General features: G+C 38.6%; 2 protein-coding genes across 2 annotated transcripts; both read left to right on the forward strand.

Annotated features, from left to right (window-relative positions):
* Positions 1 to 14,606: 14,606 nt before the first annotated feature.
* Positions 14,607 to 37,685, forward strand: Smp_152620 (hook homolog, putative; the record flags this gene model as incomplete). Its single annotated transcript, XM_018790449.1, has 11 exons — positions 14,607 to 14,693; positions 16,509 to 16,559; positions 17,764 to 17,815; positions 19,102 to 19,250; positions 21,383 to 21,433; positions 23,870 to 23,953; positions 26,468 to 26,828; positions 30,647 to 30,711; positions 33,898 to 34,278; positions 35,919 to 35,991; positions 37,258 to 37,685. The coding sequence occupies 11 exons, from the start codon at positions 14,607 to 14,609 to the stop codon at positions 37,683 to 37,685; spliced, it is 1,782 nt and encodes a 593-aa protein (XP_018646264.1).
* Positions 37,686 to 38,382: 697 nt separating this feature from the next.
* On the forward strand, positions 38,383 to 40,818 carry Smp_152610 (hypothetical protein; the record flags this gene model as incomplete). Its single annotated transcript, XM_018790450.1, has 2 exons — positions 38,383 to 38,394; positions 40,554 to 40,818. 2 exons carry the CDS (start codon positions 38,383 to 38,385, stop codon positions 40,806 to 40,808), a joined length of 267 nt encoding a protein of 88 aa, XP_018646265.1. The 3' UTR covers positions 40,809 to 40,818.
* Between the last annotated feature and the right edge of the window lie 18,152 nt (positions 40,819 to 58,970).

Below are 58,970 nucleotides of genomic sequence, written 5' to 3' on the forward strand. Positions count from 1 at the left end.
AGGGGAACAGATTCACACCATCATTGACGTATTAGACCGACGTGCTTCAACAAGTTGTAAGGAGCTTGTAGAAACTCAGTGCTGTAAGTGGGACGTTTCGCGAAGCCGAAAGCGACTTTAATCACCATCTTCATGGCGTCATGCGATTGCAACCAATGGTCATCTGTGATTTCCGATGGGTTGATGACTAGCTTTAAGAGTTGCTCGGTGTGATATTTAGTTTCACAGAAACTGAAACCAGTCGGTTGACATCAATCCGTTTAGGATGATGAATTTGTTGGTCACTGAAACTATAAAATTAGCTCGAATAGAGGCGGTATCAGAGTCCAGATAAGTATTCGAATAGGAGCGGCCCTATTATACACAACCACACCAGTGGTAGCTCATCGTAATTTGATCAGGCTGGGACCTGACATGAGATGTAGAAGGAGGACGCCAGTTAGCACATTGGCAATGACTGTACTGGCCAGAAACACGTTGTAGTCTGTGCAAAGTTGTAGTAGACGGTCACCGTTATCGGGCACAGTGATGATAAATGAATTAGTGTCACTATCTCGAAACATCGACTTCGGTGACCTAGAAATCAGCTCGCCTATGGTGATAATGCTGTCCTATCTAAACGATCTCAAGTTACTGACTGGTATAAAACTAAATGCTACCAGTGAGTACGAATCTGAAGCAGTCTTTCTGAAATCGCGTATGTCATTCAAGCTAGCCTTCATCGTTCGCACACTAGTATAGATCGGACAACAGATAGAATTGTTTATGTTCATACCAAGCCTCAACATCAATGTCTGTAGTCTATCTGATACTGTACTCGTTGTTTATTTATTTAAACGCAAGCATTGGTACAAGGAGACTCTAAATATACATGCGCCACGCAAATAATTTGATTTGTGTGAGGGCCGGGTTACTGCTCAAGCACCAAAACCGAAGCAGGTGGTTTCCTTAGGAAGCCACCCCGTGGACTTTTGACCTAGAGGTCTAATCCACATGGCAGTGGAACAACGTTATGAGATGCAGTCCCTCGGTTTTATTTATTTATTTATTTAAACACATAAATATTGGTACAAGGAAGCACCAGATAAATATGCGCCTCACAAATCTCATTTGATTTGTGTGAGGGCTGTGATACTGCCCAGGTGCCCAGACTGAAGCAGGTGGTTTTCTTACGGGGCTACACCCGGAGCCTTTGACCTAAAGGTCTGATCCACAAGGCAGTGGAGCATCGTGAGGAGATGCAGTCCCGTGGTTGCCGGTGACCAACAAGTGGTTTTTACGCCATTTGTTTCCTCAGGATACTGGGGCCAGCCCATGTGCACCATTGGTTTGGAATCAGGGTTTTCCAACTCCCCTAGGTGGATCCTCCACATCCACCAACCCGGTTAAAGCGCCAGACATTCGCTTTTTGTCCTCTCAATTTCGTAAACAACACCCCCGCCACGAGAAGGCAGTGAGTAGGAATTCCCTGAGAGAGGCTATATACGCGTGACAATGTGAGAACATTTGGAGAGGGAGAGTAGACTCTCCCCACTCTCGGCCGTACCAGGTCATTTGGGGGCGTAGGAGTAGGTTGGAAGAAAGCCAGGTGTGGCCAAATCAAAACGTGGTACAAATCCACGAAGTCACTGACAAGTGGACTGATCCATGCTGGTAGGTGTAGATTACCTGGTTGGGATCTGCGAAATGATAGCAATCGATGGTTAGAGACCTTGGATGACATGGCTCAAAATCGTTTGCAATGGCGAAGGTGCATCCACTCTTTGTGTTCTCCCAAATTCTAATATTCTGAATTCTCCATGTCCCTATCTTTTTTTCTCTTTCTAATTTTATTTCACTGAATTATACTCCTTGAATAACATGCTCAAACCCTAATCTTTCCGATTACTGCTTGTACTTTTAAAGCCTATACCACTATGGGATTTGAATCGACAACTGCATCTCTGTGCTAATGTGGTATGGCAACTCGAACTGTTGTGCTTACGTACGAAGTTCTACGTTGTGACGGGTTGAGAGATTTAAACAGCTCCTTCCGAATGATCTTTTCTAAAATTTTAACCACGCTAGTCAGGCTAACGGGTCGGTAATTCTTAGGTTTATGTTTCATACCTGTTTTGAAGACAGGACTTACTATGGCGTTCTTCCGGTCTTTTGGTAAACAACCCTGGGTTATGTATAGATTAAAGCGTGTACTTAAACGGTTCGCAACAAAGTTAGCTAGTTCCTTTAGTAGCCTAGGATGCACTTCATCGGGTCCCGTGGATTTGTCTATATCATGCTTATTTAGCAGACCAAAGACATCTAGTTCTTTATTGGTGACGTCCAGTGTGTGTAGGTGGATTAGTATGGAATGACGGAAAGGGTGTTTTTACGGTATATACATTGCTAAAGTAGTTTGAGAATAATTGAGCTTCACCATAGTCGATCTCTGATAATGATAAAGCATTACTGTCTCCCCGTAGTGCTGGAATATTACCTCTTCTTTTTGTCCTCTGGTTTACATACGAATACAAGCGTTTAGGACATTCTATAGATTCTTTAGCAATTGTTTCTTCGTACAACCTTTTAGACTTATGGAGGGAAAATGTTATCCGTTTTCGGGAAATCTTATTGAAATGGCAAAAAACCCAAAATTCCCCCAGATCTGGCGAAGTTCCCGATAACGTCTGGGTTTTTTCTTACATAGTTTTTCACCATGAAAGTACTGAGGCTACAACAGCTGAGTGAGTATCTCATATCATATACAGGGAACAGAAATTCTTTCAGTATGTAATCTTCATTTTTTAACACTTGGATAAGCGAATTCACATTCTGATTCACCAGGTTCTTCATCTCCGTCCTCACCAGCTATAGACGATAAAAGAACAGTGGACAACAATTTCGTTGTGCTTTACATAAGAAATCGAGGGAAAATTTTTTAATGTTCGCAAAATTTTCTGACTCTTCTTAAGGTCACTGGTGGGGAACAATCTATTGGAATATAGAGTGGCATTCGACGGAATTGTGTAATGAATTCTACTCAGAACAAGCAAGCGGTAATCCGGGTAAAGCCTATGTAAATGATATCCACCTCATCACATAATTTTAGCTCAGGTCTTCAACACCTGTTCCCTAAGTCTCAAGGTGCAAAGCATATGCCGTACCTATGAACACTGACTGCTAACTGATTAAGTGCGGATTGCATGGGTTGATTATCATCGCACAGTAAGACAATATCAATCGCATACTCAAGGTCCAGAAGTCTTTCTCCAGGGAACAGATTCACACCATCATTGACGTATTAGACCGACGTGCTTCAACAAGTTGTAAGGAGCTTGTAGAAACTCAGTGCTGTAAGTGGGACGTTTCGCGAAGCCGAAAGCGACTTTAATCACCATCTTCATGGCGTCATGCGATTGCAACCAATGGTCATCTGTGATTTCCGATGGGTTGATGACTAGCTTTAAGAGTTGCTCGGTGTGATATTTAGTTTCACAGAAACTGAAACCAGTCGGTTGACATCAATCCGTTTAGGATGATGAATTTGTTGGTCACTGAAACTATAAAATTAGCTCGAATAGAGGCGGTATCAGAGTCCAGATAAGTATTCGAATAGGAGCGGCCCTATTATACACAACCACACCAGTGGTAGCTCATCGTAATTTGATCAGGCTGGGACCTGACATGAGATGTAGAAGGAGGACGCCAGTTAGCACATTGGCAATGACTGTACTGGCCAGAAACACGTTGTAGTCTGTGCAAAGTTGTAGTAGACGGTCACCGTTATCGGGCACAGTGATGATAAATGAATTAGTGTCACTATCTCGAAACATCGACTTCGGTGACCTAGAAATCAGCTCGCCTATGGTGATAATGCTGTCCTATCTAAACGATCTCAAGTTACTGACTGGTATAAAACTAAATGCTACCAGTGAGTACGAATCTGAAGCAGTCTTTCTGAAATCGCGTATGTCATTCAAGCTAGCCTTCATCGTTCGCACACTAGTATAGATCGGACAACAGATAGAATTGTTTATGTTCATACCAAGCCTCAACATCAATGTCTGTAGTCTATCTGATACTGTACTCGTTGTTTATTTATTTAAACGCAAGCATTGGTACAAGGAGACTCTAAATATACATGCGCCACGCAAATAATTTGATTTGTGTGAGGGCCGGGTTACTGCTCAAGCACCAAAACCGAAGCAGGTGGTTTCCTTAGGAAGCCACCCCGTGGACTTTTGACCTAGAGGTCTAATCCACATGGCAGTGGAACAACGTTATGAGATGCAGTCCCTCAGTTTTATTTATTTATTTATTTAAACACATAAATATTGGTACAAGGAAGCACCAGATAAATATGCGCCTCACAAATCTCATTTGATTTGTGTGAGGGCTGTGATACTGCCCAGGTGCCCAGACTGAAGCAGGTGGTTTTCTTACGGGGCTACACCCGGAGCCTTTGACCTAAAGGTCTGATCCACAAGGCAGTGGAGCATCGTGAGGAGATGCAGTCCCGTGGTTGCCGGTGACCAACAAGTGGTTTTTACGCCATTTGTTTCCTCAGGATACTGGGGCCAGCCCATGTGCACCATTGGTTTGGAATCAGGGTTTTCCAACTCCCCTAGGTGGATCCTCCACATCCACCAACCCGGTTAAAGCGCCAGACATTCGCTTTTTGTCCTCTCAATTTCGTAAACAACACCCCCGCCACGAGAAGGCAGTGAGTAGGAATTCCCTGAGAGAGGCTATATACGCGTGACAATGTGAGAGCATTTGGAGAGGGAGAGTAGACTCTCCCCACTCTCGGCCGTACCAGGTCATTTGGGGGCGTAGGAGTAGGTTGGAAGAAAGCCAGGTGTGGCCAAATCAAAACGTGGTACAAATCCACGAAGTCACTGACAAGTGGACTGATCCATGCTGGTAGGTGTAGATTACCTGGTTGGGATCTGCGAAATGATAGCAATCGATGGTTAGAGACCTTGGATGACATGGCTCAAAATCGTTTGCAATGGCGAAGGTGCATCCACTCTTTGTGTTCTCCCAAATTCTAATATTCTGAATTCTCCATGTCCCTATCTTTTTTTCTCTTTCTAATTTTATTTCACTGAATTATACTCCTTGAATAACATGCTCAAACCCTAATCTTTCCGATTACTGCTTGTACTTTTAAAGCCTATACCACTATGGGATTTGAATCGACAACTGCATCTCTGTGCTAATGTGGTATGGCAACTCGAACTGTTGTGCTTACGTACGAAGTTCTACGTTGTGACGGGTTGAGAGATTTAAACAGCTCCTTCCGAATGATCTTTTCTAAAATTTTAACCACGCTAGTCAGGCTAACGGGTCGGTAATTCTTAGGTTTATGTTTCATACCTGTTTTGAAGACAGGACTTACTATGGCGTTCTTCCGGTCTTTTGGTAAACAACCCTGGGTTATGTATAGATTAAAGCGTGTACTTAAACGGTTCGCAACAAAGTTAGCTAGTTCCTTTAGTAGCCTAGGATGCACTTCATCGGGTCCCGTGGATTTGTCTATATCATGCTTATTTAGCAGACCAAAGACATCTAGTTCTTTATTGGTGACGTCCAGTGTGTGTAGGTGGATTAGTATGGAATGACGGAAAGGGTGTTTTTACGGTATATACATTGCTAAAGTAGTTTGAGAATAATTGAGCTTCACCATAGTCGATCTCTGATAATGATAAAGCATTACTGTCTCCCCGTAGTGCTGGAATATTACCTCTTCTTTTTGTCCTCTGGTTTACATACGAATACAAGCGTTTAGGACATTCTATAGATTCTTTAGCAATTGTTTCTTCGTACAACCTTTTAGACTTATGGAGGGAAAATGTTATCCGTTTTCGGGAAATCTTATTGAAATGGCAAAAAACCCAAAATTCCCCCAGATCTGGCGAAGTTCCCGATAACGTCTGGGTTTTTTCTTACATAGTTTTTCACCATGAAAGTACTGAGGCTACAACAGCTGAGTGAGTATCTCATATCATATACAGGGAACAGAAATTCTTTCAGTATGTAATCTTCATTTTTTAACACTTGGATAAGCGAATTCACATTCTGATTCACCAGGTTCTTCATCTCCGTCCTCACCAGCTATAGACGATAAAAGAACAGTGGACAACAATTTCGTTGTGCTTTACATAAGAAATCGAGGGAAAATTTTTTAATGTTCGCAAAATTTTCTGACTCTTCTTAAGGTCACTGGTGGGGAACAATCTATTGGAATATAGAGTGGCATTCGACAGAATTGTGTAATGAATTCTACTCAGAACAAGCAAGCGGTAATCCGGGTAAAGCCTATGTAAATGATATCCACCTCATCACATAATTTTAGCTCAGGTCTTCAACACCTGTTCCCTAAGTCTCAAGGTGCAAAGCATATGCCGTACCTATGAACACTGACTGCTAACTGATTAAGTGCGGATTGCATGGGTTGATTATCATCGCACAGTAAGACAATATCAATCGCATACTCAAGGTCCAGAAGTCTTTCTCCAGGGAACAGATTCACACCATCATTGACGTATTAGACCGACGTGCTTCAACAAGTTGTAAGGAGCTTGTAGAAACTCAGTGCTGTAAGTGGGACGTTTCGCGAAGCCGAAAGCGACTTTAATCACCATCTTCATGGCGTCATGCGATTGCAACCAATGGTCATCTGTGATTTCCGATGGGTTGATGACTAGCTTTAAGAGTTGCTCGGTGTGATATTTAGTTTCACAGAAACTGAAACCAGTCGGTTGACATCAATCCGTTTAGGATGATGAATTTGTTGGTCACTGAAACTATAAAATTAGCTCGAATAGAGGCGGTATCAGAGTCCAGATAAGTATTCGAATAGGAGCGGCCCTATTATACACAACCACACCAGTGGTAGCTCATCGTAATTTGATCAGGCTGGGACCTGACATGAGATGTAGAAGGAGGACGCCAGTTAGCACATTGGCAATGACTGTACTGGCCAGAAACACGTTGTAGTCTGTGCAAAGTTGTAGTAGACGGTCACCGTTATCGGGCACAGTGATGATAAATGAATTAGTGTCACTATCTCGAAACATCGACTTCGGTGACCTAGAAATCAGCTCGCCTATGGTGATAATGCTGTCCTATCTAAACGATCTCAAGTTACTGACTGGTATAAAACTAAATGCTACCAGTGAGTACGAATCTGAAGCAGTCTTTCTGAAATCGCGTATGTCATTCAAGCTAGCCTTCATCGTTCGCACACTAGTATAGATCGGACAACAGATAGAATTGTTTATGTTCATACCAAGCCTCAACATCAATGTCTGTAGTCTATCTGATACTGTACTCGTTGTTTATTTATTTAAACGCAAGCATTGGTACAAGGAGACTCTAAATATACATGCGCCACGCAAATAATTTGATTTGTGTGAGGGCCGGGTTACTGCTCAAGCACCAAAACCGAAGCAGGTGGTTTCCTTAGGAAGCCACCCCGTGGACTTTTGACCTAGAGGTCTAATCCACATGGCAGTGGAACAACGTTATGAGATGCAGTCCCTCGGTTTTATTTATTTATTTATTTAAACACATAAATATTGGTACAAGGAAGCACCAGATAAATATGCGCCTCACAAATCTCATTTGATTTGTGTGAGGGCTGTGATACTGCCCAGGTGCCCAGACTGAAGCAGGTGGTTTTCTTACGGGGCTACACCCGGAGCCTTTGACCTAAAGGTCTGATCCACAAGGCAGTGGAGCATCGTGAGGAGATGCAGTCCCGTGGTAGCCGGTGACCAACAATTGGTTCTTACGCCATTTGTTTCCTCAGGATACTGGGGCCAGCCCATGTGCACCATTGGTTTGGAATCAGGGTTTTCCAACTCCCCTAGGTGGATCCTCCACATCCACCAACCCGGTTAAAGCGCCAGACATTCGCTCTTCGTCCTTTCACTTTCGTAAACAACTCTCCCGCCACGAGAAGGCAGTAAGTAGGACTTCCCTGTCAGAGGCTATATATTCACGTGGCCATGTGAGAGCATTTGGAGAGGGAGGGCGGACTCTCTCCACTCTCGGCCGTACCAGGTCATTTGGGGGCGTTATCGATAAAACGCCATTATGTAGGCAAAGTCCTCTTGTGATATAGACTACAAATTCAGTAATTTCCACAAACCATTTTATACTGATTTTTACATTTCTTACTGCATTTTTCTGTATTGTAGGTTATTCGTTTCTTTCAAACAAGTTATTGGATTTCAGTCGCTTGCTAAATATCTATCAATAACATCGACATTCTTGCTTCATATTTACGAATGTCTTTAAATTTCCCAATTGAAAATCTCTTTGAATGGGTATATTCTTTTTGTATTGTATTGTGTAATTTTTTAAAACTTTTTTTTCCTAGTTGAGAACTTTCAGCATAGCAACAAATGTTTATTCTATACATAATGTTACTGATGGGATTGTATTAGGTAAAGTTTTGCATACCATGTAAGTATTATTTTATGTACAACTGATTCGTCACAATAGTGACTGACTTGATGTTTTTCTAGTCCTTCAGTACTGTTTGAATTCCATTTATCAATTCGGAATCTGATTACTCTATTTATGTAACTTGATATTGTGTGCACCATGTTGCGATATCAGGTGATTGAAGATAGACGGCAGGAAACCCTGGACCCAGGTTTTGTGCTAATTAAAACAAATTGATAACGGATACCTAGAACATCTTGAAATTTACGATCCATGATATATACAAATTCACAACACCGAGAATTCTCCAGTGGTAATGCCTCAAGCTATTGGTCTTGGCGATACGAGTTTATGGCGCTCTTGTTCCTTTATGATTGTAAGTATGCCTTGCTTCCAAGAGTCAGCTAACACGAAGTATAGGAAATTGAACTGATGGACGGAATAATTTAGGCGACAGTTCAACTGGTATTCAGTCACACTTCAGTAACCCACTATCTTCATGCAACGTGGATGTGAAATTGATGTAAGTGCTTCAACTGTTAGTGAGATTGAGGCTTTAAGCAACCTAAAGTGAGAGAGAGGGAGCAGCATGGTCTGATGGACTAACCCATGAGATTTAAAAGGATGGTGGTTCAATATTAGCAGTTAGATCAACTGAAATCTTAGCTGGGATATGACTACTAGATGTATTCCCATCTGACTGACCTCGATTCTTGATCTTCGTAGTGTATGTGAAAGAACAATAATCCTCTTATGACAATCAGTATGTGTTCTGATGACCACTCCATTTGTCGATGCCCATGTTTTTTAGCGTTGAAAGTTGAAGACTGGTGGTATCAAGCAAAGGTCAAAGGTATTTACTTAATCTGCCACTTAATTAGTATGTTAATTCTCGATTTCAGCGGCTTATGTCCTGGTTTACTTTCCACGATCAAGACTCCTTCAGTTCGATCTAAATAATACACTTCAGAAAGCGCATTTGTAACTTCGGTTGTTTTGCTACCACTGATACTTAATCTTTCAATAACCCGAGCAATCCCAAGCAGTCTGACTTTACCCATTATTCAAAAGAGCATAGCAGACAATTTCAGCGTCTCCCGATCTTTATCGTACGGGAATCATTCCCAAACACACCTGACTTCTTAGAGACTTGGTAAATCCACAACAATTCTCTGTGCCAAATTTATCATGCGAGCTGTTGACTGGTGAATCACTAATTAAGAGACAATGATTTCTCTTTGAACACCTATCAACGTTACAACGCCTTGTCAGTCTGCATTCACTAGCTCTATATCTTTGCCTGGGACGTATAAAGCAAATACTCTTGACCTTTGCTTGAGACCACCGATCTTCAGTTATCAACGCTAAAAAACGTGGGCATTGATAAATGGCACGGTCATTAGAACACATACTATTATTTTATTTATTTAAACACATAAATATTGGTACAAGGAAGCACCAGATAAATATGCGCCTCACAAATCTCATTTGATTTGTGTGAAGGCTGAGATACTGCCCAGGTGCCCAGACTGAAGCAGGTGGTTTTCTTACGGGGCTACACCCGGAGCCTTTGACCTAAAGGTCTGATCCACAAGGCAGTGGAGCATCGTGAGGAGATGCAGTCCCGTGGTAGCCGGTGACCAACAATTGGTTCTTACGCCATTTGTTTCCTCAGGATACTGGGGCCAGCCCATGTGCACCATTGGTTTGGAATCAGGGTTTTCCAACTCCCCTAGGTGGATCCTCCACATCCACCAACCCGGTTAAAGCGCCAGACATTCGCTCTTCGTCCTTTCACTTTCGTAAACAACTCTCCCGCCACGAGAAGGCAGTAAGTAGGACTTCCCTGTCAGAGGCTATATATTCACGTGGCCATGTGAGAGCATTTGGAGAGGGAGGGCGGACTCTCTCCACTCTCGGCCGTACCAGGGCATTTGGGGGCATACATACACATACTGCATTCAGTCTTTACGGCCGAACTGTTGCGCTGACCAGACTGCAAGTGACAAATCTTCTTCACGTCGTATCTCTTTTTTGGACGGTTCTCCAACTGTCCGAATTCGGTACTAGCGACTTGGGCATGTGATGTGAGCTCGGCGAATGTCGATTCTCTATCGTCTTCTGTCAATTTATCTACCAAACCTATCCACTGTATTTGCATTGGTTGAGGCAAAAGCTCCACTATTCATTCTAAAGTCACTAAAGAGTATGATTCATTTGTCCCATTGTATCTATCAATTTACATGTATGTGCGGAAAAAAACATACATAGGGAGGAGAAGTCGTGATCTTCAATTAAGGGTGGCGGAACACATGTCCAAATGGCCGCAGAGACAAATACGATCACATGATAGACAAACATCTTCCTCCATTGCGAAACATTTAGTTGAGATTGGTCATAAGGTTGACATCAGGTCAACATTTGTAGTGTTGCACAAAAGCCTTCAAGGACGTATACTAAGGTTTATTGAAGACTTGGCTATATGAAAATTGAAACCCCCTGTATGTGTTCTTATTCTTAACCTACTCTGGTAATACTGATTTATTATCCATAGTGATTATCACATTGTTTTTGTGTACTTTAACAAGTATATGTATGGTCAGATTGTTCGAAATGTATTACGCATATAGCATTATCGACATTATAATTAAGTCATTAAAAGTATCAATTTAATATTCAGATCACATTCATTATTTATTACGAATGAACTTGCAGTTAATGCTATCATGTCTTCAAATGATCTAGAATTATCATAGTTACGTACTGAGTGTACATGTGTGTGTGTATGTAACTATATGAATGTAAAACGTTACAATCAAAATTAACATAATTTATACAGCAGTATATCCATGTTATTTGTTCAGGTTTTTATAAAATACGGATTAAATTAAAGAATGACTTGTAAAATGTTGTGTAATTGATAGTTATGCTATATTTAGATTGTGGATAGTGGTAGACCTGCGATATTCATTCATTGGTATGGTCATTGAGGTAGTATCATTAACCCTCACACTTCAGATGTGTCCCCAACCTGATTTTCAAGTATTAGTGTTCCTAGTTAGAGTAAAGTTTAGTGCCTAATACTTTGAAAGCACTAACCTGCTGACTTTAGATAGCCACTAGCTTGTGGAACGAGTGTGAATTTACTCGTAATGGTTTATACTTTCCAGATGTTCGAGACTGGAATTAACATCAGGACAGCTATGCAAGTACGTCTCACTGTAAAACTGGATGACTCGTGTTAAAGTCACACAATTGTCACCAGTTTGTACGAAGTGACAAGTATATTTTGCTGATGAACACTAGCTGGCGCGAAATGTTGACCAAACAGGGCTTTCCGCCAACTATCTTAAATTGTCTAACATAAAAATATAACGCACACGAAGCCGAGTGATTTAGGTTAGTGGCTACATCGCCTCTAAATGCCCTGGTACGGCCGAGAGTGGGGGGAGTCCGCCCTCCCTCTCCAAATCTCTCACATGGCCACGCGTATATAGCCTCTACCAGGGAAGTCCTACTCACTGCCTTCTCGTGATGGGGTTGTTGTTTACGAAAGTGAGAGGACGAAGAGCGAACATCCGGCGCTTTAACCGGGTTGGTGAACTGGAGGGTTCACCTAGGGGAGTTGGAAAACCCTGATTCCAAACCAATGGTGCACATGGACTCCAGGATCCTGATGGAACGAATGGCGTATAAACTTATTGTTGGTCACCGGCTACCATGGGACTGCATCTCCTTACGATGCTCCACTGCCTTGTGGATCAGACCTTTAGGTCAAAGGCTCGGGGTGTGGCCCCGTAAGAAAACCACCTGCTTCGGTCTGAGCACCTGGGCAGTATCACAGCATTCACACAAATCAAATGAGATTTGTGAGACGCATATTTATCTGGTGCTTCCTTGTACCAATATTTATGTGTTTAAATAATAATAATACAACGTCGCATCTTGATTGATAGAGTTTGACCGTCGCTAAGGGTTGGACAAATATGAAACGGCCGTTACTCATTAATCAATTAATTTTAATCGGTTGATCAATGACAGTATTTCTTAATGTTTTTACATATGATGTCTCGTTCTTACGGTTGTAGAAATTTAAAATTGTCCCGCATTTTTGTTACATTTATGTGTTATATCCCCTGGTGAATTATGAATGGTAACTCTAAGGACTATTTATCGACCAATGTATTATGCGTATTTCCTATTGTACAATTATTACGTAACTAAACGATTCATATTTGTGTTTCTCTTATTGTGAGCTTTATTTTGATCTTTGATTTATTATCATACGATTCTTGAGTTATAATCAGTTTATTGATTACTTTGGTTTGTATAAAAACCCATTATGTTTGTAAATAATGATCTATATTGCCGAGGCTGTTATTTGTGTTCTGGACTCAACTGGCTGGGCTAGGCAGATCGCAGGACCGGTTAGCACTCTAGGCTGCTCGTACGACTTCGTGTCGCTGTTCCAATCGACAATTCGCTGATCCCTGTTAGACGGTCTTATCGCGTCACACATTAGCAAGCCATCCACTCGGCCACAAGATATAACAAATTGGCGACGGGGACAAAAAAGGTCAGTTTGTAATTGTTCGAAAATCAGGCAATCATTTGGTGCAATCAGCACCAACATTCTCTTTGGTGTCCGTGAATGCCATTTTGTCATTATTCATACAGTGAAAAATGACGCTTCCTTCCGACCGATTACAGTTGCTATTTGACCGACATTTGGAGTTCATTTTCCAAACTACGCACACAGTTTCTGGATCACCAATTCTTTGCATATGCGTCGGAAGTGGATAGATTAATCACAGAATTTCACGCAAAGCTGGAAAATGATCGCAGCCTCCATGAATCCTCGACCAGCCGCAACTCAAACGAAACAGCAGTCTCGCAAGAGACGCCCAGTTGTCCATTCACGTCTATTTCAGAAACGTGCCCAGTAGTGGATTCAAACCCCACTATCCCTGAATTAGCAGGTCCGAACAGTGACGCTTCCAGCTCTCATCAACATGATGCCATGTCAAATGCCCATGAAATGGTCGTACTAACCGCCCAAAAAGTACCAGATATAATATCGAGCAGTACACGGAGCGAATCGCATTCTGCAATAGAAATGTTTACCGAATCTAATGCTAAAGATTCCCAAGCTTGTCCAGAAAATTTGTTACATGCGTCAAATCTGGAACCTAACGCAGTATTGGTGGACGCTGTTTATCATAGTGATCCACAACCTGCCAGTGATGTTTGCAATAAGTCGAGTGACTACATTTCTGACGCTTCCAGCTCTCATCAACATGATGCCATGTCAAATGCCCATGAAATAATCGTACTAACCGCCCAAAAAGTACCAGATATAATATCGAGCAGTACACGGAGCGAATCGCATTCTGCAATAGAAATGTTTACCGAATCTAATGCTAAAGATTCCCAAGCTTGTCCAGAAAATTTGTTACATGCGTCAAATCTGGAACCTAACGCAGTATTGGTGGACGCTGTTTATCATAGTGATCCACAACCTGCCAGTGATGTTTGCAATAAGTCGAATGACTGCATTTCTGCAGAATCAAATTCTGACCTCACATCAAATGTCGATCCTCACCATCCAGTCAATCTTAGCAGGTTCGCTATTGAATGCCAGAAACATGTTATAAATAGAATCGCATTAATAGTATATGAGGATCCAACACTATTTCGTGGAGGAGGAGGAGCTCGGATTTCTCAAAAAGGGGAGGTGTTATATCCCATGGTGAATTATGAATGGTAACTCTAAGGACTATTTATCGACCAATGTATTATGCGTATTTCCTATTGTACAATTATTACGTAACTAAACGATTCATATTTGTGTTTCTCTTATTGTGAGCTTTATTTTGATCTTTGATTTATTATCATACGATTCTTGAGTTATAATCAGTTTATTGATTACTTTGGTTTGTATAAAAACCCATTATGTTTGTAAATAATGATCTATATTGCCGAGGCTGTTATTTGTGTTCTGGACTCAACTGGCTGGGCTAGGCAGATCGCAGGACCGGTTAGCACTTTAGGCTGCTCGTACGGGTTTCGTGTCACTGTTCTAATCGAGAATTCGCTCTCCCTAATTGGCGGTCTCATCAAGTCACACATTAGCAAGCCATCCACTCGACCACAAGATATAACAATTTTCAATGTTTCATTTCAGTGCTCCAAATCATTTCACCGATGAATGGTTGCAAACACTAAATTATGATGCTGAGATCAACTGGAGACTGAAGGTAATTCATGTATTTCTTGTGAATGTGTGTATATACTTTCATATATTTATTATCATAAGTTTGACTCGGTTGTAGTCGATGCTACCTTGCCAAGTGGTGGTTAAACTTGAGTATTGTGATGACCTGGCAAAGCTGTAACTGGATTGAATACTTGTTCCTGTATATCCTACAGTGCTACTCAGAGGTCGGTTGAAAAACGTTAAGACTGAAAGCAACAACTTTATGTGTGAGTTCAACGTCGTACTGCTGATTGTACTGGGATGTAACGGTAGTAAGGTGTTTCCCTCAGACAATCATAATCTGCAATGATAGTGCCTTCTCATAGCGAAAAGATCAGGTTGGAGAAGGTCTCCTCTAACAAAAATATACCTTGCAAGTGTTAAGATCTACTCACAACAAGTATGTATATAATCAGCCTTAAGCTGTTATCCCTTGAGTTCTGAGGTCACCCTTCGAGTTCTGTAAGACCACTCCTAATCCAATTTTCTTTTCATGTACTTGAAGGATTCTTTCACGATGTGGGGATCGCTCACACATTTTTAACAACCATTATGAACACCTAATTTAAGATAATTTTATCTCAGTGCACTAATTTGGCCTGAAAACCTGAATTGTTTTAATGGTTATCTTGATAAGGTCTGTCCATGATATAGACCTATAAAACTCAACGATCTCCACGAATCTTTATGCCAAATTGTCATCATTTGCTTATTGATGGCTAACTTTGAGAGATAGTTCTCGTAATTCTAATGACAAGTATAGACCAGCGAAGTTCAATCACGTCAGGTGTTAGGTTGTTGCACACCAATGTCGAAACATGATAGCTACGCAACATCACAAATTGGTTGAAGTCAGTAATATAAAGCACCAAATGATAACTCAGTAATCTGACAGCTGAGAGCTCGCCTTGAGTACTGAAGGTCCTGTACTTGATGCCTGGTTGGCTCGTGGATGTTCATTGCTCTGACGTCTTATATTAGAATGTAGCAGCTATCTTGTGCTTCTTGATTCTCGATGGTTATCTAGCTAAGATCGGTCTATAGTATAAATTCAAAAATATTTCCTTGTTGAAAATGTCGATTATCCTTTGCAACAAATTGGAAATATTTCGAGATGTGTTCTCTGGACTTAATGGTTCAGTTGTGTAAGCCAAGATACGAACACAACCCATTACAACGTCTCAAGCCATTTATTTAGACCGGATTGGCCTGTGACTGGACTATTGGAATGGAGCCTTTGACGAGCAACTACAGTTGATATGCGGCTGTATAGGCCAACAGACACTTGACTGATGCACAACTTGACATGCTTTATGACAGATAAAGAATTAACTCTCGGCCATGTGCTGCCGCAGTATATTGCGTAGTCGGAGTGTGCACTCCAGATCCCAATGTTCAAGCAGCATGCAGTTCACAATAATTCACTCAGTTGGCTTAACTCTTTATCAATTTACAAGGCCGGCGATCCACCACGTAAAGTTATACACCAATAATCCCACACATTGGTTTTTCGAGTGCATAAAATTGATAGTGAACCTTGAAGTATAGGATATATACCATTAAGTCAGTGTACATGCAGTCCAGCATAAAGTCAAATGCATGTGGGTTAATCAAACACGAATCTATTCAACCCTTTGTACTCTTGAAGAAACTGGTGAGTTTGTCATTAGTTCTATGCACTCGAGAAACCAACATGTGGGATTAGTGGTGTACAACGTTGGGTGGCGAATCATACAACATCTCCAATATCCTTATCCTTATCTACAAATATTCCCTATTTTACTTTTTTCCCTCCTTTCTCTCTCTGTCTCAAAAGGTCAGTAATCTTAAGAAGATATTGAAAGCTGTTATTGAATTTTTAAATGAGGTTAGTTCGTTAAATTTGGTTAATTTCTTTTGATTTTATCACATTTAAAACAAACAGTTATTGTTGATAATGTCTGTGAATAAAGTGTATCTCATTTTAGTAATACTCTGGCATTAAACAGAAATTTTGTAAATCAATTGTTCGCTACCAGACAACTGTTTCGGTATGGTTTTCACACTCTTAAAATTGTGAAGCTAAGTGATTCAAGTAGTCGTCAACCAATTTATCATATTTACGTAGTAACTTAAGTCTAACTTCAATCTATTCGACAACACACGAGCAATGCTTTGAGCATATCTGTGATTACATACTTTCAACCTAAGTCAGTCTTCTACTTTCGTATGCCACGATTCACAAATATCGAGTAATGCACATTGGACTATTGTGCAAGCTGCTCTTCATTCGGTAGATGAACATTTCGCTTATACCAGAGGTAACAAACGATGATCAAAGACAATCTAGTCAAATTTTGATGTGATATGCAATCCTGATATGTTGTCCCATATTCATAGGAAATAGGTGTCCGGTATTCCGCTTGATCTTTAATGATATGACAATTGAGGTCGACCTGTGATACGGATAAATGAGTACTAGGTCACTACAATAGGAACTTTGCAATTAAATCAATCTAGCTCAAAATATTCTACACTTTCTATGATATAATAGCATATATAGTTTAACTAGCCAATAGTTCTGTCTTACCACTGATTATTCAGCTAGAGTTAACGTATCTATTCCTCAAATAAATTATCCATGTGTGATGTAAGACATTTCACACGCCGATCACTTTTGGAAGTTAGTCGGTCAACATCATCAAATGATTGAAGTTAGAAATGTAAATTATGAAATACTAACCAAGTGATCGGTTTAACGTTCGGTGCGAGATATAAATTTCATATGTTCGGTTCTTGGTGTGGTTGTGGATGTACACTAAAAGTTAACAGCTCTCCGGTATTTCTATATACAATTGTTCACTGGTTAAATAACATAACTCCACTTTGTGCAATAATATTCATGTGTAGTGGCTATTAGTGAGTGACACGATCTTGATCGTGATCCAACTAGAAGAGATTTAGAGTGAGAGTTCGTACAGGATACTAGTTAATAATGAAGTTATTGATCATTCATCGTCTTATCTATTTATATAATTCAACATTGTACATCTTTCGTATATATGCCTTTTTTTTAAAACATATCAATTCAGGGAATTGAAGATAGGATATCTATTCAATTCTTACCAAATCTACAAGAAATTGGTAAGTCAAATGTTCTGCTGTTTATGTGTATAAGATCATATGATCTTCGGTAAACTGTTTTTTTCTCAAACAATAGTTTTCAACAATATATGTAGAAAATAATCTTTGTGGAGTTTTGTTATCTGATCGGGATCTTTTAATCATGAACCTCTCATTGTCTTTCCAAACGAAATCATCATCAGCACAAACTTCAGACAGAAGTGAGCTATAGTCTCGTTAGTTCTACATTTTCGAGTAAGATGAATGGCATAAAGTATTCTGCTATGGTTTTCACTTGCTAACAAATCATCAGATCCTCAGTCAGTGATGTGGTAGTTGTTTTGTCGCTTCTCTCAATGCCTATGATTCACAAGTCGAACATACGCGATGTAGTCTCCAACATACAAAGTTATGTAGTACATTAAGTCGTTAACTAGTTCGAGACAACTTCACTTTCTGCATATCCAAGTAGAAACTAGTAGAAAGATAGGATAACAGTGTCATAACGTTCGAGCTGTCCATGACGTTATTCAGAAGGATAATGAAATTTTCACGATTACATTCACACTGTTCAGAGAACGAAACTGCACCAAGATAGTTCACATGAACTACAAATTTCGATTCAACATTGGGATGGTGTGTGATGCATTGATAATCAATGTACCCCTATATTGTAAAGATATGTATCTGTGGAGTATGTTCACATATACTTACATGGAATGAAAACATTTACATTCCGTTGACTGTAATATAATATTGCGTAGTACATTTTCAATTTCACTGTTTTGTTACATCATTGATCTTTAACTCGTTACCATTTTGGTTGACTCCACACGGAACAACGGAACACTCGGATAACAATCGTACAACTAGATCCCTTGATCAATTTAGATAGAACGACAAGGTTTGCAGAAATAGATGAATTCATTTTATTTTGCAAACCGCATTGTTCCTACTTGGAAAATGATTCAATGTCTTGAGAAGTATTAGACTTGGAAAAAACATACGTTGAAGACCGATGGGTTCAATCTCACCTGTGAGGCTGAGGAACTCTCATATCTGTTTATGTGGTCATATTTTATTGTGTTGTATCTTGACCATGTTACTCATAAGTAGTTAAGAGTTTGCTGCAAGGTTTTTAGGTCGTGTGGTCACGATGACATTGAAGTCAAGTTGAATATTAATATTGGAGAACCATTATACTACTGATTCATGTAGTTAGTAGTGTGATTGAAGTAAGTCAATTTTTTCGTAGTTGTTCCAGCAATCTTGTTGGTAATGACATAATTTTGTGTGGTTTTTTCAAGCCGAACATGAAAATGAAGAGTCAACGTTTCGTTTATTACAATTAATACTTGCGTGCGCTGTAAATTGTGATAATAAACAAACTTATATTCAAACAATTATGGGGATGGAAGAAACCGTGCAACAAGCAATAATGGAAGCGATTCAACAAGTATGTGTGTTAGTTGTTTTTATTATTTTAAAAGAATATCCTCATTGCAATTTATTATAACGTCTCATCAATTGATAAAATGTAAATTTGTTCATTTACTCAATGTAAGACTTTGGTCTTTGTCACACACACATACGTTGAAGTTTCCAATGTGTAGTTTGGATCTTGGTTTCAGTAGACCGGAGACAGTGTTTCGTGTACTAGAATTGTTGGTTGTAGTGACACTTGAGGAGGAAGTTTAGTGTTGAAAGTCGATGGAGGAATAATAGGAATCGAAGTGGTAGATTGATTATAAATACAGTGATCTTAGAATGCTGTTAGAGGTATGAGGGCAGTTATCACTTCCCGGTTGCTCATACCGTGAAAGGGTTTTCCTGGAGGTACCTGAAAAGGAAACTGAATTAGAAGTTGTCTTAGTGACCTGGGAGCGTGACTACAGTGCTTGAGGTCGGTCACACAAGATCTTTTTGTGGGTAATTTTCGTGTTAGCTCGCTATTTGTTGAGACCTTACTGCTGGAGACGGATATCCGTATGTTAAGGCAAGGTGTGCATTTCTAGGGTCGACCTTTTCCAACCCCACACCTTGTGGGAAAGCAGCATCGCTGTAACGCTTGTTATCTGAAGGAAACACCTTACTGCTGTCACACCTCTGTACAGTCAACAGTCCGACTTCGCCTTCCTTTGGGTTTGCTACTTTTAGTCTTATCGCTTTCAATTGATCTGCCTGGCATGGTAGGACCTTGGAGGAATGATTATTCCAACCAGTATGGCTCGATTTTATTTATTTATTTAAATACATAAATATTGGTACAAGGAAGCACCAGATACATATGCGCCTCACAAATCTTATTTGATTTGTGTGAGGGCTGTGATACTGCCCAGGTGCCCAAACTGAAGCAGGTATGGCTCGATTGATTCATTACGATAGGAAAGCTCGACCACCACGTCAAGGTAGCAGCAACGGTCGGGAGAATTTTTCTTGCAAATAACAGGTGAAGATCATATGAATTAAATTCTGATTTCGTGTTCCATTTGTTCCTGGTAAATAGTTCCTTTCAAGTCATAATAATCCTTGTCTTATACTTGCTTCATGTGTTTGGGGACTCGTGTGTGTGTAATTCAGTTCTTATGTGTTCCTATTTACATGTCTCTAGTATTTGTCTATCCCATTTACCATCTGTGTGTTCCTAGTCACTTGATGTGTATACGCGAGTAGGTATGTGAACACGTGTACCACGTCTTGTGTTTGCATTTCTATTGCGTTCTATTTATGTATGTGTGGGTTTCTGCACTTTCTGTATTCTATCGATCTGACCTTAATATATTCTTTTCTTTCGAGAAACAATTTGAGTTCTCTTTTTGTTTCTGTGACGTACAGACATACATACACACACACACGCACTTCCACAATTATATATTCATATATGTGCTGCATCGTTGAAGATACCGTCGATTGTTATTTATGCATTCTTCACTCCATGATCATCATCGTCGTCAGTTAAGATTGTTTACTTCTCTTTTCATCTGATGGCAGGTTCTCAATTCTAAAGGTTGTTTGATTATTTTTCGTTTAGTATATATTTATGAAGGATTATTTAAATTATTGATTTAATCATTTCTTTTTCATTGATTATACTACTGATTAAAGTGTATATTCTTTAGTATAAATAATAAGGTAGCCTGAATAGCTCAGTGGTAACGTCTCTGACTGTGAAGCTGAGTGGCAGGGGATCGAAACCGTCAGGGAGCATCAGTTCCCTCAAAATTACAGGTACACCTTGCTGAGGAGTTGCAAGTAGCACGAATCCCGGATCCAGGGTTTCCTGTTGACCACCTCCAACTACCATCTTATCTCAACATAGTGCACGCAGTGTCGAGCCACCGAGACTATTGGCCACATTACAACTTGATCGATAGCATTCGATCAGCACTAAGAAGGACTTGACACGCATGACATTGATCACCACCCAGTGATCAATGAATTGTGACACTGTTTGTTACTTTACGTATTACTATGATTCGTATTATTGTGGATAGACGAATTCAATAGGATCATCTTGATTTGATTCCTTCACTTTCTCCATTTAGCTTTTTTCATCTACATTTCTATTCTTTTGTTATAATCATTTAGTTAATGTCGACTCGTTTAAGCATCAGTGATACTATAGATTATGAAGATCGTGTAAGTCCAGTTGAAAGTTTGTTGTAATTATGTTTTTCTTTATTGGAATCTTTGGTGTTTTACTGATATAAATTCCTAGAATTTTGACTAGCTAACTGTTATGACCCTATAAGGATAATGAATGATAACTTTGGAATCCATTTATGAACCAATACTAACTAAACTATTCATATTAGCGTCGCTCTTATTATAAGCTTTGTTTTGACCTATGAACTATTATTATATGATTTACCATTCTTAGGTTATCCCCAGTCTATTAATTACTGCCTCACACATTCACAGCCATATTTGGCTAAATCTTGTACAAATGTTGTTTCCTATTTTATGGACGATGTGGTCTATTTGATTGGTGTATAAACTCTGTATGTTTGAAATATAATGATTCATACCGCAGAGGCTGAGATTAGTGTTCTGGACTAGGCTGAGCTGGGCTAGGCAGGAAGCAGTACCAACAGGTACTCTAGACGGGTTTCGTGTGTCATTGGTCCGAACGATAAATCACTGCTCTATAATCGGCGGTATTATCACGTTATACATTAACAGGGCACCCAGGCGGCCACAACTTATAACACTAACACGAATGTATAATACTGGGCTTTGATTTATATGTATAGAGATTGATAATATTTTCTATGCCTGTTTTAACTGTGAAATTCACTCTTAAGTATCAAAATTGAGTACATTTGTTCTATGACTGACTATTCGCATGTCTCATCGTGTTTAGAACTCGTTAGGTTGTTGTATCTGTGTTTCAGTGTTAAGGTTTACATTGAGAATTGAACTCAACACCTTTCACTTCAAAAACACCTATACATTACCCATTAAGCTACTTAATTCATATAGCAATGAGTATTTAGTGAAAGTATTTGTATCCACTGGTTGTTGATGTTCAAGGCTGCATTCGATCAGTATATGTTGTCATAATATATGGCTCCTAAGTGACTGGTTGATTAATGTTGTGATTATGAACAACCGTTATTAGAAACCAAGTGTTGAAAATTAAACTAGTGCACTACAAGATGTGCAATATTGATTTATTATCGCTTATGGAAATCTTAAATTTAATTGTGTAATGGACTGTTTGATTTTTGACCATGAAGATACTGTGTAATATTTAGTTTTAACTGTATAAATTCGATTCCATATTTGATTTCATAGTTGCTGCTTAGTTCTGCTCTAGCGTCGAATTCAGCGCTGCAACTGATTATTCATTACTTCTATAATCCATTCTTCTATAGGGACGTGTCCATCTGTCTTACTGGATGGAGATAAGCCACAAAAGGAAGACTTAGTAATGACTCAAAAAAAAACTAGGGAAACAGTTAATCAATCCCTCGAGTAATATTTGACCTAAGGTAGTCTAACATGATATTCGAAAGATTAGGACAAATCAATGGGTTTCAGCGGTGCCTACTAAACTGATAAGTTTTCAAAAAAGCTGTTCCTGTCTTATTCTAACTACAATGAGGTGCGAAGGCAGCTTAAATGTAGACTGACTAAACGTCTCTACAACAATCATGAACAGTAGTTGGTAGCGGAAGAAAAAGAGTTGGAAAAATAACTGTGTTAGATAACAATAGACAACTTGTATTTTTTTATGAAAGAATGAATAGGACAGGGTTATGGGCGTTTATGTCTTACCTTCAATAAAAATCATCAGTTGTTTGAAACAACTCAAGTAATAATAAAGACCAAGCAATCAACAATTGCTCTGGGCTTCCTTAGATAATCTTATATTTTAAGATTACTAGCACTACTCAGAGTTACTTTTGTGAGCACTAAAATGTTGTTTCACCTTCATTTGCGGCTTCTCAACAGGTCTTATTGACTAGTTTGTCAGGGATCAAACCTTCAAGAATAGGGTCTTACGACTTGTGGATCACTTTGAACTCAGCCTTGTTTCATCAGAGAAAGCTTTCTTATTTCGGATATAGGTAGTTTTAAGTTATAAATTTCCACTGAGATTTCTAACTTATGCACTAGTTAGCATATTGCTGACTTGTTGAACAGTCATATTGTATAAGACAATCTTATAAATACAATATTTGTTTAAATGACAGACGACTATATTTTATTAAGTTATCCTAGTAGCTTTGCATTTCAAAAAACCTCTGGAAAAGTGATGATAAACTATAATACGTGACTAATCAGATTAAAGGAAAAGCATATTAAGAGTTGACTCTATTGGATTAGTTGAGAGCATAAGTCAATTGATGCGCACTGCTGAGGAGTCCCACAATAGGACGAAACGGCCGTCAAACAGTGCTTCCAGGTTCTCCATGGTGGTCTAGTTTCAATTGACTCATAATTTCAACTATAAAAATACCAAATCTCCACAAAACCCATTCTATTGGATTAATTGACTGGAATTATTGTTGAAGCAATGGTTTAATCAAAATCATTTACTGTTACATATATATTTCAAATCTATTGCAGTTATGTAAGACAGTGGAACAATACAAAGCCTTACTAGTAGAAAAAGAGAAATTGGCTGAACAATGTAAAAATCTTCAGGAAGAAGTAAGTCAGTGTTTATTCTTACGTCATTAGTGGTTTATGAATTATCTTGTATTTGGCCATTAACTAATATCTGTTAATAGAGAACTACTAAAAGTTAACTAGTATTGGTTGATCCTATTTTAATTGTAAACATTAACAGTACTGACACATGATATTCTTGTCTTTTAATGCCTTGGTACGGCCGAAATTGTGGAGAATCAGCTCACCCTTTCGAAATACTTTAACTTGGCTACCCGTGTACTGTCACTGTCATTGACGTCCTGCTCACTACCTTCTCGTGCGAGGGTGTTGCTTACCAAATAGAGAGTACAAAAAGAAAATGTTCGGTGCTTTAACTGGGCTTGTGAATATGAAGGATCCACTTAGAGGAATTGTATAACCTAAACTCAAAACCAATGGTGCAAATAAGTCCCAGGATCTTGAGAAAACAAATGGCGTATGAACCTGTTATTGGTCATTGGCTACCGAGGGACTGCATCTCATAACGTTGATACACTGCCTTGTGGATTACAAGTCTAGGTCAGAGGCTTGATGAGTGGCTTCCTAAGGAAACCCTTTGCTTCGATTTGGGCACCCGAGCAGTATCTCGACCCTCACAGAAGCCGAATGATATATTTGGCGCATATCTATTTGGTGCCTCGTTGTACCAATGTTTATGTTTAAATAAACAAATAAATTTACAAAATAGACAATAACTAATCATGTTTAACACTTTTTCTGGAAATTTCAATTCATGCAAGTCTTTTTGTGGCCCGGTATCTGACTCCAATTAGATCGTGTGAATGATCGTTATTGAATGATTAATGAAATATACAGGTCGTCTATCCTCGTATATTTTATCGACTTCATTCACGTTGGTGAATAACGAAATGAGAATAAGTCAAATACCGAAAACGATTTCGAATACGTACGTATATTTTGTGCAGTCATTGATCTGGACAGACAATCAAAGGGACGAAGCGAAGAGAAGGGTGCGGAGCGAAATGACACTTGGTGGAGAAAGCGTGTTAGCCAACTCCATGTAATCAAATATTAATCGGTATTTATAGTCAGATGAAAATACACTACAGACATGTGATGAATAGGACAGAAGTGTTCGCACACGTGATCTCATATGAAAACAGTAACGGTTGATCAATGTATAATTAAATAGGTGAAAATGTAACTTAAGTAGAATAGGTGAGTTGACCAGTTCAGAAGTAAGAATTAGTTATATGGGCTTAACATAGTAACCGATACTACAATCTACAACTGCTTTACTGATTTCACTGTATTGATTTGACGCCATATGCCACATAATCCCAACATCATCCAGTCCATCGTTGAAACACACACGAGGCTATTCTTCGAAAATACTTATAGTTGAATTCTGCAAATCAGCTAATATTTTGAAGTTTTTCAAATGCTATATATTTCATATTCATCAATCAGTCAGATATCCATAAGCAACAAAGAACTAGGGGAACTAGGGTCCAAGTTACCATATTATATCATTTATGCCAAGATGAAATTATCAAAATCGATTTCAGAGTTTCAGAATTAGTAACAGAATTAGTCTTAGTGAAAAAAGATCCAGTATAGACAGCATGATTCGAGAAGGAAGAATCAATTTGTACGAAAAAATGTATAAGACAATTCTAAAACTAAAAGTCTACAAGGAAAACATCATATAAATGATTCTACACCATTGGAACCGATTTGGAGCTACGTTATCCAACATCTCCAATCATTGATTACAATCATCCCCTTAACTCGATCCTCATTGCCCACACTTACCTAAACGACTCAAATCAATATTAATTGTCTTCATGGACTGATACCATAACATAGTTTGTCTATTCTTATTATTTTTCCAATTTACTCGAAATTCAGTTTATTTTACCTATTTATTTAAACACATAAACATTGGTACAAGGAGGCGCCACATATATCATTCGGCTTGTGTAAGGGTTGGGATACTGCTTGGGTGCCCAAACCGAAGCAGGTGGTTTTCTTAGGGAGCCACACCTAGAGTCTTTGACCTCAAGGTCTGATCCGAAAGGCAGTGCATCAACGTTACGAGATGCAGTCCCATGATAGCCGGTGAACAATAATAGGATCAGACGCCATTTGTTTCCTCAGGGTCCTGGAGCCCATGTGCACCATTGGTTTGGAATCATGGTTCTCCAACTTCCTCAGGTGGGTGCTTCTTATCCGCCAACCTTATTAAAGCACCAGACATTCGCTTTTCGTCTTCTCAATTTCGTAAACAACACCCTCGAGGCGAGAAGGTAGTGAGTAGGACTTACTTGAGTGTAGTTGTATACACATAGTCATATAATACCATTCCGAGAGGGAGAGCTAACTCTCGACCGTACGAAAGCATTTGGGGTCCTCGAACATCAGACATTATTTTGAATCGAGGTAAAAGGTGGCTAGGCGATAAAGTCGATAAAGATATCACTTAACTGACCATCTTTATATTACTCGTATTATTATTATTATTATTACCATTACTATTATTACTATTAATAGGTAATAAATCTACAAGAAGAAAAGTCCAATCAACAATCTGAATTAAATCGATTTAAAATTTATTTCAATTCATTGGGTTTAAATCCAGCAATATTGGCAACAACAACAACAACAACAGCAATAATTCCTCAATCCTCTCCAACATCTTCAATAGTTACAACTACAACAGGAATTGAATCCATGGAAACTAACTTGAATTCAATCAATTCAGAATTATTAAATCAATCTGCTAGTAGTTCAATTTCAGCAAATCCTTGTAGTAATAATGTACTAATGAGTCCAACTATAGCTAATTTACGTATAAATCATTTACAAAATCAATTAAGTAAATTACGTGATGAACTATATAGAACTGAATGTGGTAAGATTTGTTTTTGTTGCTTTTCTGACTCTATCTCCTTTGTTTGCTCTCTGTTATGAAGTTGTTTACGTTTCATATAAATAACTTAATTTCCCTTTTAGTGATCATAGGTATAGTGTTGTGCCCCCAAATGCCTTGGTACGGTCGAGAGTGGAGAGAGTACGCTCTCCCTCTACAAATGCTCTCACATGGTCACGCGTATATAGCCTCTGTCAGGGAAGTCCTACTTACTGCCTTCTCGTGGCGGGGGTGTTGTTCACGAAATTGAGAGGACGAAAAGCGAATGTCTGGCGCTTTAACCGGGTTGGTGGACACGTAGGGTCCACCTAGGGGAGTTGGAAAACCCTGATTTCAAGCCAATGGTGCACATGGGCTGCAGGATCCTTAAGGGAACAAATAGCATATGAATCAATCGTTGGTGACCGGCTACCATGAGACTGCATCTCCTCACGATGCTCCACTGCCTTGTGGGTTAGACCTTTACGTGAAAGGCTCGGGTTGTGGTCCCCTAAGAAAACCACCTGCTTCAGTTCGGGCACCTGGTCAGTATCACAGCCCCCACACTAATCGAATGAGATCTGCGCATCGCATATATATCTGGTGCTTCCTTGTACCAATATTTATGTGTTTAAATAAATAAATAAAGTATAGTGTTGTGGAGATTGTTGAATTTAGATTGATAGCATGAATGGATCTATGCTAGGTCACTGTTGGAAAGCTGGTAGCACTTGATGGTCGTTTCGTCCTGGTATTGGACTGATGAGCAGTGCATGTTCGCGATCCCACTTGCTGGATTCAAATCCAGGACCATCGATTTCACACGCGATTGCTTAGTTTCCAGACCACTGAACCAGCATCTAACCTTGTTAATGTTTAGTTTCAACCAATGCATGGTATTGCGCGACCGTCCACCATTTTGTCAGTGAGTACCTGCCTCACATCAGACACTCCACTGATCACAGCTTTTCATTAAAACTCCAGGAAATCCATCTTAAAGCTAGTTTGAGTAATCGTAATTAGTGAATCTTGTGAAGGAGGTTTCAGTGATTGTGGAATTTTATAGTTTTTCATCATAGTATGACTTTTGTTGGAAATAACCACTGAAAACCATAATGCATTAGAAGGCTGTCTTATCTTATTTTGCGATTGCTTAACGTGAGTGCACATTCACAATAACATTGGAGGTGGAACCCAGAAACTTCATTTCTCGACGGATTGGAAGTGGTGAACCTTGGAACTCACGCTTTTGTATGTGGTGGTTTGCATTTTCACCGTCTGTCATTTCGCGATACAGCTGTTGTTTGTTTTTAGCTGCAATGAAGATCTGAGATTAAATGCCTTTAACTGAATTCATAGTATCAATAAACGAGTTTGGTTGTTTCTTACATTAAGTTGTATATACCTCCAAAGAGTCCGATGGCTATCGTCTTTTGAGAATGTTTAGAATGGCTATTTGTGAAAGTTGTCGGATTTAAGTTCTCGTTATGTAAGCTTTAGGTTTTTACGGAAAATGGTGAACGCTCATATCTAACAAATGCCATACTAAGATCAGACAATTGTCTAATGTATCCTGTTTCTCAAAGGTTGTTTAACCTAAGTTTTCTTCTACTTGTGCTGTAGTAAACGAAAACTCACGAGAGTAAAACCAATTTATTCCTTCTTATGTAGTCTTACTCAAACTCAAACAGTAGCTTTGTAAAATGTGAAGATCTGGCATTAAATACATTATTTTCATATCTTCCTTCAATTTTCATGTACATTCTCTATCATTCTTTCAAACCAGCTGTTATTCCGATTACCTTCTGCTTTCTCTCCTCTTCTCTTTATTCCAATCTTCCATTGATAAGCATTTCATTTCCAATTCCTTTCACATACTACTATTGTTCATATAAGTAGTGCACACCACAATACAATTTATATTAGGAATAATTCATTGAAATGAAGTATATGATTTATAGCTCATGTAGATGATTTTAATAGAGTTGTATTCTGCTAACTGGATAGTTTAATCGTGAAGTCTTCATTATCTTTTCAAACGAAATCATCACCATCAACACAATCTTCATATGGCAGTGAACTATTGAAATCTCTTCGGATGTGGCAAACAGTTTGTTTTATTGTTTGTTTGTCCTGCCAACTTTTCACTTTAATGTTTCTTGCGGTTTACGTTTGTAAAAGAATTTTTAGTCAAATCGTAAACAACTGTAAAACTAAGAATCAAGTCAAATGAAGAAGATAATCAAAATTAAATGTATGTACATTGACAGGACAGTGATCGAAAACAGTGACATTCAGTCGAAGGTAGTAATGCCAAAACAAGGTGCTTGTAGTCGATTGTAATGAACTTCATCCGTCTGAAATATATTTAAATTTTATGGTGATAATGACTGAATTCATAAACCGAATTATGTTAAATGACTATAGGAAGCTCGGAAGTTATGAACAGCTGTTTCGTCGTAGCATTAAACTCCTCAGTACTGCATATCCTCGACTCGACACTCAGGATCGAAGGTGCTGGATCTGATTCTCGCGTGCAAGCTCATGGGTGTTTATTGCTTAGTAGTTAAATACTAGGCCATTCAGTGCTTCCAGGCCTTCAATGGTAGTTTAACTTAGATCGTTTCATAATTTCAATGAAATTCAGGAATCTCCATAACTTTTTACTGTTAGTTTTGTTGTCTAATCCTTTCGATTACCGTCGATGTACAATGTTATATCTCTACTACTCGGCGATTCGATCTGGAAATTTCATCTTATTGTACTTATCCGCGTTATGGTAATTTGTATCGACATACACACTTTTGTCCGTATTGTGTTTGCTACTTAAAAGTACGGTAGTAGTATGTAACAGTAATTGTAAATGAAATGTTTACCAATGGAAGATTGGAATAAAGAGAAGAGGAGAGAAAGCAGAAGGCAATCGGATTATTTATTTATTTATTTAAACACATAAATATTGGTACAAGGAAACACCAGATATATATGCGCCACACAAATCTCATTTGATTTGTGTGAAGGCTGTGATGCTGCCCAAGTGCCCAAACTGAAGCAGGTGGTTTTCTTAGGGGGCCACATCCGGAGCATTTCACCTAGAGGTCTTATCCACAAGGCAGTGGAGCGTCGTGAAGAGATACAGTCCCAACGATTGATTCATACGCCATTTGTTCCCTCAGGATACTGGAGCCAGCCCATGTGCACCATTGGTTTGAAATCAGGGTTTTCCAACTCCCCCAGGTAGTCTTTCCGCGTCCACCAACCCGGTTAAAGCGCCAGACATTGGCTTTTCGTCCTCTCAATTTTGCAAACAACAGTCATGCCACGAGAAGGCAGTGAGTAGGATTTCCCTGACAGAGGCTATATACGCGTGACCATGTGAGAGCATTTGTAGAGGGAGAGCGGACTCTCTCCACTCTCGGCTGTACCAGGGCATTTGGGGGCAGGCAATCGGAGTAACAGTGGTTTGAAAGAATGATGGTTATGTACAGGACAAGTGAAGGAAAATATGCAAATAATGTATTTAATGCCAGATCTTCACAGTTTACAAAACTACTGTTTGAGTTTGTGTAATAATACATAAGATGGAATAAATTTATTTTCCTCTCCTGAGTTTTCGTCCCTTGAAGCAAGTCCGGTCTACCACCGACTGATCTATAATTAAACCATCCAGTTAAAGAAACACAACTTTGCTGTAATAAGATATAAATTTTTTTTATCAAGCATGCTATTCATTGATCATGACACTCAATTAATCGCTGTTTTCTTTTTGCTCTATCTTTTACGTCTTTTTTTTTTTTCTGTTTTACAAAATCATGATTTAGATAAAGAAGAATTAAAAATCCAACTCACTGAAGTCACTTTACAAAATCAGGAATTAAAACAAAAAGTAAGCAAATAATAGTGATCAATATACAACTTTTTTTATATTGAATTTAAACATATGAACTAATTTGACGTGATTAATCAGCATTGTTCTTAGGGTTACACATTCGGTATCACTAAACCTCAAAATCATTAATCTCGACTGCTAGTTTTACTTGGGTGAGTTTGTGTGATGTTCTGATCGACTGTCATTGAGGAGTGTTTTGTTAGGACGAAACCGTCTTTTACAGTTTTCTTGTTTTTATTGAATGTTTACCGAAGGTTGATAGTTGTTAGCATTATAAACTTGTTGAATTCTTTTGAATACTAATGTTAGCATGAAAACTCGAAATAGAATATGAATCCCGGTCACCTGGTATCAAGAAGATAAAGATAGACATGATAGTGAGTTCGTATTTATAACTCATGTTATCAGTGTTGATAGCTGACTGATTCGAACGGTTTAGTATTGCGTATGTGTTTATGTAGTTTACTAACTTTCAAGTTGGATTAACACAAGGTGCAATCTTGTCCTATTTTTAATTGTTTTCTAACCGAAAGAGAAAATAAAGCGATTGGTGTATCTTTCGATAATGCAATGAGAAGACGAAGTTTATCAGAATTATGTGATATATTAGCGCAATACATTTCGAACAATCTGATCACACATATACTTGTTAAGACATTTTTTTTATATGAAAATTAAAAGGTCAACTAGACAGGTTAAGGTAAGAAAATAAATAAAGTACACAAAAACAATGTGATGACTACTCTGGATAATAAATAAGCATTACCAGGGTAGGTTAAGGGTAAGAACAAATTGTTTTTGAACACATAAAGGCGGTTTCAATTTCCGTATAGCCAAGGCTTCAATAAACCTTAGTATACGTCCTTGAAGGCTTTTGTACAACACTACAAATGCTGATTTGATGTCAACCTTATGACCAGTTTCAACTAAATGTTCCGCCATAGAGGAAGATGTTTGTCTATCCTGTGATCTTATTTGACTATTCGAATTCATTTGGTTCTGTAGCCATTTAGGTATGTGTTCCGCCACACTTATTTGCAAATCACGATTGCTCCTCCCTATGTACGTGTTTCCGCACATACATGTAAATTGGTATACACAATGGGATGTGACACAATCGCTTATATGCTGTCTAAGTTTTTGGTGAAACATCGACCTTGTCTTTTCAATGATGACAAGTTGAGCTGCATAGAATGTCCTATTTATGGCTAATTTTAGTCTCCGTCTTAACATGAGACTATTAGAGTCACTTCTAAATGGTAATGTAATATAAACTCGCTTTTTGGGTGCCAGAAGCGTAATAGGTCTAATCGTATTGCAACCCTTCCAGCGGTTTATGAACTTAAATGAATAACCGTTATTCATTAACGTATTAGTTAGAAGCTTCGTTTCTATTTCAATAGTATCACTAGTACAAATACGATTGATTCTATTGAATAAGCCCTTAATTAACCCACGTTTGTAATGAATTGGGCAGTGACTATGGAAATTAAGGTATTGCCCCGTCCATGTCGGCTTTCTATATATAGAACGTTGGTTGGAACCATCTTCTCTTCTACTGATCAGTATATCTAGAAAAGGAAGTTGGTTGTTCTTCTCTTCTTCGCACGTAAGAGAAATATGCTTCTGACTTGTATTGAGTTTTTTTAACAAGTGGTTCACGTCTTCACATTTATCCCCTATGATTATGATATCATCAACGTATCGTCTATACAGACACATCTTTTGGATTGAGTTTTCAGCTAAATTTTCAACATACCCCATGAACACATCCGCCAGCAACGGTCCTAAAGGACTACCCATAGCTACGCCATCAATTTGTCGAAAGTGCTCACCTTGAAATGTGAATTTTACATTGTCAGTGCACAATAATAATAGATCTTTAAGAGTTTCAACAGGAAATGGCAATGGAAGATTATTAAGTGAAATATAGTCACATAAAATATCAATAGTTTTTCTCAGTGGTACATTTGTAAATAAAGTATTCACATCAAAAGAACACATTGTCTTTGTTTTTATATTCATATCCTTTAAGTATTTAATTAAATCAAATGAGTCAATCAAGGAATACTTACAAAATTGATGTCGGATAGGATTTAATATTTTTGTAAGCCATTTCGCTAGTTTGTGTGTAGGTGACTGACACATTGATAGAATTGGACGTAAAGGGATATTAGGCTTATGTATTTTTGGCAATCCATATAAATGAGGATACACCGAACCCATAGGTTTTAATAAATGAAACTCATCTTTGTCAATAGCGTTCATGTTTAACAATTTTGTTAAATTCGAGTTTACTTTCTTTTCTAATTTATGTAGTCCATCAGAGTCAACATTAGCCATGAATTTGCTCTTATCACTGAGAATCAATTCCATTTTATCTATGTAATCGGACCTATTCATAATTACAACACCAGATCCTTTATCGGGTTTAAGTATAATAATATCGGCATTGTTTCGCAATTCTTTTAAGGATTTGAAGTGCTGAGAAGTTAGTATGCTTCTCTGCTGGTGTATCACATATATGTTTGTTGGATCCACTAGTCTGTTGTTGCATTCTATACTAGACAGTGTATAATGTCCTCTTCATTCACGCGAATTATCATAAACTTCCTAAGTATCGGTAGTGTCATGATTGCTCATAGTAGAAAGTTGTAGTTTAATACTTAAATGGTTCGATTTTCAATCATCAGATTCTAGGTTTCACAATATCGCTCTAGATACTTCGATTTGTTCACTCAGTGATTGTATAAATAAACCTGGACACATATACATGCAACTGTAGGATGTCTAAAAGTTAGCTATCATATGGAATGGATGGATCCTTTGTAAGGTAGTCATTAAACCTCAACAAGTGTGCTAATTATGAAGATGCTAGGTTGAATCCTTACTGAGGTCATGTATGTTTACTAACATTGAGATGTTTTATACTAAGATAAAACAACTATTCAGTGATTCCTTGTTTTCAATGATTATCTAGCTATGATCAATTCGTGTTGTAAACTGTAGAACTCAACAACTTCAGCAAACCGATATACACAAACACTGGGTAGATGATTTAAATTAACACCTTACAACGAAACATTAATGTGTTTAAATGTTTATCATACACATGTATGCTCTATTCAACTGTCTTCTTGTTGTTGTGTCCTCTCTCTCTCTCTATGTTTCTACCACTTTTAGTGTACTATTTTAACTGCAAAAGCAGAAGAAAGTATTCATTTAAAAGATGAATTAGATATTGCTCGTGAAGAAGCATCTAATGTATTACGTTTAACTACAACTATTGAACAATTACGTAAACATGCTGATGAAGCAGTTAGTTTACGTTTACGTTGTACACAATTAGAAAATGATAATCAAATTTGCGTACAACGTTTAAGTGAATTAGAACAAGAAACACGTTTAGGTGGGAATATACGATCAAAAGTAAAAGCTCAAGCACGTTTACAAGTGGAAGATGCACAATTCTTGGCAAATAAAGCAATAAAACGTGCTGAATTAGCTGAAGAAAATTTATTGAAGATTCGACAAGAATTAATGATTGTAAATCGTGAAAAAGAGGTATGTATGTAAGGTTTTTCTATTTCATTCTGATAAAGCATTTGATATATTGTAGATATTATTGAATACTTCTTGATAATTGTCAAAATATTTTTGATATAATCAGTACATATAGGGTTGCGAACTGGTGTTTCGTCCTAGTATGTACCCCATAGGATGTCGGTGCCCCCAAATGCCCTGGTTCGGCCGAGAGTGGGGAGAGTCCGTTCTCCTTTTACAATTTCTCTCACATGGTCATGTGTATATATACTCTATCAGAGAAGTCCTACTCACTGCCTTCTCGCGGCGGGGGTGTTGTTCACAAAATTGAGAGGACGAAATGCGAATGTCGGGCGCATTAACCGGGTTCGCGGATGTGGAGTGTCCACCTAGGGGAGTTGGAAAACCTTGATTCCAAACAAATGGTGCACATAAGTCCCAGGATCCTGAGAGAACAAAACGACGTATGAACCTATTATTGGTCGTTGGCTACCGAGGGACTGCATCTCTTTCAACGTTGATGCACTGCCTTGTGGATTACATATCAGTATTAGAAGTCACAAACGTAATTTCACAGTAACCTTTTGCGTAATTCTGTCATATTTATCAGTTTTAAACGTTTCAGTAACTAGATATTGGTATATTTTACTTAACTATTAACAGGGTACAAGTTATCCGTCACCACGTCGCCAAATTTCGTGCAAAAACCTAATAGCCATTATTTTAATTCTTATTAGTTCGGTATAATAGTTGATAACAATATGCGTATGATGGATAATTGCTAGCAGTGGAATCCAGGACTCGCGTTTCGTCCTATTTGCGACTCGTCAGCTGGATGTACCTGCATCTCAGGTTTGTTGATGTTCACTCTGGGACTGGAACCCAGTACATCCAGCTGACGAGTCCCAAATAGGACGAAACTTGCGTCCTGAATTCCACTGTTAGCCACTATCCATCTATGCTTATAATGCTTGTGAATTAAGTCTATATCGAGGCAATATGCACAGTATGCACATATACCAATTAGAGGCTGACCAGTTGCAGTCCTAAACATCAATGAGAAGATTCAAACAAACAATACTAATTGAATTTAATATGCGTTTGATGTTGGTAGTCTTGCTTGAACAATGAATAAGTCACTTTTCATAGTAGTCCTTAATACATAAATCACTAGGTTTTTTCAAAACTTATGTTTCTATTTTGAACCATATTACATTTACTTCAATTTGAGCAGTTCATTCGTTTTACGAATCCTTCATATGAAGCTCATAGTTAAGTAAATATAACACACTACTTTGACAGAATGAATTACATATCCACAATCATTTCCTATAATTTCATAGTTGAAATCATGAGTCAATTGAAGCTAGACCACCGTGGAAAACCTGGAAGCACTGTTTGACGGCCGTTCCGTCCTATTGTGGGACTCCTCAGCAGTGCTCATCCACGAACCCGCGCTCGCGCGATTGGAATCCAGGACCTAGCAGTCTCGAGGCAGAGCACTTCCTATACTTTAAATATAACTAACTATTTTTAGCTTTCGGGATATTTCCACATGTAACTTGGCCCGATTTGTAGTTTTTTACAATGTTGACAGTTTCAATATTAAACATATTGATACTTTAACACAGTTTCATTACTATTTCTCCATTATTTTTCAGTGTATCTTCTCTGAACTTACACGTCTTAAATCTTGTTGTGAAGGTCTTCAATCATGTGCACAAACATCAAATTGTAAGTTTAGCGTGTGGAATTAACTTCCTAATTAACTTTTTGATTCTAAAATGATATCCTACTTATCGATGAGTATTTCGTGAATGAAGGTCCCATTCATTTCCATACATTTTTATGTCTGGTGATCAGGAGTTATATAGGCGGTCGTCACTTTTCGGTTGCGCATACCGTTGAATGATGTCTGTTTTCAATGACTTGAATTTATTTATTTATTTGAACACATGAATATTGCTACAAGGAAGCACCCTATATATATGCGCCGCACAAATCTCATTTGATTTGTGTGAGGGCTGTCATACTATCCAGGTGCACAAATTGAAGCAGGTTGTTTTCCTAGGGGGTCGCGCCCGGAGCCTTTGACATAAAGATCTGATCCACAAGGCAGTGGAGAATCGTGAAGAGATGCAGTCCCATGGTAGCCAGTGATTGATTCATACGCCATTTGTTCCCTGAGGTTACTGGAGCTGATATGCACCATTGGTTTGGAATGAGGGTTTTCCAACTCCCCTAGATGAACTTTCCGTGTCCACCAACCGGATTAAAGCGTCAGACATTCGCTTTTCGTCCTCTCAACTTCATAAACAATACCCTTGGGAGGAGACGGCAGTGAGTAGGACTTCCCTGGTAGAGGCTGTATACGCGTGGCCATGCTAGAGCATTTCGAGAGTGGGAACGGACTCTCCCCACTCTCGGCCGTACCAGAGCATTACGGGTTGTTTATTCTTTTGCCATATTTCTGACTGAGCTGAAACTTTAGACAAACTGTTCAGTTACGGACTGATTTTACTACACTCATTCTCTCTTTTGTTTCTTTACATATTGATATTTCTTTTAAGGTTCATATGCGTTTTTCTTTGTTCATGATATTCACTATAATTTTAAGTAATCTATTCTCCGCTATTTGTTTGCTAGATGGTACATCAGCAATAGAATCACAAATGTTAAATTTACAAGAAGAACTATGTCGTTTACGTACATCAATGTATGTTAGTGATGTGAGTAATAGTAACCGTATGAACGAAGTTGGCGGTGATATCACTACTATGAGTACTGCTAATACTACTACTGCTGGTAAATTAGACAATGACACTGGTTTTGTTGATGATAATGATTTTCATCGTTTCAGTATGTCTTTAACATCACAACAGAAACTGAATACTGATGATGTTTGCAATGATTGTAATTCATTACCTGTCAATGATAATGACTCTTCTAGTACACATATTGTACAAACGTCATCCATAAATTCTTATCATATTCCTGTAGATAAAGATATGTCCAGTTCACCTGCTGCTGCTACTACTACTACTACAATGTTATATACAAATTTAATGACAAAGTTAGCACAGAAAGAAGCAGATTTCATTGAAATGGAACAAAAATATCGTGGTTATTTATGGAAAGCACGTGAAGTGATTCGATTATTAGAACGTCAATATCGACAACATCAACATGATTGTCCACAATATAAAGAGAAACTAATGATTGATACACACAACAGTACTGATACTACTAACAGTAATATAAGTAATGATAAGCTTAATGAAGAGATTAATCATTTACGTGCATTATTAGTTGAAAAAGAACGTGTTATTGAGAAATTAGAGGTAAGTAATGTGGTTTACTGTTCATATATGGGTTTAGCTTATTTGTTGTTCCCGCCAAAACCAAATCAATTTGTATATGAGTATTAGGTAGTTCTGCAAAACTAGCAGGTGCTTGTGTCTGCATTCACTTTTTTTGTGAAGATCTTCCATGTACCTGATTAGTTATGTAAGGGTTAGAGAGGTTCTAATTTGATTCATCTTTGGCACCGTTGCAATGTTAGTCCTCTCATAAAACGTTGAGCTAACAAAGCGCCGGTGAAAACAGATCTGCCTTATAGTTGAAAGCATGAGTCAATTGAAGCTAGACCACCATCGAAAACCTGGAAGCACTGGACGGCCTTTCCATCCTATTATGGGACTCAACAGTGGCGCATCCACGAACCCGCGCTCGCGCGATTGGAACCCAGGACCTTGCAGTCTCGAGCCAGAGCCCTTAACCGACAGACCACTGATCTGGCATCCAACGGTGTTAATGTCTAACTTCGTGGATGCGCACTGCTGAGGAGTCCCATAATAGGACGAAACGGCCGTCCAGTGCTTCCAGGTTTTCGATGGTGGTCTAGCTTCAATTGACTCATGCTTTCAACTATGAAACATACTAAATCTCCACAAAACCCCTTCAGATCTGCCTTATGTTTGTTAAACATGGCTTTTGGCAGCCATTATTTGCGTAGGATTGTTAGCATCCTGTATGCTAATAGCATGTTAGTAATGCTTAGTTTGAACAATGTGTGTTCTAACACATTGACAATATTTCATTCAATATCTTCATGCTGCTGACGTGATGATTAATTTTGTTAGTTGATATTTGTCGGCAATAATGCTAACTAATACTTCATGTGGGATTCGAATTCAACTTAGTCTACGGATTGTAAAAATCGTCTCCCTGAAGGGATTTTGTGGAAGTATGTGTTGGTGATATTGTTTGGGAGTATAATGAAACCATCCAGTTCGGCGCATTTGACATCTTCAAACTCTTCATCTTGATCGACAAATATTTGTTTTATTATGTTAGATTGTTGTGTATCTTCTCTTTGTCATCCGTTTATGCATCAATTCATTGCAAACGTTTCCATATGTAACTATGTTCAATGCATCGTATTTTCATTTTCATCCGTTTCCAATTCAGTGAATGGTTTATATTACTAGTTATTTATACTGAAAGATGTATATTCAATATGATGTGGTTGGGCCACGTGTTACGTATGCCTGAACACCGATTACTACGACGCGCTATGCTGACTAATATTGGGGATGGTTGGAAGAAAGTTAGGAGTGACCAAATCAAAACTTGTCATCAGTGCTTGAAGTCACTAACTTCTAGTCTGAGCCATGTTAGCAGATGCAGACTACTTGGTCCGCGTGACTATCATAACTAGTGGTTGGAGACTCTGGGTGACATGGCTCAAAATCTATCACAATGGCTTAGGTGCATACACTTTCTGTCTTCCCTTAAACCTTGAGATTCAAATTGCTTCATATCTGTCTTCCTTCCTATACTACATCCTTATATACAATCTTTCTTTTATATATTATCACCATTAAATGAACTACTTCTATGAATTCTGTGTTCATCTTGTTGTGCTAACGAGGTATGGCAACTTGGACAGATGCATATATGTGCCTGGTCCTACGTTGTCGCTGACTGACTGACTAATCTTTTCATACTTTCTTTTATTTAAACCCTTACATGGGAAAAAAGGCTTTACTTCCGAGGTTAGTTGAGTTCCGAAAACATAAATATTTGCGGTTCCAAATGTATAACGCGAGCTATCGTTTATTTTGGTATATTTCTATTGAATCTTGTTCAAATAAAGTATTTTCAACGATTTATAGTTGTTTGAGGTGTTCTGGAAGACTTCCAATAGATATGATAAAACTGGATGTTATAAACTGCTTGTGTTGATTGTTCACTGCTTCATTTTTTGGGTATGTACGTTGAAGGTTCCAATGTGTAGTTTGGAGCGAGGTTTTAGTAGACCTGGGACAGTGTTTCGCCCACGAGAATCGTTGGCCATGGTGACACTTGATGAGGAAACCGAAAGAGGGAGTTTGTTGTTGAACGTCGAGGTAGAAAGAATAGTAGGAATTGAAGAAGGAGATTGATTATGAATACAGTGGTCTTGAGTGCTGTTAGAGTTATGAGGGCAGTTATCACTTCCCAGTTGCCCACATCGTGGAAGGGTTCTTCTAGAGCTACCTGAAAAGGAAATTGTGTTAGAAGTGGTCTTAATGATCTGAGATCGTGACCGCAGTGCCCAAGAGACAACTGCTTGAGGTCGGTCACACACAGGATTTTTGCGCGTAATTTTCGTGTTTGTTGAAACCTTACAGCTGGAGACGGATATTTGTAGGATAAGGCAAGATGTGCATTTCTAGGGTCGACCTTTTTGAACTCCACATCTTGTGGGAAGGCAGAATCGCCGTTACTCATGTTGTCTGAGAGAAACATCTTACTGCCTTCACACCTCTGTACAGTCAGCAGTACGACTTCGCCTTCGGGCCTAGGGTTTGCGGCTTTTTGTCTTACCGCTTTTCAACCGACCTGCCTGGCATAGTAGGACCTTGAGGAGTGATTGTTCCAGCCAGTATAGCTCGATTGGCCCATATCACGATAGGCAAGCCTGAACACCACGTCAAGGTAGCAGCAACGGTCGGGAAACGATAACTAATTAGATTGTTCTCGTAAATGAGCTTTTCTGTTAATACCATCCTATACTATTTTCTTATATACAACCTATCTTTTATATACTACCACCGTTAAATTAACTATTTCTATGAATCTGGTGTTCATCGTGTTGTGCTAATGAGGTAAGGCAACTTAGACCGATGCATAAATTTGCCTGGTCCTACGTTGTAGCTGACTGATCGACTGACCCATTGCTTTATTTGTTTCAGCTTCTTGTTTTGTGCACATTTCTGAATTGTGTGTTTTCTGTTTTTTCATATTTATAGACTCATCATGAACAAATGAGACGTCATCGTGAAGCGGAAGAACGAATCCTTCTAGCTGCATGGTATAATTTAGTAATTAAATCAACTAAAAATAAAATTGAATCTAATCTAAAACAAAATTATGATGGTTCTCCTGAAAAATTGAGTAGTATATTATGTAATAAAGAAAATAATTTATCCTTCTTAACTAGACAACGAAATATTCATTTGAAACCACCCACTGATTTAACTTCACTGGTCATGGCAACCAAATAGTAGGTGTCGTTTTTTGTTTGTTTGTTTGTTTTTGTACCCATATATATACCATTCACTACTCATCGTCATATTGCCTTTTGTATCCTTGGTTCATTTCATTGAGCTGGATCATTGAATTCTTTCTTGTCCAAATACAATCATGTTTGTTTCTCTACATTTCAGTGTTTTAATCTATCTCCTCTAAGTTCTTCTTACTTTGAGAATGTAGCTATTTTACCTGTTCATCAAATGTTTTTTATTTTTATTTTGAATCCCATCTTATGATTATTTTGAACTTAACCGAGAATTTCATCTGATTGATCATTCTTGAGTCAATCACAACGTAGAACTTCGTACGTACGTACGTACATACATCAGTTTGAGTTGCCATCATTCTTAAGAAATGATCTTCAGTGTGTAACAAGAAGATGATCCACAGTTATTGTCAGTTAAATCCCCTCATCACCCACCGACTGTGAGTTGAATGTTGATTTCAAATTGTGTATAAATTATTTTTTAGAAAGTTATTTCTTACTTCATAATGACATTAATCATTGTTTCATTTGAACAAAATATCCACTGTAATTTTGCTCATTTTTACGGTTACAATTTTTCATGCCAAACATTTGATCTGTTGATCAAATGGTTGATTGATTTTTGTAATTAATGATTGGTAATTTATACTTACTTACTTACTTACTTACTTACTTACTTACTTATACTTGTTACTCCTCATGGAGGAGGTGCATAGGTCATCCATCAGGATTCTTCATTGAACTCTATCCCATCTAGGTAATCCATCCCAGTTGATTCTTTCGTTGTCTGTTTCAAAGCCAATTGATATTTGACTTAATAGATTCAATCGATAATAGTTACTATTTAAAGAAACATTGACCTTGTTTTCTAAGAGATATTGAAGCGACCAGTACACTTCAAAAGTGAGTTAGTAGAAAAAATTATTTTCTCTAGTGTCAGTATTGATGATTCTTGTTACTCCTCATGGAGGAGGTGCATAGGTCATCCATCAGGATTTTTCATTGAACTCTATCCCATCTAGGTAATCCATCCCAGTTGATTCTTTCGTTGTCTGTTTCAAAGCCAATTGACATTTGACTTAATGGATTCAATCGATAATAGTTACTAATTAAAGAAATATTGATCTAGTTTTTCTAAAGTATTCATTTTTCAACTGTCTTTATTTATTTATTTATTTATTTAAACACATATATATTGGTACAAAAGGGCACCAGATACATATGCGCCACACAAAATAATGAAAGTAGGAAGAGAAGGGATGAAAAGATAAGGCGGACTGAAATGTACAACCAGAAGACTCTTTCAGTTAGGAAAGTTAGAACCATTCTTTATGTAGAAAGTAAAAGAAGGTTGCAGCAGGATCGCCACTGGCTTCTATTCTGAGCCATATCTGATAACGTCTAAGAGATAGTGAAGCGTCTTGTACGCTTCAAAAGTGAATTAATAGTGTCAGTATTGATGATTCCTGATATTTCTGAAGCTCAGTAGAATATGAAGCACTGGAAATAGTACTCATTTTAGTTGTTAATCCATCTGTTGTTGGTACAGATATGTGCCTAATATCTTACTAATGTAAACTACGATGTGTACTATAAATGAGGAAACATGAGATACATGCCCCCAAATGTCCTGGTACTGCTGAGAGTGGGGAGTCTTTTTCCCTCTCGAAATGCTCTCACATGGCCACGCGTATATAGCCTCTGCCACTCACTGCCTTCTCGTGGCAGGAGTGTTGTTTACGAAATTGAGAGGACGAAAAGCGAATGCCCGGAGCTTTAACCGGGTCGGTGGACACGGCGAGTCCACCTAGGGGAGTTGGAAATCCCTGATTCCAAACCAATTGTGCACATGGGCTGGCTCCAGTATCCTGAGGGAACAAATTGCTTGTGAACCAATTGTTGGCCAATGGCTACCATGGGACTGCATCTCCCCACGATGCTCCACTGCCTTGTTTGTTAAACCTTTAGGTCAAAGGTTCGGGGTGTGGCCCCCTAAGAAAACCACCTGCTTCAGTTTTAGCATCTGGGTAGTATCGCAGCCCTTACACAAATCTCATTTGATTTGTGAGGTGCATATCTATCTAGTGCTTCCTTGTACCAATGTTTATGTGTTTAAATAAAATAAAATAATAAACGTGTCAATCAGAGAAGATCAACGACTAAGGGAAATAAATTTAGGGGTGTATTTCGAGATGAAGCTGTCTTTCACACGTAGCATATAAAAAGCTGCGGCTACATGAATGACGCAAGAAAAGATAGTGCTACCGATTTGGAGTCTTCTTTATGTTGACTCCTACTGTGCTTATAAATATACCTGGCAATCCGGTTAGATTGATATGATAATGAGGATGGATAAAACATTCCAACTTTGAATATATTTGAAAAAGCTCTTGCTTGGAAGGAATAAAGATGTCAATACAGGTCGTTATCTAAGCAATATTGAACCAATCAAGATGATTGGTGGGTGATAATGGTATTTTTCATTGATCATTATGTGATCATATCAATAAGATATTTGCTCCAAAATTGTCTGGACTTCGTTTTATTACGCAACTAGAATGATTTCTTTTTGATGTGAAACTCGTTGGCAGATTTCTAGTGACCAGTGGAGTTCAACCAGGTCTGGTGTGAGATAGTAACTCGTTGAGTCAGTCAGTCAGCGACAACGTAGGACCAGGCACATATATGCATCTGTCCAAGTTGCCATACCTCGTTAGCACAACAAGATGAACACCGGATTCATAGAAGTAATTAATTTAGTGGTGGTAGTATAAAAAGAAAGGTTGTATATAAGGATATAGTACACGAAGGAAGACAGATATGAAGCAATTTTAGTCTCAAGGTTTAAGGGAAGATAAAGAGTGTATACACCTACGCCATTGTGATCGATTCTGAGCCATGTCACACAGAGTCTCCAACCATTGGTTACGATAGTCACGCGGACCCCAACCAAGTAGTCTGCATCTACCAACATGGCTCAGACTAGAAGTTAGTGACTTCAAACACTGGTGCCATGTTTCGGTTTGGCCGCCCCTAACTCTCTTCCAACCATCCCCAACACTAGTCAACATTGCGCGTCGTAGTAATCGGTGTTTAGGCATACGTAACACGTGGCCCAACCATCTCAGTCGATGAAGATTCATCACCTCATCAACTGATTTACCATCGTTCCCTAATACCCTGCGTCTAACCTCACTATTACTTACCCGATTATCCCAGCAGATGCGAGCAATATTTCTAAGGCATCTGTGGTCAAATACTAGCAACCTACGAGTATCTCCTACTCCTAATGGCCATGTTTCGCAGCCGTAAAGTAGAACAGAGCGAACTGATGCGCAGTATACTCGTCCCTTAATTGATAGACGGATATCTCGTCTACGCCATAGGTGACGTAAGCTGGCAAAAGCCAACTGAGCTTTTTGAATCCGTGCTGAGATTTCGTCAGACACCAACCCATTAGAGCTGATCAGACTTCCAAGATAAGTGAAGTTGTCCACGCGTTCGACTACTTCACTCCCTATCCTTAGTTCGGGTGTTGACGCAGGCCAGTCCTGGAGTAACAATTTACATTTGGATGGGGAGAAACGCATCCCAAACATCCTGGCATTATTACTGAGTTCCAACGGAAGACTCTGCATTTTGTCAGCGTCTTCACCAAACAGGACTATGTCATCTGCGTATTCTAAGTCGATAAGTGAACCTCCTGGTAGTAGATCAATTCCTGTAGATTCAGTCGAAGAGAGTGTTATTTCCAGCAACAGGTCTATAATGAAGTTAAACAAAAATGGGGATAGTGGACAGCCTTGACGGACACCACTTGAGGTTGTAAAATCATATGACAGTTCGCCATAAGCTCTCACTCGACTGATAGTGTTCGAGTAAAGAGCCTTCACAAGGTTTATGTACTTCTCAGGTACACCTTTCAATGACAGACACTGCCACAGAACCTCTCGGTCTACAGAGTCAAATGCTGCTTTCAAGCCAAGAAAAACTATAATTGTCTGCCGCCGATAAGCATGTCTGTGCTCTAAAACTTGACGAATGGTGAATATGTGGTCGATACAGCCACGACCAGGTCTGAAGTCAGCCTGATTTTCTCGTGTTTGCAGATCACGAGTCTTAAATACGCGCCCGATAATTATTGAGGCTAGTATTTTAGATGCTATGTTAGTCAGACTAATCCCTCTATGGTTATCACAGGATGATTTTGACACCTTCTTATATATTGGGAGAATCAGTGATTGTGACCAGTCGGATGGGATTACATCTGTCTCCCAGATTTTAGCCAGAATATTAGTCAACCTAATCGCTAAAATTGGACCACCGTATTTAAAAACCTCTGGAGCCAATCCATCAGGACCAGCTGGTCTTCCTCGTTTCAGATTACCTATAGCCTTTTGAACTTCAAGTAGGGTCGGAGGGCCTACTTCAATGTTCCATTCAGGTTTTCTGGGAATAGTGGGTAGTTGTGCAGTAGCTGAAGGCCAGCTAAATTGCCTCTTTAAAGTGTTCCGCCCATCGTTCTAAACGTTTGGATTGAGAGTAGATAAGGGTAAAAGTCATCTTTCACTTCATCATGGCTGCAGTCAGTGGGAGTGTAGGCAGAAACGACGAAAAGGCAACGACGTGTGTCCCTATCCTTCCGAGTTCTTATGGAGCCATTTAGCCGGACAGCACATAGGCGACTGTTAACGGGGATTCATTCTAATAGTGCCTGTTCTGCCCTTGTACTTAGTGCTATGCCGACACCTGCAAGTCCACGAGAACTGGCCAACGGTTCGCCAGATACACGGAGGGTGTATTTCGTTGGCTGTCCATTTTGGCGAGGTGAGGTCAAGTGAATGACCACACTGGGATCCTGTATGCGTGTTTCGGAGACACAGCATACATCAATGGTACGAGATTCTAGAGTTTTAGCTAAGGAGGCCTGTTGACCGATTTGGCATAGGGTACGTACGTTGAAGGATCCAATGTGTAGTTTGGAGCGAGGTTTTAGTAGACCTGGGATAGCGTTTCGCGCACTAGAATCGTTGGCCATGGTGACACTTGATGAGGAAACCGAAAGAGGGAGTTTGTTGTTGAACGTCGAGGTAGAAAGAATAGTAGGAATTGAAGAAGGAGATTGATTATGAATACAGTGGTCTTGAGTGCTGTTAGAGTTATGAGGGCAGTTATCACTTCCCAGTTGCCCACATCGTGGAAGGGTTCTTCTAGAGCTACCTGAAAAGGAAATTGTGTTAGAAGTGGTCTTAATGATCTGAGATCGTGACCGCAGTGCCCAAGAGACAACTGCTTGAGGTGGTCTATCGGTTAAGGGCTCTGGCTGGAGTCTGGTAGGTCCTGGGTTCGAATCTCGCGAGTGCGGGACTGTGGATGCGCACTACTGAGGAGTCCCATAAGAGGACGAAACGTCCGTCCAGTAACTCGTTGAAGACATTGGTGGATGTGTCGCTTAATTTCGTGGGCAGTCTATCGTCCTTATTGGCTTCTGTCCGTCCAGCCCTTCCAGTTGAATCCAGAACGCCATTTACAGCTTCTGCTATGCAAATCATTGATTTCAAGTATATTCGGTTTATATACCAGACAGACAGTTCGCATCACACCATAAAATAGAAAATAATATTTGTACAAGATCAAGCTAAATGTGGCTGTGAGCGTGAGAGACAATAATCAATAATCGGAATGTCATTTAGGTACAGTAAATCGTATCATAAAAATCCTTAGGTCAAAATAGTTTATGGAGAACATGAAATATTTTTTTAATGAGTATGTATTTTTCTTATCTGGGAAGCATCATCGGTAAACATGGAGGGTCTGATGCAAACATAGACGCGAAGATTGGCACAGTAATGACAGCACTCCTATAATTCAAGATTATATGGGACTCAAAACAACTCTCAACCGATATCAAAGTCACAGTTTTTAATACGAACGTCAAGGCAGTTCAACTGTACGGAGCTGAAACGTGGAGAACTACTACAACGATTATCGAATAGGTAGAAGTAGTTCCCGGCGTAATGTCTTCCTTGGCCATCCAATTTTCCGCTTCTCTTCCGGATCCCAACTTATGGCTTGCCTCGTGGTGCAGTTTGGTGATTTCCTCAATTTATGTCCAATCCACTTACAACGTCTTTTCCTAAATTCCTCTTCAGCTGGAAGCTGGTTTGTCCTCTCCTATGAAACGCTGTTGCTGGTAGCATCCGGCCAGTGAGTGTTGAGTATTTTGCGTAGACAACAGTCTAAAAATCCTTGTACCTTCTTGACGATGGATGTAGTAGTTCTCCACGTTTCAGCTCCGTACAGTAGGACTGTTTAGACGTTCGTATTAAAGATTGTGACTTTATTTTGGTTGACAGTTGTTTTGATTTCCGTATGTTTTTCAATTTTAGGAATGCCGGCCTTGCCGTTTTGCGAATCCTCGCCTTTACATCTGCATCCGATGATGTATTGTGATCGGTGATTGATTGATTGATTGTTCCACGATGAGCCGTAGTGTCGTGATTTGGTCTGTACACGACTGATCCTTACGGAATCCAGCCTGTTGATCTCGAAGTCGGGCGTCCATTGCGTCTTTCATCCGGTCCAGCAACACTGTTGAAACTTTTCCTGGAACTGACAACAAACTGATGCCTCTGTAATTCTCACATTTGCTCAGATTTCCTTTCTCTGGTACCTTGACTAGATATCCTTCTTTCTAGTCTGTCGGCACTTGTTCCTCTTCTCAAATCTTCTTGAATGGAGGGTGAAGCATGTTTGCGGTTACTTCAACGTTTGATTTTAGGGTTTCAGCTGGTCAATTGTCAGGTCCTGCTTCTTTCCCGCTCTTGATATGTCTGATGGGTATCTTGACTTATTCGATCACTGGTGCAGTGACATCTATAGGAAGGTCATTGTGTGCTGATTCGATGTCCGGTGGATTCAATGAAGCTGGTCTTTTCAGCAGTTCCTCGAAGTATTCTACCAATTTTTTCCTCTGTTTTTCTTTAATCTCCATTAATGTCTTTCCTTCTTTGTCCTTGACTGGTCTCTCTGGTTTACTAGATTTACCTGCTAGTTTCTCCGTTGTATCATATTGCTGTTTCGTATTCCTTTCTCTTGCATCTTTCTCCGCCGTAGTTGCTAGTTCTTCAATGTATTTCTGCTTGTTGACTTTAATGCTTTTGTTCACTTGCTTGTTTGCTTCTGTGTACTTAACTTGTGCCTTGACTTTCTGTGCGTATGTTCGAATGTTATTCATTGCTGTCTTCTTGTTCTTCCTTTCTTCACACTTGTGCAGGTTTCCCATAGAGATCCATTCCTTATGATGATGATTCTTGCTTTTCTTTCTTCGCTTTCAAGCTGTCCTCCATCGTAGTTTCTTGTTTTTTCAGTAGATCCTGTAAAGCTTGGAACTTGTTGTTGAGAGTTATCTTGAATTCGTTGAGTTTGTTAGTATCTCGAAGGAAGACTGTATTGAACCTTAATAATGCTATTCTCCAAGTTGTCCAGTATTTCTTTAGCTGCAATTTCATCTTGGCTACAACCAGATGGTTCTCTGAAACTATGTCACCTCTTCTCCTGGTTCTCACATCTTCCATTGTCCTTCAGAATGTTTTAGGTTAACAAAAATATAATCATTTCCGTCCTAATAAAAGCAGTAATCATTCATAAAAATGTAAATTCCATTCATCTTTGTTCTATTCGTGTCAATGATTGTCAAGTCATAAAAGTGTACTAATAAAAAATGTATGAGAAATTCCATAACTTAATGAAAATAAGCTCATTACAAAATAAAGAACATAATATACATTGACTAATTTATAAAAACAAATGTGATGATAAACAATAACAAGAATGTATAATCATTGATATTTCTACAATAAGAATAACTGAGGTCAGTGGACAGGTCACACTGCCAGATAATGCAAACTATTATTATCAGAGGGTTTTTTGTGGAGATTTCAGTATTTTCATAGTTGAAAGCATGGTAAGTCCTGGGTTCGAATCTCGTGAGGCGGTATCATGGATGCGCATTGTTGAAGAGTTCCACAATATAGAACGAAACGACCGTCTAGTACTTCCAGGTTTTTCTTGGTGGTCTAGCTTAGTCTACGCGACATTGAATACACCGTGTGACCGTTCAACGCTTTCAATTAAGTCCCAATCCGTTTAGTAATGGACGTTCCGTCAAAAATATTGCTCTCTTCTCTATCACTTGCGTGACTGTAACTTCACAAAGTGTCTAACCTGCGATGTTCAACATTCCCTTGGTTGCACTATGTGCTGCTTATATGTGCTGTGTTATATGTGTGTAAATTATTGTTTTCTTTAGATATGAGGGTAGATTTCACCGTCCTTACCAACCACTGTGGAACTAATCATCTAGGATTTCTATTGACAGACTACAAACACTGAACATTATCTAGGTAAATCAAAATATGTCCTCATATACATCAACTCAATATATGACTTTGAATTTGTTTAGATAGTCATAGCTGACAGGTTATCTTCGTTCACACATATTTTGTCAACAGTCAGAATATCAGATATCAATCAGTTTATCTATCATAGTGTTTGATATGAAATGATACAAATAATGTGTTATGAACTTTGTTATCAAGATGACTGACAACAGTCTCATGGAAAATATACATTTGACGTTATGACTACTTGTTTTCATAAGGGGTTTTGTGAAGATTTAGTATTTTCATAGTTGCAAGCGTCAGTCAATTGAAGCCGTTTCGTCCTACTGTGCGACTCCTCAGCAGTGCGCACCCACGACCTACCAGTCTCGCACCAGTGTACTTAACCGATAGATCACTGAGCCGGCATCCGATGGTGTTTAACTCCAACCAATTCATCAAGCTCAGCGACCGTTCACTAATTGTCTTCAGTGAGTTCCTAACTCACAACATACGTGAGGCGAGGTCGTAGATGCGCACTGCTGAAGAGTCCCACAACAGAACAAAATGGCCGTCCAGTGCTTTCAGTTTTTCCTTGGTGGTCTAACTTCTATTGACTCCCGCTTTCATCTATCGGTTTTCACTTCATTTTTTTCATTAAGAAAAGTAGTTATCTTTTGAGAGATGAAAATTCTATTCATCTTTGCTTTCAGTGTATCGTTGATTGTCACTCATATGAATCTACTATTAGAACATGGCTTCGGTTATTATATTCTGGATTCATATCACCTTTACCACATAATAGAGAAAACTATTTTATTTGATTGATTAGAAAGAATATAGTAATAAACAAGAAGAAAGTTCAGTCATTCATACTTCTATAAACAACAACTAAGGTAATCGTAGAGATATTTACAAATTACATTCTCATAGCTGAATTAAGACCTTCTATGAATTGACAGATAAACTATTTATTTTCATCCGAAAGGGGTTTTGTTAAGATTTTAGTAATTTTATAGCTGAATTCATGAATTAATTGAAGTTAAGCCCCATCATGGAATACCTGGAAGTACTGGATGGTCGTTGATGCTCACTGCTGAGGAGTCTCTCAGCAATAGAATGAAATGGCCATCCAGTGCTTCCACAGTGTAGTCTTCAATTCATTCATGATTTCACCAAAATTGCTCTCTGTTTGTCACTCATATGAATTTACTATTAGAACTTGGCATTGTTTATTATTATAGTTTGGATGTATATCACCTTCACCATATAATTGAGAAAACTATTTCATTTGGTTGATTAGAAACAATATGAAGATAAACAACAAAAAGGTTCCATCATTCATATTTCTACAAACTGAGGTCATCTTAGAGATATTTGTAGATAGTATACCCTATTATTATTATCATTGTTGTTGTTGTTGTTATTTATAGAAAACTACTTTTTTGTGTGTGTAAAAGAAAACAACCTCATATTAGATTAGAACTTAGATAGATCTAATGATTCTATTTGATATTCATATATAGAATGGTGACTGAGTCGTCAAATTATAGTCCTCAGTGAAGAGTTTCGAAAGGATGTAGGGAGTACATATTGAGTTCAGGTCAAACAAGTACGGTAGTTACTTACTTCCTTACTCCTGTTACTCCCAATAGAGGATAGGTCGTCGACCAGCTTTCTCCAACCCACTCTGTCGTGGGCCTTATTTTCTAGTTCTATCCATTTTTTGTTCATTCTTCTAATGTCGGTCTCTATTTCTCGGCGTAATGTGTTCTTTGGTCTTCCTCTTCCCCTTTGACCTTCAGGATTCCATGCGAGGGCTTGTCTTGTGACGCAATTGTGTGATTTTCTGAAAATGTGCCCAATCCACTTCTTCCTGATTTCTTCCTCCACTGGATGGAATCTGATTTGTTGTCTCCCACAGTAACTTGTTGCTGGTTAAAAAACGCTAATCCGAAAACAAGTACAGTGCATGGAGGAAAATATGTTGTCGGACAGTGTTGTTTTCTAAATAATTTCAACTAGTTGTTTCTTCAATGCATATTCGATTAGCTTTTAAGAATAGAGAATGGATCAAATTGCTCTTCCTTCTCAGAGCACCTAACTCCATAAGTTTCACTATAGCCTATTACACTTCATTTCCATTGAGCTCCACTACATTTGTTTTTATTAGCTTTCATAATTGTGTAAAACACCTCTATTGTAGAGAGTGAATCGAATTGCTCTTCCCTCTCAGAGCACTGAACTTCACAAGTTCCACTATAGCCAGTTTCACTTCATTTCCATCGATCTCCACTTCACCTACATTACAACGGACTACTACTACTCGAAGTGTCACATTATGGACCAGTTTTTTTTCTTTATTCAACTGCACTATATTTCGTACTCGTCTTCCTTTTCTACTTTGTCAATCGTCTCAGTGTTTGTCGTGCAAATGAGAATATTGGTTTCAGTTGACCGATATATGATATAGTTACGAGTAGAAATAAGATTTTCTGATGTCTTCTGACTCAATGTAAGCAACGTCTTCCTAGCAATCAAACAGTCACTTTGTCAGTCATTAAGCGAATGATCAGAATTGCTTATCATAATTTTGAATGGTATGAAGGAACAAGATTGAGTATTCAAATGAATTCAAGACAAAATAAGCGTGATCCTGTCAGTGTCATGTCGTTTAGATCCAAGTCATTCTGTGTGAATAAACACCATGTTTGAAACTAGGTGTGTGTTTAAATGGGTCTGTGAAATGTGGCATTTGTTATATAAAAGAGTAGCGTGGGAGGTTGCGTGTTCACATTTGTTTGTGTGTGTGTGTGTATGTAGTTGTGCGGTAGATAAAAGGTTGCATCTGGTTGTTTGAATCTCTCAATACTGTTTCGATCAATATTTTCTAATAGTTAGAACGACCTATACAAACATATCAATGTAACGTGTAACATATGACATCCACTCCAGTCACGGTTTTACTCTTGTGATTTGTTGCATGGTAAGAACCGTCGACCAAGAATCGAAATTTTGCCCCCAAATGCCCTGGTACGGTCGAGAGTGGGGAGAGTCCGCTCTCCTTCTACAAATGCTCTCACATGGCCACGCGAATATATAGCCTCTGTCAAGGAAGTCCAACTCACTGCCTTCTCGTGCCATCACTGTTGTTTACGAAATTGAGAGAACGAAAAGCGAATGTCCGGCGCATCAACCGGCTTGATGGACACGGCGCGTCCACCTGGGGGAGTTGGAAAACCCTCATTCCAAACCAGTGGTGCACATGGGCTCCAGTATGCTGAAGGAACAAATATCGTATGAACCAATCGTCAGTAACCGGCTACCATGGGACTACATCTCTATACGATGCTCCACTGCCTTGTGGATCAGATCTTTAGGTGAAAGGCTCCGGGTGTGGCTTGCTTCAGTCTGGGCACCTGGACAGTATCACAGCCCTGACACACATCAAATGAGATTTGTGAGGCGCATATTTATCTGGTGCTTCTTTGTACCAATATTTATGTGTTTAAATAATATAATAAAATAACTCTAGTCTGCATAGATTTCATTTCGTTAGGCTCTTCAATAAAGAAAACTCAATCATTCATATTTCTACAAACAACGATTGATTCATGTGCTATTCGTTCCCTCAGGATACTGGAGCTCATATGAGCCATTGTTTTGGAATCAGTGTTTTCCAACTCCCTCAAGAGGACGCGCCGTGTCTATCAATCGTGGTAAATCGCCGGATATTTGCTTTTCGTCCTTTCAACGACACCCTCGGGACGAGAAGGCAGTGAGTAGGACATTTCTGGTAGAGGCTATATATATATATATATATATATATATAATTAAATCACTAACAGTGGTTTGTAAGTGGAAATATTTCATGTGTGTAGAACTGAATCTGTTTTGATTGTTTCAATGTATTCAGCATACACGATGAAGAATATTTTCAATGCTTCTTTCAGATTCCAGAGAAAACTTATCAATGTAATGGTGGTAGGATTTTTGTGTTCAGTAATCTACATCAACAGTTCGCTGTTTACTTCTTATCACTTTCTTTTTGTACTGGGCTATCAACGTGTCAGTAAAGAAGAATTCTGTATCCTATCAGAGTGATCTTATATGACTTTCTTGCAATCAATCGATAATATGATGAACACTATACGTTAGATAAATGTTATATGTGATACTATAAGTTATTGACTCGACCATCAAGAACAAACTGTTCGTCACAGAGTATGTTTCGTAGATGAAGTATTATAGAGCATCTACACTTTTGGTTGCATACATGGATTCTAATGTATTGACTGTTGGGGTGGTCCTGAAAGAAGCAGTTTTTATCTAATCAGCGTTTAATTAGAAGTCTTGCTAGAAATACCGTCAAAATGAAAAGTCACATGAAGAGGTTTTGATTGGCTGATTATTACACTGCTACTATGTTAAGTAGCATTCTAGAATTATCAGGAAAACTCAATGACTTGAAAAATACTATAAAAATCCTATAGTTTCTGCTTCTCGTATATTTTGTGCCTTTTCTCCCGTGTTCAAGTCGTTGTGTAGTTCTAGCTTGGGGGTTACGAGATTAGCGTTCAATCAACAAGACTTATCATGACGTCTCTTTCCATTAGAAGATATACATGGCGAAGGATATGAATGATATGGTTGAATAATAACGAATAAGATAACACCTGTCAAGCTTTAGCAAGGTATTAAATATCTATCCATAACCATCATATGAATGACCTCAAAGTGATCACAACATACTTTTCTAACTGCTTTCATCACTTTTCACTATACAGCAAAGTCTTATTCCCAGAGGCCTCGACAGGATAATACGAACTTTTGACGCATATCCTAGTAAAATTAAGTCAGATATAGAAGTAGATATTAGGAGATATATTCTATCGAACACTTTATAATCTGTATCATACTGTTGATGAGGACGAGAAGGAAGTCAGTAGAACTTTTCTGGTAGAGGCTATATACGCGTGGCCATGTGAGAGCAGTGTATAACCAACGAAGACCACTGTAACAATAAATAGTTAAAGTTATTCGATCATTTCAAGGTGATTCACCAGCTGTATGTATCTGCATCTTAAAGTGGATGTTTACTCTTGTACTCGAACCCAGTACATTTCGCTTCAAAAACCATTGTGTTATCGAACACTTTATAATGTGAACCACACTGTCCATGAGCAAACTATTACATACATAGATACGTTTCCCTCTAGTAATTAGATACTGGTCAACTGTATAGAATGGAAAATGTATCAGTGAAAACTGTTGTGATGTTGATGAATCCATAAAATTACGCAACAAGGTTTTATCGAACTACAGACTGTGTTACCTGAGGAAGCAACATTTTGATGATTGTAGACATCCTTCTGAAGTAAAACAAAACACCTTCATTGCACCAAGAGAAAAAAACTATTTGTTAAATACCACTTATATGTATAAGTTATATAATATGCTCTTGTGGGTCAGGGTAATTCTGCATTGGTTTTCAGAAGAATCAGACACCATCCAGACCTTCACCTGACAACCCAAACAGTACAGCTCACTTTCGTTTAACAGGTGAGCCAGACACCACCCTCAGGCTTGACCCGAGAAATACAGCTAAATCCCGCCACACAAGAGAACCAGACATTATACAGGCTTCAATTCTACAATCTGAACATTACAGCTCAATATCTGTGGCTTTTGATCTTAACACCCATTAATAGTAAGTAGTATAGTATGATGGTCAAATAGAATGGATCTGACTTCTTTTAAAAATTCCAATATCATATCAATCGATATTGAAATCTTCTGAATGAATTGACTCCATTTGCAATAAAATTGAAGTGTAACCACTAATCAAAACAGTTTGTGTTACTTCCGTTCTGACCAATCATATCACGATAATGTTTCATCAATACGAGTCAAGAATTTCAATCATCGGTAGATAAACGTCGTTTCATATTCTCAATAGCTAGAAAGAATATCGTCATGATTGGTTAAAGATCTTCTTAATGGTTCCATGGAATCATCAAATCAGTAATAAACAATGAAATATCTACCTTAAACGTCTATATAAACCTAGAGACCACGCTATTCAGGCTAACGGGTCGGTAATTCTCAGGTCGATGTCGGGCGTCTACTGCGTCTTTCATCCGGTCCAGCAACACTGTTGAAACTTTTCCTGGAACTGACAACAAACTGATGCCTGTGTAATTCTCACATTTGCTCAGATCTCCTTTCTCTGGTACCTTGACGAGATATCCTTCTTTCTAGTCTGTCGGCACTTTTTGCTCTTCCTAAATCTTCTTGAATAGAGAGTGAAGCATGTTTGCAGTTACTTCAACGTCTGATTTCAGGGTTTCAGCTGTGCCTTGACTTTCTGTGCGTATGTTCGAATGTTATTCATTGCTGTCTTCTTGTTCTTCCTTTCTTCACACTTGTGCAGGTTTCCCATAGAGATCCATTCCTTATGATGATGATTCTTGCTTTTCTTTCTTCGCTTTCAAGCTGTCCTCCATCGTAGTTTCTTGTTTTTTCAGTAGATCCTGTAAAGCTTGGAACTTGTTGTTGAGAGTTATCTTGAATTCGTTGAGTTTGTTAGTATCTCGAAGGAAGACTGTATTGAACCTTAATAATGCTATTCTCCAAGTTGTCCAGTATTTCTTTAGCTGCAATTTCATCTTGGCTACAACCAGATGGTTCTCTGAAACTATGTCACCTCTTCTCCTGGTTCTCACATCTTCCATTGTCCTTCAGAATGTTTTAGGTTAACAAAAATATAATCATTTCCGTCCTAATAAAAGCAGTAATCATTCATAAAAATGTAAATTCCATTCATCTTTGTTCTATTCGTGTCAATGATTGTCAAGTCATAAAAGTGTACTAATAAAAAATGTATGAGAAATTCCATAACTTAATGAAAATAAGCTCATTACAAAATAAAGAACATAATATACATTGACTAATTTATAAAAACAAATGTGATGATAAACAATAACAAGAATGTATAATCATTGATATTTCTACAATAAGAATAACTGAGGTCAGTGGACAGGTCACACTGCCAGATAATGCAAACTATTATTATCAGAGGGTTTTTTGTGGAGATTTCAGTATTTTCATAGTTGAAAGCATGGTAAGTCCTGGGTTCGAATCTCGTGAGGCGGTATCATGGATGCGCATTGTTGAAGAGTTCCACAATATAGAACGAAACGACCGTCTAGTACTTCCAGGTTTTTCTTGGTGGTCTAGCTTAGTCTACGCGACATTGAATACACCGTGTGACCGTTCAACGCTTTCAATTAAGTCCCAATCCGTTTAGTAATGGACGTTCCGTCAAAAATATTGCTCTCTTCTCTATCACTTGCGTGACTGTAACTTCACAAAGTGTCTAACCTGCGATGTTCAACATTCCCTTGGTTGCACTATGTGCTGCTTATATGTGCTGTGTTATATGTGTGTAAATTATTGTTTTCTTTAGATATGAGGGTAGATTTCACCGTCCTTACCAACCACTGTGGAACTAATCATCTAGGATTTCTATTGACAGACTACAAACACTGAACATTATCTAGGTAAATCAAAATATGTCCTCATATACATCAACTCAATATATGACTTTGAATTTGTTTAGATAGTCATAGCTGACAGGTTATCTTCGTTCACACATATTTTGTCAACAGTCAGAATATCAGATATCAATCAGTTTATCTATCATAGTGTTTGATATGAAATGATACAAATAATGTGTTATGAACTTTGTTATCAAGATGACTGACAACAGTCTCATGGAAAATATACATTTGACGTTATGACTACTTGTTTTCATAAGGGGTTTTGTGAAGATTTAGTATTTTCATAGTTGCAAGCGTCAGTCAATTGAAACCGTTTCGTCCTACTGTTCGACTCCTCAGTAGTGCGCACCCACGACCACGCCTCACGAGATTCGAACCCACGACCTACCAGTCTCGCACCAGTGTACTTAACCGATAGATCTCTGAGCCGGCATCCGATGGTGTTTATGTCTAACTCCAACCAATTCATCAAGCTCAGCGACCGTTCACTAATTGTCTTCAGTGAGTTCCTAACTCACAACATACGTGAGGCGAGGTCGTAGATGCGCACTGCTGAAGAGTCCCACAACAGAACAAAATGGCCGTCCAGTGCTTTCAGTTTTTCCTTGGTGGTCTAACTTCTATTGACTCCCGCTTTCATCTATCGGTTTTCACTTCATTTTTTTCAATAAGAAAAGTAGTTATCTTTTGAGAGATGAAAATTTCATTCAAATGCTTTTTCTTAGTCAATGAAGTTGATGTAGAGTGATGAATTCCATTCAATTGATTGTTGCACAATGATCCGTAGTGTTCCGACTTGGTCTGTACACAATCGATGCTTAAGGAATCCAGCCTGTTGATCTCGATGTTGAGCGTCAACGGAGTCGTTCATTCTGTTGAACAACACCCGGTTGAAGACTTCTCCTGGTATTGAGAGAAGAGTAATGCCCTTGTAGTTATTACACTTACTGAGATCGCCTTTCTTTGGTATTTTGATGAGGTGTCCTCCTTTCCAGTCTGTTGGTACTTGTTCTTCATCCCAAATCTTACTGAAGAGGATGTGGAGTATCTTTGCAGTTGCTGCTACTTCTGTTTTCATTGCCTCTGGCGGGATGTTGTCTGGTCCCGATGATTTGCCACTCTTGATTTGTCTGATGACCATACTGATCTCTTCAATTGTTGGTGGGCCAACATCGATTGAGAGGTCCGTGGGTGCAGTGGGTTCAGTGGATCTAGTCTATTCAACTTTTCGTTGAAGTGTTCTACCCACCTGTCCATTCCAACCTTGACATTTAAATCTCCCATCAGAATGGTCAGGTCCTTCGTTGAGCGTTTGTCGACGATTGACTGTAGCCTATGGTAGAATTGATCTTTAACATTTTCATTGTTGTCGTTGATAATCAGTGTGGGCTTGTAGTCTTCAATGGTTATAATCCAGAACAATTAGTTGTAGAATAATGTGTAATTATCACAACATACTGTATTTGACAACAAAGATATATGTTTGGAGTGATTTAGAAAACATCTTCCGTAAGGAATGTATTATCCTCAATGAACAGTGGTCATGTGACCTGAACATAACATTGATTTCTTTCGTTCGCTCATTATTGTTTATACTGAAGACTGCTAGTTGACGATCCATTCAATGTGATGATGTATTTGAATATCATATCAATTTGAGTTCTTCTTATCTGATATGCGTTTCCTTATGAAAACAATCATGATAATAATAGTGCTCATTATCTGACAGTATGACCTGTCTACTGACCTCATTTGCTCTTATTGTCTATCACCATATTCTTCTTCTAATTAGTCTGACTATATTATATACTTCATTGTGTGGTGAACGTGTTATGAATGTCTGATATAGTAAGGAATGTCACCTTCGATTACTACATTCATATGACTGATAATCACCGACATATTCAGAACAACGATGAATGAAACTTTCATTTTACAAATGATTACTTCTTCTTTTTTCGATGTAAGTTTGTTCTCTGATCTGGATGGTTTGGTCATGGAGTTTTCGTCGTCCTTCTGAACGACATCATCAGCACAAACGTCGGGTACAAGCGAAGTGTTTGTGCTGATAATGTCGTTCAGGAGGACGATGATAGCTTCATGACTAAACCATCCAGCTCAGAGAGCAAAACTTCATTAAAATCATTCACCTGAGTTGCAAATCTTCTCCACCATCTCAAAACTATTGATTACATCTATCATAGA

The sequence above is a fragment of the Schistosoma mansoni genome, assembly GCF_000237925.1.
Source record: "Schistosoma mansoni, WGS project CABG00000000 data, supercontig 0097, strain Puerto Rico, whole genome shotgun sequence".
In the NCBI taxonomy this organism is placed as follows: domain Eukaryota; kingdom Metazoa; phylum Platyhelminthes; class Trematoda; order Strigeidida; family Schistosomatidae; genus Schistosoma; species Schistosoma mansoni.